Raw genomic sequence first — 51,577 nt, 5'->3', positions numbered from 1 at the left:
ACGACTTTTAATTGTTGAGGCTTTTATTCGTTCTCTCTGTGATTTGTGTTGTATAAATATATATGCTGGTAATCAATTTGGACATAACAAATACAACATACGTATTCGTGGCCTTTTGGGTCCCCAATTATTCAAATGATTTTATTTTCACTTAGTTAACTTTTGTGTTTTAAGCAAAAATAATTTCTTTAGTTCTTTTCGGTTACAATTTAGGTTTATTATATGTGTCTGATTCATCTAGATTCATTATCATCCATATGAATCTAGGTAATGATATAAAGTTTTATATCGTAAAACGGAGGAAGTAGAAGGCATTACATGATTAGAATGTGACGGTTTGTTAAATTGGCATTAGAAACAAAACCAAGGAGAATCCCAGGAATGGAAGCATATCTGTTTTATTACATATCATGCTGCATCTTGGTAGTTGACAGCATCTGAAAGTTTTGGATGGATTACTACTACAACATTCCTGTAAACTCTTCCAAATGATGTTGTCTTCACTTGAAATGCTAATGGACACATGTTCTGTTTGACAATCTCAACATCAGACATCAGAAGGAAAAAGCTTTGGAACAGATTACAAAGCAGCTTGGAGCTTCTTCCTGTCCAAACGAGTCTTGAAACTGACTTGGATTTCATACTGAACACCAAGCAGGCGCAGGCGCTTCAGCCAGAACAGCTTCTTCTGCAGCTCGTGCGTTTCCGATTTCTGTACCAGCAATTGTTTCTTGACATGCATCGAGAATTGCTCCCTAGACTTCTTGTCAATATGAGGCGATCGTAGCACGGTATACAAGGATCGTGATTCTGGCAATCCAATCTTCTGTGCATATGGAATAACCCCTTCAATTTTGTTAGCTTGGCTCGTAAAAGATTTCATTATTATGTGTATCTTGGCAGCCATGACTCCACAGCTGAGCAACTGTTGTCACTGGTTGCAAATACCCTGACACCGGAGAATGTAGAAGTTAGCTTTTTCATCAACATGGAGCAAAATAGGGTTTTAGACAGCAACGAAAACAAAATAAAAAAAATTTACTTAGCACTGAAAACTCTGAAGAAATCTAGACAGTTGCCATAACTATGTAATGTTCACATGAAAGATAAATTTATGATGTTCTGGGAAACATATGGATCTAAAATATGATAGAAGAGAAGTGGGAAAGCAGACAAAGATATGCACTTATAACAAAAGGCTCAAGACCGGGCTTTTATAGCAATATATTTGTGCAATGTGATGCCCAGTCACACAACCTTCGATTGCTTTCCTGGACATGACTCCCACATCGCTATCTAGTATTATATGTTTCCAGAAAGTTTGATGAGTATTTGACACCCATCACATTTTTGTTTTGCGAAAACTGAGAAAGGCAATATGAACAGCAGGGTTGAAAAAATAATTTCAAATCCATGTATGCATGTAAAGTAGTAGATGATGCAGTCAATAGTGTGCATCTCTCAGCTGATCTAGAGGCAATCACTAATAATCTAGGGTAACACACTCCTCTTCAAAGCCTGCCACTGCCATGGTCCAGGACCCCAGCCTCCTGTCTCGCTGGGCTACAAACCCTGTCACTTTAGCCCCAAGGAATAGTAATAACAGAGAAAATCTTCTGAGACATAAAATTTTGTTGTTGTGATTAGTTTAAGAATTGAATAAATACTAATACCATGGCCTAATCATTAAATCTTTTATATGGTTAACATAGTCATTGTTAAGTCCACAACCATAAATCCCCAAAATGCACGTATATACCAATTCATATACAGGTTGAGCCCAACATAAATTTTATCAAAATGACTGGTTCAGTAAGTCAAGAGAAAATTGAGATACATTCCTGAAGAACCGAGATTTAGTTAGGAACTATCAAGCAAAGGTTAACATACACCCAACAGTACGGAGGAACTATTCAATTTTTTTTTCTGTTGAGTAAGCAAGCAAAGCCCATCTGAACCTTATAACCTTATATTTGTTTCGCAAATAAGAAATTGTTGCATAGCACATCAACTTTAGAACAGTGGTGATTAAGAGCAAATCAGTAAGCAGCGAGTTTTTGCCACAGAAGACAGGCAGCTTCTGAGGCGAAATCATTAGCCTTGGATCTTCATTATTAGGGCTAAATTCATTCCAATAAACCTGAAACTTTGATACCAACCACCATAAGAATGAATTAGCCCATAGAGTAAAAGAACTCCTATCACACAAAGATGCCAGCAAGCTAGTTGTAAATACACAACACAGATTCTCCAGCAAGTGCTTAAACGCTCCCAAGATTTGAAGAATCGGGTAGCAATTGCTAACAAAAAACGCCCATGATTACTCCTAGCTCCAAAATGTTCACCAAAGAGCTGAAGAACACACTAACGATTCTCTGAAACCCCAGAATCCCCTCCTTTTCTTTCTTTTCCTCATTTCAATCAAACCAAAAGCAGATGAGGCTGCTTGGGGACTCCAACACGTCAAGAAGCAGGCGGCGGCGAGAGCAGCGCGAGCGGGTTTTTTCAGTAGGAAAAGAGAAGGGACCAGTGCCTTACCGAGCTCAGAAGCCTGGAGCCTTGGACGGCGGAGTTTGGCGCGGCGGCGACGGCGGCGCGCGCGGCGAATGGTGGCTGGGCGGGACCGTGGCGGCGGCGCTGGAGATGCCAAGGGAAGGGGGAGGTCGCAGTGGTGGAGTTGGGCTGGGCTGGGCTTCGTGTATTGGGCTTCTGGGCTTCGTGTATTGGGCTGCTGGGCTTACAATCAATTTTGGATTCTGCCACGATTTTGGATTTTAGTATACACACTTTTGAAGCATCTAGTTTTGCGTACGCTTACTAATAGCATCCCAACAGCTCGTCTAAATTTGGTCATCTATATCTTTATTTGGATGATCATCTAAACTAGTTTCATCCCTTATATCTATCTGTACCCTACTAGATCATCCATATATGACATCTTCTATATCTCTTTGGAGGACGGAGAGATCATCTAAATATGAAAGTTCTCCCTTAATATGGATGACATCTAAAAATAGATAGGATAGCCGTTCTGTTGGAGCTTAATTTGCAGTCTTCATTCTCTATTTTCAAGATGAAGGATGTGATAGATGAGCTGTTGAGGATGCTCTAAGCTTCCAGATGTGCGTTCTGTGAAAAAGGAATAAAGGATTATCCTTATATGATTTTGTTAAGATAGTTTTATAATTTTTAGCAGTAGTTAATTTATTCGTTTGTACTCTTAAATAACTATCACAGTAATTGGATTATCCACCGGTCTAAATTTTTCAGCTATGGTTTTTCAAAAAAAAAAAATTTCAGCTATCTTAAACGGAGCCACAAGCGTATAATCCATGTAGTAAGCTGACCAATTCAAATTAAAGGCATTTAAAAATAAATCTGAATGAAGGAAATTTCTCAATGTTTTTTTAAAAAATATCATGAGTGATTGCTTTGTTTCTATCATTTTTTTCAGTTTTTTTAAATATCATAAGTGTATTACAGTAGCAGCAATCTTGGATGCATATAAGCTTAAGTAATACATAATCTCCTGTGTCATTTGCGAGAAACAATGCCAATTAAAGCATTCTAAAGAAATAATCAGAAGTCAACAAGGGAAGCCTAAAAAAAGGTGGCTATCTTTGGAAGGCTAAACAACTGATACATTCATTTCATATGGTAAGACTTTATAGTTTTGTCTAAATTTATTAATTGATAAATGTATATAATTTATATATATGCCTAGATTTATTAGCATCTATATAAATTTAGGCAATACTAGAAAGTCTTATATTGTGAAATGGTATAAAGGTTTGCTTGAATGAAGAACTGAGTTGGCTAGATTTGGAAAGAACAATGGAGATGAAAGCAACAAGAAATATATCATGAGCCACAGTGTACCATACTGGTGACCATTACCATGGTTTTAACATACCAGATGCCTCACCATTACAAGCACGAACAGCATTAATATGAGAACCAAAAGATGGTCCAGGAAAATGAGAACTCAAAACAACAGCCATGAACAATTTCTACTAAGCAACTACTTAACTATACTTACTTCATAAGGGGGAGTCCCAAACCCAACTGAAGATTTTGGGGACCAAATCCAGCCCAGATTTCACGCTCGATCTATCTAGCTCACCATAACCTGGGTAGTGTTGATCACAGTGAACAGATTTGGCAGCCCCTAGCACAACTTTCTGAGAGACCCGGCTACAGCCTTCAATGATCAGAGAATTCAACTTTCGTGAAGAAACGATCTCACTGACACCAGCATCAGAAAAACCGTCACACTGCCGCAGTGTGAGGTTAACCAGCGATGGACTATATGCATGCAAGCGGATCCCAGCATCAGTTATCGCTTTGCAATCCATAAGCTCAAGTGACTCCAGGAAACGCGCAGATAAGATGGCCTTCATCCCTTCGTCATCAAAGATATTAGCGCCGCATAGCACGAGATCGCGAATCGGGCAAGACTGAAAAAGCATCACAAGGCCCTCTTGACTGAAGCCTATTTCTGGATAGGAAGGCTCACAAGAAAACATTGTGAGCTCAACAGCTTGAAGCATACGGCACCCAAGAGCTAGAGCCTTGAGGCTATCATCAGTCAGTGGTGTCCTGAAAACCCTACCTTCAGGTTCTTCACAGAACATAGGCTCAAGCTGAAGTGAGATGCTTTTGAGGTTTTTGCAGTTCTGGGCGAGTGTAACTATGTCACTGTCGGTTAGTCCAAGAACAAACTGAAGACAGAGTTTCTCCAATGATTTGCATTTTCCCAGGACAGAACAAAGTCCAATTTCATCAACGGTTATAATCCGTCCCAAACACAATTCCTTCAAATTCTCACTGCAGAAATCATATCTATAACGGCAATTCGGTATGTACGAGGGATCTTGAGGATTAAACATGTTGAAAATAAATAGATTCCTGTGCACGAACGCAAACCTCTGGAGCTTCAACCATCCTGGACCAAACAATAGGAGACTGAACTGGCTGATTCCATCACAATCCTTTACCACGAGCTCTTCCAATGATCCATCACTGCCAAGTTACTTCAGCCAGTCAGATTCTCCACTGATTTTATTGCAATTGATGAGGTGGAGACCAGATAGATTCTTGCAACCAACAGCCACAGCGAGAAGCCCCCTCGATGTTATTCTTGTTGCAGAGTTTAGCCTCAGGGTCATCAATTTCATGCAAGAAGCTACATAACCAATACCAGTGTCATCAATGTATGAGCAGAAGCTTAAGGTGAGATCACTCAGTGAAGGGCAGTATGATGCAAGCATATGAAGAGCATGGTTGTCCAACTGGTTCCCTTGTCCTTGTGTCCAACTGGAGTAATCGATATCTACCTTCAACAAGTTGGGAAATCGAGAACACAGTGATACTATGGCATCTGTTGCTGGACGAGGGCTACAGCCTATGCGGATCGAACACCTGTACTCTGCTTCAATTCTGTAGAGACGCTTTGACACAGGGAAAGAGAGCTCAGATCACTTGTGTTGCTAATCCTCTTGATGATCTCTCCAATAAGTGCATCCGGAAGGTCCTCCATTGTGAAATGCAGACGAACAAGCTGCGCAATCACCAGGTAGCCGGGTGCTGGGGTGAAACTAATAAGATCAGCATGATACAATGTGAGGGTGATAAAATTACAGTAGTAAAATCATCAAGACATGATAAAGCTGGCATGCTATTTATTTTTCCACAGTTATCTGGGGAAATAAAAATTAACCTATAAGAAACAAAATAAAACTAGACTACAGTCTACATGTCTGCAATTGATAAGTCAATACGAGAATATAAGATAGTAGTCCGGTGTCTGAAATTACTGAACTGGCATATTTGTTAGAATCAAACACCACAGTACCCAAGTAATCACACTGAAACAACTAAGCATAAAACGACTGAAGTCCCACCACTGATTCCCATGCAAGTTGCATCAACATGCTCAGATAATTTGAGGAGCCGTTTACTACATCGACAAGTGAACCAGTCCACCACCTAGTTTCTACCACTTGGTCAGCAATGGGGGAGACCCCTCCCTAATTTCAAAAAGACAAAATCACTCAGTCAACAATTTTCAATTGCTGATCAAGATAATTTGAGGAACCAAGGAAAGAAATAACCGAATTGCAGTAGCACCTATACTTCAATTGTTGATCCAGTTAACACAGTAGCAATACAATACAAGCGAGCATTACAGCACCCACTGAAAACTAATCACACACACACGTACGAGTGAGGACGCACTAATATGGGGTTGTGTTCTTCCAGAAGATAAAAGAGAAATATTTTTTGATTTTTTTTATAATTATTTTGTTGAAATTCGATTTTTTATAATTATTTAACAGTATAAACGACGATATAAATTTTGTATAAAATTGTACCATTTAACGCGAGAAATAATCTGACCCAGAAGAACAGAGCATAGGTTTCCAACATTAGTGCAAAAAAAAAAAAAGAAACGCAAGAAATCAAGAACCGAGTCCACCTCCCTCCAGGTCCAGGTCACCCGCCGTCGATCATCACATCCACAACGAGCAAAATGCACGTCTACGAAAAAAACAAAGATTCCTCCTCGAACCAAGAGGAGGAAATTTCTCAGCTGTAAACTGCTGATCAGAGGAGGGGGCATCAGGTTGGGTGGGGCTTCTACCTTTGATCGAGGCGGGGGAGCAGTACAGATACGACGGAGAGAGGCGAGACCAGCCTCCTCCTCCTCCTCCCTCGCCGCCGCCGCCGCTCCTCGCCGCGAGCAATCGAGCGGAGGAAGCCGAACGAAATGCGTTGCTTTGCAACCTGCCTTGTGAAGAGAGTGTTGGGCTGGGCCGGCTATGTTGATTTGGGCCACTACTGGGCCTCAATTCAGATTTTCTTTTTCTTTTTTTTCCCTTTTTTAGAGAAGGTACGATAGTATAGCAGGCTATAAGCTAGCTATAAATATATTTTAAATAGATAAGAGAGAAGAGAGAAAAAGAATGGGCTACTAATTTGTAGCCAGCTGCAGCACGAACTCCAATACACAATGCGTGTATGATATGTGGGACATGGTGATATATGTTTTGTAGGTAACTATTGTATGAGTTGGCTATTAAATTGGCTATAAATGAATTAGAGCTAGTAGCTGGGTATACTATTGAACTTCCTCATATGAGCATGCTCTCTCTCTGCTCTTTTTTCTATGTCACCGTTGACCAATGCAAATTGAACTTTGACCATGAATGTATTGTTTAAAACTATCATGTAAAACTGGAGTATAAATTGTCGAATGGAATTTGTATAGTTATACTAACGTGCAACATACTTTTGGAAAGATAATATAGTATACTTATAAATAGTCACAAATTTGTTGATAAATAAGCGTGGTCAAGGTGTGCGCGTGTGCATTCATAACGAGTTTGTACGTGTATTCTGAGATATAAAATATACACACAAAACGCCCATGATTTTATTCATTCAAACACACATTGTGTGATTACAAACACGCTGTTAAGCGGTTTTATTTGGGTGTATATTACGATACATAGAGTTTCAGTTGATTGATTGATTCATTCATTCATTCATTCATCTTTGAAGCTCATGTTGGTCTCCTCTTGCCCCCGCCGGCTTAAAAGGTTGCGTTTCCTCTTATTCCAGTAAGAGAATAAGTTGGCATCTGAATGCAACAAGCATCAGCAGTAGAATTTTGTTAATAGCATCAATTAGATTTTGTTTTTAGAAAAAAATATTACCTTCATTTTACAATTAAAGATATTTTAGATACACTTAGATTTATACCGATACTACTAAATTTAGTAACACATATAAAATATATCCATTGATCATGGACGAAAGTAGGCAGACCCAAAATATTTTTTTATTATGTGATTAGAAGGGAGCAGTAATAATTAACTTGCAGAAAATTACTGGGCTAAGTAAAGTATATTTATGGACCTTTCTTCTTTACCTGCGGCGGCGGCGGTGCATTGACAGAGTTGCCACTGAGAAAGGAGGTTCCATTGAAGCATGAGCCACTCACTGGGACACTCGTGCTGTTGCCAATGTTGTGGTTCTAAGATCACAATTAACAGGTAAAATTAAGCATGATCCATCAATTAATATCATGGATTAATCATTTATAGTTACTGCAAAATATGTGTGCCAAACTAATATATATATATATATATATATATATATATATATAATATTTGCAACAAGGTTTTTTTAAATTTGTTTAATTGCTTAATTACCTGCATATTGTTCATGATGTCCTTCTGCTCCTTACCTTGCACCACAGGGCTGATCATGACACTGCTCCCGTTGTAAGACATGATTAATAATCTGTCAAAGTGTTCTTTCTCCTTCTTCTTAATTTTTTGTCTAATCTGTGGTGTTAATTGGCTCTCTGAGTTTACGGTGGTAACATTGGCCGTGCTTTTATAGTGTCAAAACGGCATCTAGCTATCAAACAAAGTGGTGTAGAGAATTTATTCTGGATAACATTATATGGCCTTATTTTCTTTGTGGGAGAGAATATGTTGAAACAATTCCCCTCGACAAACAGTAGATATGATGTTTCAGCGCTTACGAGAATTTAACCTTTCTTAATTTCGTTGGTGGCCTAGTCTTCACCAGCTCAAAAGCTGAAGTAAACTACAGGCTGTTGTAACTTGTGCTGTATTCGCATTCAAACCCCTCTCTCTCTCTCTCTTTAATGAAAAAGGCCTAAAAAAAGAGAATATGTTGAAACCTGCAGATATATGCCTACAGTGGATCGATGTATGCTACTCTCCATATTCTTTTTTATTCGATGTTATTGATTTTTTTATGTATTTGATCATTTGTCTTATTAACAAAATTATATAATTATTAATTGTTTTATTATGGTTTGGTTTATTACTAAAAGAGCATTAAGAGTGACATATAGATCTAAAAGTTAATGGTGTCAAATAAAAAAACAGATGAAGTATATTTTAATAGTACATGTCGAAGTTACGTATGTCTCATGTAATAATCGCGTAGGATTTATACGAGATAACAAGCTTACCTTTTATCTGCATTGATAGTGCTGCAGAGAATCCTCACTGATGAAGGAGATATTAGGTTTAATATAGTTTTGTGGGTATATGCAATATGTAAATTAGAGCAACCCTTAATCTGGCCTTGAATGCGTAGCAAAGCTTCTGCATATCGCTTCCATTGTTTCACCCGAAACAATAATTGCTTGGATTTAAAAGCCAATGCTAATAATTAAACCATGCCAGAAATACCAGAAAATCAAGAAAAGAATGCCAAAAGAAAAAAGAAAAATGAAAGGAAACACTCCAAATATACCACACTAAGGTAGTGTTTTTCATGATAGTTCCAAGGGTATAAACGATTAAATTAACCTATAAAAAGTGAAAATTATATATTAGGAATGTCAGTCAGGAGTTTTCATATAGAAATTGTTTACCTAAAATATGCTGTTTAGAAGTTTGAAAAACATACCGATAAAATTTCATATTCGATCATCGGTAAAGAACACAAACTCAGTTTGATATTTCCACATATTAGATAAGATGATTTGTTGCCGATTGCCCTCTCCTATTTCAACTTGGATTAATTTGGCTCCCTTTTTAACGCATGCTATATAATTTGGTGTCTCTTTTGACGACGTGGTCTTAAAGTCCGACTTTTATCTTTTGGCTTTTGTTTATGTTTATAAGTTAAATTTTAAATTTTTAACCTTAAATTTAAAGTTGATTTTGAGGTTTTTTCGTTGTAGTTTATTTTTTTAGTTTTGACTTTTAGATCGTTATGAGCACGTATATAAAGTTTTATTTTTAATTATTTTTAATTTGTAAATATATTATTTGACTTTTTCCACTGACAAGCCAAAAGATGATCGTTTCATCAACTTCGCTGGGAGTGTGAGATCTAATTAATTCGTGCTCCTAGGTAAGCTCTTCTAGAGAAATTACTAGCCCTTGACAAATAAAGAAAGGCAAGATTCGTAAAGTGTGAAGCCTGTGATAAATAAAGAAAATTCTAGTTTCATAGAATGTGAATAGAGATATATAGCTAATGTATGTATCGACTGTAGAGCTTGTTTTAATTAATTCAAACACGTTTTAGAGTAAAGCAGTCATATCTTTTATTGCCCTTGCCCTGATAGGCAGCAGCCATTCTCTATTTCCTCCCCATGTACATAGAAGTGGCCATAGATGGTTTTTAGTCTGCTATTGTTTACTCTAGTGTCATCAGGTAATTTGTCTCGCAACCAAATCTTTTCGTATCTGTTTATACTTATAAGCCAAAGTTTGAATTTTTAGCCTTAAATTTAGCGATGATTTGAAGTTATTTTATCATAATTTATTTTTTAGCATTTGCTTTTAGATCACTAAAAACGTTTATATAATTTTTTTATGTTCTAATTAATATTCGTCACTCTGTTCATTTTGATTCACATTAACTCCGTATCTGTATTCAATAATATTTGATTCTGTTTTCATATCCGAGTTTCTGATTCAAAAAATGAAAACGAATATGATAGAGCTAGTTTTTGACTATATTCCATCCGTTTTCATCCCTAATCACAAGTATATATTAGCATACGTGTTGAAGTTAGTTAGGACCTGTTTAATAATCACGTAGGGTGTACATAGAGCTATAGCTAACCTTTGTTTGTGAGGAAGATAGATGGATCTGTTGCAGCAGACTCATATATCAGTCGTTACCATTGGATAGGCATAATACAGTAGAAAACACCCACGTAAGCTATGGGTGACAGATTCATCGCTACCATTATTAAAGATTTTTAAAGGAGTATAAGATATAATGAGACATCCACTCATCCATATACATTAATTAATTAATTAACAGGCCTTTTGAGCTTGGTATCAGCTCAGCCCATAATCTTTCTTATTGAATCACATGCATATATGATTATTACAAACACGCTACTAAGCGGTTTTCATAGGTTGTGGCCTCATAGAGTTCATCCATTCCTTCAAGCTTAGAAGGTCGCGTTTCCACCGATGCCAGTAATAGAGTAACTTGGAACCTGAATGAAATAACACTTAATTATATAGTACTCCATCCGTCTCAAATTTTACAAAGTTAGTTTATAGAAAAAATACAGTAACATTTTTCAACACAAAAAATATACTATAAAAATATATTTGATGATGGAATAAATAAAACTAATTTAATGTTGTAGATGTTAGTGTTTCTTTCTAACGTACAGGTACATGTAATATAAAACGGAGAGAGCAGTAAATTTGATCAAAATAAGAAAAAAAACAGCAGAAAGTTATGGAAAATTATTGGCCCTAAATGATCGAACTTAATTAATTGCTCAAATAGTAGTATTTCTTTTACCTCCCGAGCCGGTGGTGCATTAACAGAGTTGCCACTGAGGAAGCCGGTGCCATTGAAGCATGAGCCAGACACAGGGACACTTGTGCTGTTGCCAATGTTTTTGTTCTAACAACAAAATTAAGAAGAAGAAGAAAAATCCATGCTCCATTAATTAATTAATCAATCTCCTAGGTTAGTTCAATTGCTGCAAATACATTTACCAGGTCAAATTAGTTAATTGATTGGTTGATTGATTAAACTTACCTGCATGCCGTTCATGACGCCCTGCTGGAACTTGCCCTGCACCACAGGGCTGATCATCACACTGCTGCCATTGTGAGACATGGTTAATTATGTGTGTTTTGCTTTGTTTCTGCCTGAATGTTAGTTGCTAATTACTCAGGTGGCACTCGTGGCTCTTTGTTGAGTTCATGGTGGTAATGTTTGGCTGTGCTTTTATAGTGCGGAGAACTCAGTATATCACAACTGTGGTCTAGAGAGAATATGTCCTGGATAGAAGATGTCATGACTTTATTTTCTTTATATATGCTCTTAGTGAATGATCGATGTGATTGTGTGCTAATTTGTTACTAGGATCAACTTGCTGTAGACTTATAGTCTCGATGGGTCTTGTTTAATGTACTCCCTCCATGTGTGTTTTATATGATGTCGTTGACTTTTGGATCTACGTTTGATTATAAGTTATATTTAAAGTAATAATAAACTAAATTATAACAAAATAATTAATAATTATATTGTTTTTTAATAAGACGAATGGTTAAATATAAATATAAAAATCAATGGTGTCATATAAAAAGATATGAAGGGAGTATTAACATATGCGCTAGATAATAACTTAACTTAGTCTATAAGAGAGCATAGGGTTGTTTTTAATAACTAGCTAAATACCAATGCATTGCAAGAGCAGTCTAGTGCCCTCCATATGTCAGCTGATAGTGGAAGTAGGTGATGGCAAATTTACTAACTACATGGTGGTGAGTGATGCCAGGTTCACAATTTCATCATTACCATTAGAGTCTTTTTAAAGGAGTAAAGATAGACAATCCTCCTGATGATGCTTTACCAAAATTACACCCAATTATTACATAACTCTTGGCTAACTAAAGCAAAAAAAAAACAAATATAAAAGCAAGTGTGACAAGAAAACTAATAAAAGGTCCACCAGATAAGCAATCCGATCAGTAAATACTGAACCAAAAGTTGACGAAGATCAGCAATTCATTGTTAGGGCATATACTACGGGCGTCTTTTTGCCATCTCGGTGGTCGACATTTTGCAAAAAGAACCCCGCCTACGCCCAGAGACGGCCGCCCCGTCGTCTCGCGAGGCGACGACCCTCTCCCGTGCTCCGAGGCTGAAAAGACGAACGCAACAGCGATGTATGGCCTCGTCTTTCCCAGGCGACGGTGCGCTCGGATCCCGCGCGGGGCGCGTTTGCGCGCAGCAGATTCCGCTGCGCTCGGAAGATTTCCGCGCCAAATCCACCTCCGTCCGGCAATATCCAAGCTCTCTGTCCCTGCTTCATTTTCCCCCAATCTCGCACTCTCCTCGCCGGATACCGCGCGTTCTCCTCGCTGGATACCGCGCACTCTCCTCGCCGGATTTAGGTGCGCCGGGATGTCAACGGCGTCCGGACTTAGGAAGAAGAAAGGATCTGCGGCGGCGGCGACCCGCTCTCTCGGACGCGGTGGCGGAAAGGGGTGGACGCTATGCGGTGGATGGTCATGGCGGCAGAGCAGCACCTGCTCTCGACAACGGTGTGGCGGCGGGAGGCAAGAACCTGGATGTGCCGGTTGGTGGAGGGAGGAGCTCCAGCATAGCAACTGTGGTAAGTAATCAGCAAACTTGTGATGAGTGATTTAGATTCCTGAACATTTAACTTGCTGATTCCTGAACGTGGTAAGTAATCAGCAAACGTGGTAAGCTTCATTGTTGTTCTGCATACATGTACCTTGATGATTCCTGAACATTTCAACCACTGTGATGAGTTATTTAGATTTTCTACCTGCAGCACATGTAACTTTTTTCTGATACATGTAACCTGATGATCCTTTTATGATTTTCATTTCTGTTCGTATACATATAATATATTTTCAGGCTTATATTTGTGTCAGCCCTTTTATGTCAGTTTTTTCCCTGATATATATAACTTGCTTACCCCTTTGATATAAAATTTTGATACATGTAACCTGCATACAATTTTATGCTACAAGATATTCTACCTGTATACATATAAATTGCTGATCACTTTTATGTCAGTTTTTTTTTTTTTGTGAACCTATTGCTTTGTTGGTTAAACTTACTAGATATTTTAGAATATAAATGTTTATCTTAAGGTTTTGGAACCTTGTTGCTTGGTGAGATAAATTCATATTAATGTTTCTTACTTTAATATCACTGTCGTTTTGCCATCACATAATTTATTAGTTTAGCTTGAACTGTCCTGAAGCTAAAAATTACCCTTTGAAAATAACCACATAATTTCTCTTTGAACTGTCCCGGATCTTTATTTCTGTAGTATGTTCATTATTTTATTCTTGTGTCATACTGAAGAAATCCACGGTACATGGGTGGCTGATGCTAGGCATGTATTGTTCAGGTTGGATTCAAGTACTAAATGACAGTAAGTTTTGCTGATTTTTCCCCTGAATCTGCAACATACAGGGACCTAATTGATGGCCATATGACGAATAGAAACCTGGAGCTATGGACTCATTTCGATACTTAGAACGTGGTGATACCAGTTGCTGATGAGAAAAATCCTATTGGTCCTGCTAGGAGGCCTGCAAATGCAATGCTGCTAATGAGAAAAATCCTATTGGTTTCTAAAAATTACTGTAATCATGTATTTTATTCATGCTTGATAGTATTATATCAAATATATAGCCACATAATGGTATACACAAATGCATTTGCAGTTGATCAAAGTTACATACAAAGTATTAAACAGCTTACGAACAAACTCTCTATCTGTGGGTTATATAAGTTGTCTTTAATCTGTCTGAATGATAACTTCTAGGTTCTTAGAGATGCACCCCTATCTATGGGTTATACATGCCCTTACCAAAACTACGTGATGCAACGTAAATGGATTCATTATTAGTTGTGCCGGAAACCTGAGCCATATGTTGCTCTAAAAAAAAATACGTACCTATAAGATTTATGGAGTTTTATCAAAAACCAAAACATAATATTATTTAATTTGTCCCATGGATTATTCTCATGCTTCTCGAGCTTCTAAATGATGCGCCTTAATTTGACCATAACTTCATGCTTCTCGAGCTTCTAAATGATGCGCCTTAATTTGACCATAACTTTTTATATATGGTGATATCTTACGAAACTGTTTGTTGAATCAATTTTTTCACATTTATAATTGTTATTTCATTTGTTTGTATCCTCTATTAGTTATAGAAAAATAATCTAGCTATTTAGTCACTTAGCTATTCAGGACGAAATAGTAATCACTGCAGTAATAGGTGATTCTTTATGCAATCGTTGAATGGAATCTACGCATTAAGAGCGGCTGTAATGAAATAGAATTTGAACCAAATTCTGTCGTCAAATCAGATTTTAGATGCAACGCGGCTCTGAAAGAATATGGACTGGTTGGCAACGTGAAATTGTTCCGTATCAAAAACTATTCATCTCTGACTTAACCATAACCATGGTGTAGCAGCAAAAGCATTTGACATCTTATTTTCCAAAATAATCATTCATAATAGTTATTCACAAAAAATAAAACTTTACCAAATAAATATTGTTGCGCCGCAGACAGCCACGAGCATATACATTTTAGTCTTCCAAAATATACCTTGAAATTTCGTGAATGTCCGTTTTTGGAAACAAGTTGCTTTCATTTTTTTTCTTTCAAAAAAAATAATAAATGTGAGTCTGTTCACAAACATATATATAAATATATAAACAAATGTCATTGCCAGTGGAAATACTCCCTCCTTCGCTAAATGTTCGACGCTGTTGACTTTTTTTATAAACGTTTGACTATTCGTTTTGCTCAAAAAATTTACATAATTATTAATTATTTTTATATCATTTTATTTATTGTTAAATATACTTTTATGCATATATATAGCTTTATATATTTAATTAAAAAATTGAATAAAACGAATAGTCAGACGTTTATGAAAAAGTCAACGGCGTCAAATATTTAAGGATGGAGGTAGTAATATGTAATGGTTGCAGTTGCCTCATAGGTCACTTTCTCTGCCTTCATTACTCATACCTATCAAACTGATCAATGTTCTTTTCATGAGAATCTAATAAGAGGGAATTGCTTGGCCAGAGGCAGTTTCTGGTAAAGGTTGGCATTGCTTCCAAGAGTATCACATCTAGCAGAAACAGAAACAACTGAAGCAGACATCAGAATCACTGAATCTATAAAATTGCCTTCATGCAATGAACCTGTGGCTACAAATTGCGCTAGTGGTGCTCATATATCGGTGGCATTTGTTCTTTTCGTTAATTTGCACAACCAAATGTCCAGATCCAATTAATCAAGAACAACTTGTCATTATGCTTTCATTCCTAATTAACGATGATTTCTTTTCACATTTGGTTGTATTTGAGAATTGACACCCCCACACTTTAACTCCAAACACTTTTATGTTCGGTGTTAAAATTTTGGCTATCTATGATGTCTTACCCCTACACCCCTATCTTATAAGCCAAAATCTAAATTTTTAACTTTAAATTTAAAGTTTATTAGGGGTTTTTATTATAGTTTATTTTTTAGCTTTGGCTTTTAGGTTGTTAATAATATGTTTCTAAAAATTTTATTCACAAATTATCTTCCGGTTGGCTTTTTCCATGCAAAAACTGCACAATCACTCCCTAGAAACTCAGAGCATTTTTATGTTGGAGTGTTAAAAATGGGGATGCCACCATGCCCAGCCTGGAAGATCAGCTTAATTTGTTTGTCATATCTTCGTGCATATACACACGAAATTGCATGTTAAAGAACATGATTAAGACACCTCGATCGATAATTTATTAACTATAGTCATGTTGGGGCTTTCGGAGAAACTACTCAAGCTGCCTCTACATCATTTCGTTGACCAAGTACTTTTCTTTCTTCTTCTTTGATCATTATATATACATTGTGGAACACAAGTCTACATTATGTTGTATGACATGACCACGTACTTCCAAATAACAAAACCTAATCTTTCCTAACTTTTAATGTAATTGCAAAAAACATTAGTTATCTCCAAATTGTTTAGGCTTTAGAGTTATGAGGTCATGAGTCCACAGTTATCACCAGTGAGACAAAAAATTTATTGCAAGTTGGCAAGACCACTCACACACACAACTTCACAACTTATTTTGTCATAGAAAAAACCCCTTTTAAAAAGATACCTTTACCATTAAAGATCATTTGAGTCTTTACTTCAATAAGCCGCAACCAATTATTATGAAGTATTGAAGTTTGCAGTCAAAATGAATGCAAGCTACAAAATCCAATACGATGATAAACAAGAGAACCAACTACAACACTAGCTTAAAAGACAGAAATAAGACCATCAGTAACTGGTCTATGATAGGCGAAAATATGTATAATTTTTAAGTAGTCCCTGTCTTCCTTAAACCGTTACAACAAAATTCCCAAAATTGAAACTAATAAAGAGGATGCGTCATCACCCCAAGTTTTGAATTTGAACTCCAAGATACAAATAAACTTACCGAGATTTGTGATCAATCGTTAAAATATCAGTGACTATTAACTATTTTTTTCATGATTTGATTTATTAATAAAAAACTTTAACTATGACTTATAAGCTTGTGTATTTGCGCAAAATTTTTGAAAAGAACAAAGTCAACGACATTAAATAAAAAAAAATTCGAAAGGAGCAGTACTGATACCTATACCTATGGTACACAAGCAAACCACCCCAAATTTGACTGATATTCACAGACCAAGGCAAGTCAACTACCATGTGTTTCCTCAAAGAAAACCCTACTTTACGTTTTAGGTTAGGGTAATGTGCAAACAGCGCAAAGCCGCCTTCGGAGTCCCTCTCTCCAGCACAACGAGGACCAGATCCACCGAATCCGTCTAAAACAAAATAAAAATAAAATAAAATAAAAGCCAAACAGAAAAGAAAAAAGACTAAAAAAAAAACAGGAGAGGAGAAGAGAAGAGAAGAGAGAAGAAGTCGTATAAAGCCGCCGCGGCGTCGACGTCGACGCCGCCGTCTCTGCTCCTCCTCCCCCGCACCAAATTCCTCCTCCTCCTCCTCCTCCTCCTCCTCCCTCGTCGGCGCCGCCGCCGCCGCTCCCGTCTCCGATCCATCCTCCTCGTCTTCCTCGGCGGCGTTGACGTGCCCGCCCGCCTGCCGCATTCTTGTTTGGGCGGGGCCAGGTTTCTCGGGTTCGTCGTGACCTACCCGGGGCGTGGAGCGGGGGGGAAGCCAGGATCGCGGGATCTACCCCGGGGAGCCGAGGTCTGCGCCGCTCCGGATCTCTCCTTACGAGCTCCCCCGTCCGTTCATGGGATGGTTGGGAGGGGACGGGGGGGGGGGGGGTGTTCTTGTTTCGTTCGGCCGTATATTAGTATTAGCCGCCTGCTTCTGTTTCTGTTTTTGTTTTTGCGTGGATCTCATGTAGTTGGTGTAGATTGGTAGCTCGCTCGTCGCGCGTGCCGTGGGAAGTTTTTAGGTCTTGGATTCCTCAAATGCGAGAGGTTCAGAGATGTTAGTGGTTGGGGTTCTTCCTGATTTGGTAGTGGTAGTTCGTGAGCGCTTACTATGGATAGATAGGTTTGTGGGGAATTGGGATGGTGCCTTCAATTCAGTCTTCTTGTCTTAGAAACCAGAATGTAATGTGTGTATGCACTGATTCGCAGCGTTTTACTTGTGTCGATAGGATTGGATTGGAGGAGCGTCTGCCCTGATCACGGCGGATTTTATGGTGAGTTAGCCGCGCTGAATGCTTCAGAGCTCGCTGATGCGCTAGTGCTAGCTTGCTTATTATGTTTGGATGGCAGAAAAAGTTTGTTAGGGGGTCCCCGCATGCTTAACTGGTTTCTGATTTTGATTTGGCCATAGGGTGAAGAGGCTCCGGAGTTTCGCGTCGAGAGAGTCACCTTGGAATCCAAGGACGGCCTACGGAATGCCATAGATATAGGCGATAAGACGGTAAGTTTGATCCATAAGTTCATTTATGTACTATTAGTTTAGTTTGATTTTACGTACCCCTGATGGTTATCCCTTCTTGTTCGGAGTTACTTGCTTGCTAGTGCTGTCACTTTGTGATATGTTAATGAAAATATGTTCATAGTAATCTAGCGTCACTCTGATAACAGTGCCACTATCCAGTAAAATTAACTTTGTTGTTACTGTTGCTTTTTTTTAAAACATGATTGATAATATCCGGAATATCATGTAAAGTTCTTATGTGTTTATGCCCGTTCTTACTTGGACCAGCTAAGACCAATATAGCGGACATGTGTTGTCAGTTCGTGTTTATCTTACTAGGTAGCACTGTAAATATATATTGATTGTAACATGTTCTTGCTTTTGCAGTATGTTATTGGCAGATCAGATGATAACCCCAAGTCATCCATTACCATCAGAGTTTTGGACAAACTAACACAGACATGGTAGCATGCTTTGTCATTTTATTTTGTGATTTCTGTTTATTCTGCTTCTGTTTTAGTAGTTGTCACACCTGTTCTGTTTATGCAGGGTTGTACCTACAGCACTTGGGGTACCTCCGACTCCAACTAATTCACGCTCAGAAATTCTTGTAAACAATGACAAAATACTTATTATTGAGAAAGGTGTTCCCTTGAATGATTCTATCTGGTTCCTTGAGGTAAATGCGGAAAACTGTTACAGGCATGCTGCTCTTTTACTTATCTTGTGATGTGATGAACATGAATTAGTTCACCTTTCAAGATGCACCTAGTTAGCACCAAGTAAGAAACATATTCTTTTGGTTTAATGCATATAAACTATCTGGAAAATATTTTCTAGGTGTTCCTGTAGAATCCCATACAATATTGATTGTTCTATAGTTATATAATGTTACTTTTGTCTCCTGTATTAGTGATAAGCTGGAATTCTATATTTATATTCTTATTCATAGTCATACTATTGTGGCAATCTGCATGCTGATAATTGCTGTGATGCATTATGCTAGTTTATCTGAAAGTGTGGGTTTCTCTTTCGTGAGATTGTAGCATAGGGCTCTAGTTGTGTCTCTTGTTTCTGTGTGCTTCTTGTCAAGAGATCTAGGACTATATTCAGCCTCATCATTATGCTTCATAAGAGAAACCACTAATTAACAATTCAAAAATAATTTGTGGGTAAAACTTTTATATACATGTTCTTAGCGTTACGATCTAAAAGCAAAGGCTGAAAAATAAACTATGATGAGAAAACCTTAAAATCAACTCCAAATTTAAATTTTAAAATTCAAATTTTGACTTATGAGCATAAGCGAAAAGATGGGGGCTATAGTATTCTCAATGTACTTGATCAGTATACTTCTCCTTTTAACCACAGTATTCACCTTACTGAAATGGCATGCTTTCTGCTGCTTCACTTTTTTTAGGTAGGCACTCCTTTTGTCAAACAACAGAGTAAAATTAAGGGAACAGAAGTTGTTGCATGGAGCAAGGGAGTAATTGGTGAGGGCCAAAAACCAGTTGTGATTAGCGGGCCTTCTGGTGTTGGTAAAGGTACATTAATTGCAAAATTAATGAAAGAATATCCTTCGAAGTTTGGATTTTCTGTTAGCCACACCACAAGAGCTCCAAGGGAGAAAGAAATAGATGGAGTCCACTACCACTTCACAGAACGAAGCAAGATAGAGGAAGAGATAAGTGAGGGCAAATTTCTTGAGTTTGCTCATGTTCATGGAAATGTCTATGGCACCAGCATTGAAGCAGTTGAATCTGTTACTGATGAGGGGAAGGTAAAGTTACTACTCTATTTTCATGCAAACTTCTGAAAGGTGAATTGCTACATCTTTCCGCTGCTTTTTCATTGAAGAGGTGTATTCTCGACATTGATGTCCAAGGAGCTCGTTCTGTGAGGGCTTCTTCTCTTGAAGCAATATTCATCTTTGTATGCCCTCCATCGTTCGAGGAACTAGAGAAGCGCCTTCGGGCACGGTATATTTGTAGTTTACAAGATGCAATGAGAGCCTAAGCTCAATCACTTGATTACTCGATTCTTGACCATTTCAAATAAACTGTCTGATTTATGCACTGGCTCTGCAGGGGAACTGAAACAGAGGAGCAAATCCAGAAGCGACTGAGAAATGCTCGTGCAGAGCTTGACCAGTCCAATTCACCAGGTCTTTTTGATCACCTTTTGGTGAATGATGATCTTGAAACTTGTTATGAAAATTTAAAGGTAATTAACCCCGGTGCTGTGGCCCGTATAAACTTTCCTTGTGAGAGATGCTTTGTTGCAATAGACAGTTCTGTTCCTTACTTTAAAATAATTTTCCTGCAACCTGTAGAAGTTGCTTTCTTTGGATGATGACCATGAAGATTCAAATGATTCTTGTGAGTAACATGGGCTTCACATTTTTCCTTCCAATTTATTATCAATGTTTCAGCATGTGAAACCTGATATTAACTTTCATTATGGATCAGTCATCAAGGATGGGAAAGCCACTGCATGTTATTCAATTCTGTCCAAAACAAACTCAGAAATTTTGTTACAATCTGAGACTAATGAAGCAGAGAAAGGAACTACTAACTTGTAAGTCATTTCCCACAAATTTTAAGTGATGTGCCTTATGTTCAAGCTAATAATAGGTGATTCCATGGATCTTCTCACTATTTGAATTCTGCAGGCTATCGCTCGATTTGTCATCTGTCTCAGGAGGTGCTCCTGGACGAACAAGGGGCCTTAAGATATCTTCAGTTAACTAGATGACCCAAAACATTGTTGCTGATGGCATTGCGGAAGCACTGACGAGAACTTTTGATCAACCTGCTTGAGATAACAGCTTCAGGAACACCTTAGGACAAAGAAAATAAAGAAAACATGGAATTCATTTCCATTTGTTATTTGTTTGCCAGTGAGGCATCAGCTAGGTTCATCATACCTGAATGTGGTGAAAACATAGTGAGGAATTGTCTGCTTCATTGTTCTTGAGAAGTATTTGTTCGTTAAATGGAGCAATCAGGGCTCCTTCGTCAGTGAAGTAAAAGAATTCCTGTAATCTTATAAACATTAATAGTGATCCATTTTCTGGATTATGCTATATGTGCCAAATCGATGTGTTTTCTGTTTTTACCATAAGTTTTGCTAACGAGATCCTTCATTGGGTTGACAATCATAATACCCGATTGCCTATTCACCTATGGGATGTTTTTCATTTGCCTACGTCTTATTGCCATCCCTAATCCTGCAGATGAGAACTATATCCAACTTTGCCATCCCTAATCCTGCAGATGATAACTATATCCAACTTGAGAGAACCCAAACTTTTCAGAACTTATTTTTTGCCTTTGTTTTGATACTATTGTTGACCGTTCATGCTACTATTGAACTGAAATTTTGGGTCTCTGCAATTGCAATGGGCTTAAGGATGGTGTAATTCTGCAACAGCCTAAAACACGGTAAATAGATGCTACTAGTAGTTACCTTTTTTTTCCTCTTCAAAAGAAAAAGGAAGATGCTTTCTGCTTTTGCATGACTTGTCAAGAACAACACTGTAATCTGCAGGTAGATCACAGTTACAGCCAACATGCCTCCCTACCTGCCATGATCTATTATCATATCCTAAAGTTTAGTTCCTATTAGAACAAATTATCTCAATACAATTCTGAATGTAAACCAGATTGTTAACCTATCCTGGAAAGCATGGCTGCATCCAGCTCGAAATCAAGTCCATAAACCAGACAGAAATCCTTTTCAGTGTCCAAATCCAACAGAAGCACTGTCTGTTCAAATGGAAAATGACACATGCCAAGCATGAACCCTTCTTCAAGAGTGTGACACTGTGTTGCTGAAAATTCAGTGATGCAGACACATTACTCCTTTCAGAGTTTCAGTCACCCTGTACATGCTGGAGACAGAGGGGCAGCTGGAGCCTGGAGCCCTTACCTCAAACTCTGAATCTTTCTTGCTCATCTGTTCCCAATTGATTGCATGTTTCCTGCTTAGTTGCCTGATGATTCATGCACAGATTAATTTGTTAAGCAATTTGGAGATGCACTTTCTACCTGGTGACAATGGCTGTATTCTGAATTTATTTAGCTGATTGATCAGCTGAGAGGGAAATACCTTGACTAGATTTTGTCACTGAAAAAAAGTTCAGAGAGTGATTGTCCTGCACATGGGTGGTACCTCAAACTGATTGGTTTTCCAACTGAAAATGATGGATGGAGATTGTACTACTGCCATGCCGGTTTTCTCACTGAACATGACAGATTGAGATGGGACGTAATCAGTCCAACGAAAATAGGGTTGTACTATCTCCAGGGTCTCAACCACTGAATTCTTCCCGGTGCTACAAGCTATCGCAGGATTTTCATGGAAAATAAGTTATCGAAAAAAATTTAGCGCAAAATTGTGTTTTACTGGCAATCACCTTCTGCTTCAGATAATTAATACTGACGCCCATTTATGCTGATACTTCAACGCATACTGACACTGTAGATCTATAGGTCTGCTTGCTGTTGGAGGTATAATTGTAATGTACTTCTGTTTTACTCTTTGTACATATATCTTGTTGCATATATGTGTAATAACAATACCTTACTCCTACTGGTTTCTGATGAATACAAGTACTATCATAATTTCTGCAACAAGGCTTTTTTTTTTCTGTGGTATCATATGAAATTCTTGCATCCCAAACAAACCTTAAAGACTAAAACCTGGTCAGCAAACCAGCAAAACATCTCATGCAGTGGTCCTGCCCCTCATACTGTTTGGGAGAAGAAAATTGCATATCATGTGTTGTTGGAACCTGCACTCTACCATGTTCTATTGTATGGAAATTTCAACAACTCGCTAGTTCCAAATTGACTAGAAAACAATAATATAGAACTTTTGCTCATTCATAGACTTGAAAGTTTGGTCTTACACGTAGGAATTTTGAGATACATTTATAGATGTATCTAGCAACCCTAATTGACCACAAGTTAGACTTGGGGGCATGTAGTGGATTCACACATCAATATGGACTATCCTTCTGGTTTTGGCCATGTTCCTTTCCTCTATTTATTCTTAATTTTTCTCTTGAGTTTCATGCATATATTTCCCGAACTGCTAAACAGTGTATCTTTTTACAAAAATAAATAAATAAATTATATGTAAAAGTTTATCATCTTATCTTTCTAAAATATATTTCTAACTGTGGTAGGTAATTCTATCATTTGCATCATTAAATAGCTATCACAAAAATCATATAATCTTTCATCTTCAGCTGAAAAAGAACACACCATTTTGTCATGTTAAAGTTCAAGGGCACCAAACTAGTTTAGAAAAAAGGAATAAAAGTACACTCCTTTCTTGTTTAATCCAACAAATTTATTTCAACTTTTTTGTTGCAACAAAGAAGGCCAAGATTCAATATCTTTTTTGGCATGATAAAGCTCAAGATAGCACTATCAGTTTTTTTCTTATGCTTAAAAAAAATGATAACTTATGTACTCTCTTTCTAGTTCAACCCAACAGATTTATCTCATCATCTGAACCTTTCTGTTACTGCTGCAATAAAATTGTCAATGAGTAAAATGTGATGTTACTGCTCATTTACTTAATTCTCCTGGCCGTAGTAAATTCCATCAAGACAAGAGAAGTTATTGCCTGCAGCAGGGCGGTGCAGGCTTGGAGTGTACTGATGCGGATCGAGCTCATATAATGCCCGTACGTGTTGAGGGTCAGAATTCTGCCACGTGGCCAACGGATCCCTGCAGGATTGATCAGCCAGCCAGCCAGGCTACTCTGTTCCTGACTTTGCTCTGCCATCCAGTCTGCAAATCACAGAAATCCTTGAGAGCAGGTAGAATAGTAAACTATAAAATTAGCAGTAAATATATTTTAAAAAGATAAGAGAGTAGAGAGAAATTAGCGATTTGTAGCTAGCTACAACATAAACTCCAAGACGTAATACGTGTATAACATGTGAGACAATGTAATGTATGATGTAATGTATGTTTTATATGTAATTATTTATTTAATTAGCTATTGACTATAAATAATTTGGAGCCAGTAGTTAACTATACTATTGAACTTGGTATGACGAATGACCAACAGCTTCAGCATTCTAGTTGGTTTTTAGGAGCAATTTCTCTGTTTTTTTTTAAAGCACTAACGGCTCGCTGATACACGGGGCCAAGTTAGTGAAATGGGTGGTGGATAAGGGATTGTGGAAGATCTTAGCTCGTGTTCTTTAATGCTGAAAGACGGAGGACGGAAGATTTTTTAATTTTTTAATAGATATAAACGATAAAATTAACTAATATAACATTAAAATTTTACTTTAAATAGATAAGATAATGAAATTCTATATAGAAGCTTTTTAAAAAAATATATTGTTTAGCCATTTGAGTAACGTGTGCGCATAAGTCGAAAAAAAAATCTAAGAAAAGAACACGGAACCTAGGAGAATTCTCATTTTTGCTTTGTCTCAATGATAGGTGGGCCCAAGTGTTAGGCTGCACCATGAATGAACAAAGGCATTTTTACTAATTAGCAGCTACATTTGTGGACATTAGGATTTAAACTCTAGTGAAAAAATCATAGACCTATAACTCTACCACGATACATATGTATGATATAATGACCCTAGTAAGATTGTTATCTATAACGACAATAGATATTTTATCAGGTTGGGTCGGTTCTATTTATGCCCTAGAATGCATTTAGTAAAATTTTCACCAAACTTGTTAAAAGTTATAGAGCAAACAAGTGAGTGCCACGAGGAAGTTTCTCCAAGTATGTTCCCATGATTTGTGGGTATCTTGCTGAGAATTAGGGTATTAACTACAAGTGGAAGATGATCATTTATGTTTTCTAAGGTGGTATTGTACCACCAATTTTATCTTATAATAAACTTATTTTAGATAATGGAGAACTTTTATTGAAAGACATTATAATAAACAATTCACTGATGTTGCAATACCCTAAAACAAAGAAATAAATCAAGCACGGCTTAACGACAATTCCACATCCACATAACCCCAAAATCAAAAGGACGCAACTTGCGAAAAAAGCATTCCGCACAAGACGAATAAATGTCAAAAAAGAAGCCAACATAGTGACATGCATGATGCATGACATTTGTTTTTATCTTATTTTCTTTTGTTATCCCCTAGAAAAGTTTGCTGCTGCTGCTGCTGAAAATCAAAGGGCAAAATGCAAATGCTACTCTCCATGGTGCAGACAACTAGTTCTAACTACCTGAAATATTTTTTTCACTAATTCTGTTAAGATTATATTGAGCAAGATGAACAATTTGAATTTGGGTACATAGGAAAAAGATGATATTATATAAGTGTGAGGAAAAAAATTTATAGATACAATAGTACATCGCAATCATGTATAGATACAACCTATGTAGACAGAAGATGCAAAACCTGATGCAGACCCTCCTACCTGACAATATTGCAAAATTGGATTGGTGTCCTTTTTCTCAATGATACATTAGATTGATGTCCCATCACCTGTAAATAGCAACATTAGTTATCTCAGAATGGAGAAATCAACATCTGAATGATGTCACCTAGGTGCCACCATCCAATCCCCATTCTCCAAGTCCCAACCAAACCACATTTAAAAAGTATAGAAAGCAAGGTTGCTTTTCATTGGATAATTTTAATGATGTCACCTAGTGCCCATTAGTTTGCTACTAAAATTTTAATGTGGGAAACATTTCTTCAGAGATAAATAATGATTTTACAGTTTTATATTTATCGATGTAATATGATTAGCCAGATATGCCCTATTATCATTTACTCCAGAGATACCGAGTCAGATAGAAAATTTAATAGATCAAGAGTAGGGATGGTGTCACCTAGTGCCCATTAGTTTGCTACTAAAATTTTACAGTTTTATATTTATCGATGTAATATGATTAGCCAGATATGCCCTATTATCATTTACTCCAGAGATACCGAGTCAGATAGAAAATTTAATAGATCAAGAGTAGGGATGGTGTGATGCATTTACTATCCACCAATTTATGCGTGAGATGACAATTTTACAAAAGACTTTTAATTATTGGGACCTAGCTTAAGTAGATACACCTGAATGTCAGCAGGGAGAGGTAGGTGCCCTAATCCAACCCATTTTCTAATCATAGCCATTATGGACCTAACTGTTTCTTTAAAAAGAGAAGATTTACATCATTTAGTAACAACTCACCTGAATAATAAATCCACATATCTGGTCCTGTATCCAAATATACCAAAGTAGATGAAAATGCAAACCTGAAAACCAAACTTCTATTGCAATATTCCAAGGATCCATTTTCAATACTGTCACCATCAATGCAACATTAGTAAGAAACTACCCTGTAACATCTTGGACAACTTTTGCAGAAAGTAGAAGCTAATAATGCTAAAAAAAAACAGTAAAGACTAAGAATTCTGCGTTGTGCCATTCAAAAAAGCTATCATAGATAGTGGACATTTTCTTTACAACTATAGCTACTGAGATATCAATAACATGGCCTTTCCATATAAAAAATGTTATACCAGGATCACATTAGCTTTAAGCATTCACATTTTATTACAACAAAAGAATGGAACAACCTGAATTTCACTTGTTGGGCCAGTTTTTCTTCCAGGTCACAATACAAGTCAGCACTCTGTGAACAAAGACAAGAGGCGACCTTACCGAGCCACCGTCCTCAAGTTGTTTTATTCTGACAGGATGCATCAGCAAGGGACCAGGTCATCTAGAACACATTAAACATTAACCTCGCATTGATCGATGATGTTAACCATCCTAATATCCAAATAAATCCTTTTCAATGCCTCCAGGAGGAGGGAGGCAATCCAAGCCAATCTTTTTCAATGCCAATCTGCCGACCTGCTGATCATGACAACATCCACAGTGTCAAGCCACTGCCCAAACTAAGTCCATGCCAACAGCTGCTGCTATCAGCACTCATCATCATCAGGCAACCATCAGAACATCACCTAAACTGAACACAATCCATGTAATTTTAAACCCAATGTCATGTCATGTCATGCCAGGGAATATGGTACGTGAGAATGCAAAAAATCACACAGGATGAAGGGCACATACATAAGATGCGCTTTGTGGAGAAAACCAGGTAACACAGGAGCCTAATCAATCTTGGTACAACAATAGAGAAGTTTTCACTAATCATTAAGGTTGAGTACAATCTGTAGGGCATTACATCAATGATGAGCTATGTCAGACTAAGCAACATTTAATGTAAGACCCTCCCCTCCTACTCCTTTACAACCAAAGGATGGGGGCAAATAGATAACATAATTCATGATCCTCACAAGGAGGAAGTTACATTTAGAGAGAAAAAAACCAGAAAAATAGATGAAAGAGTGATACAAGGATAATAAATTGGAAACACAAAGGAGAAAACTTTCACCTAGGCAAGCCGGCAATTTGATACAAATGACTAGGCTCCAATTCCTCCAATTCTTTTACATATGGGCAATGCTAGATGGTAGAAGAATTCTCATCACCTCCTCTAAAGAATTCTCATCACCTCCAAAAGAATGTATCACCAGTAATTAGTAGCAGGATTCATGCTAGCAAGTAGCAACCAGTAGAAATCGGTGAAGCACAGCAACAAAAAAAATGGCGCCTTTTCTTGTTCCATTTGTGTTTGTGTTTGTTCTAGACTACCATCTCATCGAGCTGGAGCTGTTCAAGCCAGCTGCTGATGACTCCGGCAGTGTCCTCCTCGCCGACGATGTGCTCACGGCTCGTGGTCTGACCCAAGATGCCAATGGAATCCATTGCCGCTGTCGTAATCGTCGTCCTGTGGACGGATGGTTTCTCCGGTGTGGGCTCCTTGACTAAGGTGTTGACCCATGAGAGGTCAGGCTCATGGCTGCCATTGGCTCCGGACCGGAGCTCGAACGAGGAGCAGCGCTTGAGGCGGCCGAGCTCCTCGTCGTCGGCGCCCCAGTCCGGGTTGCCGGAGGGGAAGCCCCACTTGGACATGCTGGAGCTCACCGGCGAGCCGACCAGGAGCGACGCGCCCGCGGCGAGGTCTCGCGAGCTCATGCTTCGCAGTGTGTGCTGCTGCATCTTCTCCCGCTGCGCCAGCGCGGCGAGCAGACGGGAGCTCATCGGGGAGACTGGCTCCGGGGCGACGGCGGCCGCCCGCGGCGAGAGAAGGCTCTGCTGCTGCTGCTGGAACTGGTTGAGCACGGCGGCTTTGCGGGTGGGAGAGAAAGCTGCGCCGCCTTGGTCGGCGTAGCGCGGCGAGCGGGACGCGGCCGCGAGCTCGGCCGAGAAGAGGTCGTCGAGGTTTGACGGGACGAGGTTCTTCCCCCTTGCTGACAGAAGGGAGGCTGGCGAGCCGATGAGGCCGTCGTAGTCGGCCGCCGCCGCCGCCGCGAGCAGCTCGTCGACGGCCATGTCGCGGGCGCTCAGCGACGTGCGCAGCCGGCTCAGGTGTAGGTTCCCGGCGCTCCCGGGGAGACAGAGAGCCGGCACGCTCGGCTGCTGCGGCCACGCGCCGCCGCCGCCGCCCATCCCGCCTCCCCCTCCACCGCCAGCCGACGGCGAGAGCGGCGGCGTGAACGACGACCCCGGCGACGACATCCCCATCCCCATCGCCGCCGCCGCCGCCGCAGCAGCAGCAGCCATCTCCATCGCCCCGCGCGGCGACGGGACGGCCGAGCCCGTGGACACGTAGAGCGGGCGGAGCTCCTCCGGCGTGTGCGCGAAGAAGCAGACGCGGCGCGCGCACCCGACGCCGTCCTTGCAGAGCCGCGTCCGGTACTGCGCCGGGTGGAGCCAGCTCTCGAACACCCCGTGCGCGTACTCGCACATGTCCCCTCTCCTGCACCCGGCCCCCTTCTTGAACTCCGGGCACGGCACGCAGCTGTAGTGGTACTTCCTCGGGTCGCGCCGCCGCGCGTTCTCGCCGGGGTGGACGAAGGGGCACTCCGTCCAGTCGTGGGAGTACGCCCTCGAGCACGCCCGCACCTTGAACGAGTACATCCTGAAGTCGTCGGAGGCGTAGGCGCCGTTCTTGATGTCGGGGAGGGACGGGTCCGGCGGCCACTCCTTGCGGGCTCCGAGGAGGGAGAGGAGGTGGTTCTTGAGCGGCAGCGAGTTGGGCGGGAGCGCGACGAGGTCGGACGGCCGGCGCTGGAGGTGGTCGAGGAGCGTGGGGTCGGCGCCGGCGGCGAGGAGGCGGGACACGGCCGCGGGAGCGGAGGAGGCCCCTCCCGCGGCGGCGAAGTGGAGCGCCGTGGAGAGCGACGTCGCGGAGGCGCGGTTGGGGTCGACGAGGTACGGCGGCGAGAGCAGCACGTCGAGGCACGCCACCGAGCCGTACGCCGCGGCGACCATGAGCGGGGTCAGCGGCTCCGCGCCGCGCGCGGGGGAGTACCACGGCGCGGGCTCGTCGGCGAGGGAGGGGCACGCCGCGAGGAGCTCCCCGAGCCCCGCCGCGTCGTCGTCGGCCGCCAGCTCAAGCAGCCTCGCCGAGACGGCCGCCTCGGCCGCGACAGGCTCCCCCATGGGCGGCGGCGGCGGCGCGCGATCGGAGAGGGTGTTCGACGAAATGGTGGAGAGGAGGGGAAAGGGAGTGAGTGAGGCTTTCTTTTTGGGTTTTTGGGCAAAACTAGGTTTAGTGAAGCTCTTGACTTTACTTACATACTCTCTATGTATTTTTTCCTCTCTTTTTTAACCTTTGCTTTATGGACAAGAGGAGGGTAAAATGGGGTTTTTACTTTGCATTTTTTTTTCAGCTTTGCACCTTGGGAGAAGGTAAAATTTGGTTGAGGTGGTCACATTTTTTTTTCTGAGGTCTGGGGTAAAAAGGGTGGGTTTCTTTGGAGGCAAAAAAGTTTTGATCCTTATTGGTTGAGACTTGGGAGAAACTGAGAAAGTGGTCAAGTTTGGACGGTGCATTGAATTTTTCGCCGGTTATTGCACTAGAAAATAGTGTTATACTCTCTCCTTCATCGAATATTTGACGTAGTTCATTTTTCTATACATATTTGACTATTTATCTTATTTAAAAAATTTACATAATTATTAATTATTTTTTATATATTTTATTTATTATTAATTATACTTATATATATATATCTTTACATATTTGATAAAAGTTTTTAAATAAGATAAATAGTCAAACGTTTATAAAAAAATCAACGGCGCCAACCAGACAGAGGGAGTAAGTTTTATTCTTTTGTTTTTTAAAACATATAGGTTGGTACCAGTAGATAACTGATAAAGACGTATTTAATCTTTAAACATTGGGAGTACATGGCAGAAGCTGGTCTACAACTATAATTGGTATACATCATTCAAAAATATTTAAGCCATATTCGATTTCTATAAGTAAAATCATTTTAAAATATATTTCTTCCTTATTAGTATCTCTGTTTTATATTGGTTTTATATTGTAAGTCTTTTTAGTCTTCTCTAAATTTATTAGCATCTATATGAATCTAGGCAACGTTAGAAAGGCTTAGATCGTGAAACAGAGAGTACATGGTAGTCCCTTCATTCTAGAAAAATGAAATTTCTAGATTCGATCCTAGAAGTTGGTCTTTTATACGACGAAGAGCGTAGGCCTTAAAACTTGGTTTTGGAAAACAAGATGAAATAAAAATTAAGCCGAACTTGAGGAATCCTGTTTGGTGGATAGATTTCTATTACTTAATTGAAAAAAATGTTTTTGGAAAGGAATGGGAAAAAGAATTGGTGATGATGATTAGTTGTTAGGTAAACAATACTCCATCCGGTTTTTTGATTGACGCCGTTGACTTTTTAATTTATGTTTGACCTCTTCATCTAATTCTAAAATTTTGTTCAAATATACAAAATTATAAATCATACTTAAAGTCACTTTAGTAATAAATCAAATTATAATAAAAAATAGTCAACAATTATATAAATTTTTTAAATAAAACGAAGGGTCAAACGTAGATAAAAAAATCAACGGCGTAAAAAAATCGGAGGACTATGGTCTGGGAAGCCCACTGATCGATTAATATGGAGGAGAGCGGAATCAAATATCGGTTTGTCTGACTTAATTCGGTTTTATGACGTTAAAGTTCTTTGACTAAATCTTGTTTGCGACGCCTTTTCTTTCTAAGCCGGAAGATGATACGTTGGTGGTCCAATATTTTCAACTGAGATGATCTAGTGATGACTTTTGTCTGAATGCACATAGCACACACAGTTCGGGATATTGTAATCACAAAAAGGAAAATGAAAATTTCGGGCAAAATATTTTCATAATATGGGCGGTGTCTGAAATTGTGAACTTTCTTTACGGGTATAAACGAATCAATAAACTTCGACAAAAAAAATTAAAAGTTATTCTAGAAAACAAAATTGTTATTTATATATGAATAGACGGGACAAATGGCATGAGCGCTCAAGGCATGGACTTACAGAGAAGCCAAACAACCGTGGTTGGCTTGGACGAGGTTTCTCTGATTTAACTGCTATACAGTTGTGCTACTGATATATATAGGCCATAGCAAGGTGGGGCTCACTTTTTAGTGACTCAACTGCATATGCAATGCACATGCAGTTAAGTTAGAGGATCTGTTTTCGGTTGAATTTGTCCTACGACTGTCGTAAACAAAAATCGTACGTATAGCACCTCTATCGTACGTATAGCACCTCTCCTGGTAAAATGTTCCAAAAAGAATTATGCATAATCCTTTTAGAATAATGAAGTCCGTAGAAAAAGATGTTAACTAGAGTAAATGGAAGTATGAGCTGATCCGTTGCTTAGGAGCTGAGCTCCATGTTAATTATGCGAACATTTATGTAAACAAGTAAATAACAGTAAATAAACATAAGATATAGGCACACAATGAAGTTTTGTTCACTCGGAACAGTTCTGCAATACTGTAAAATTTCTTTATCCAGGCTCTATTTGTAATATTATAATTCGGAGCAGACTGATTATTTCTGGTTTATAAAGGACATTTGTTTTGAGATTTAGCTCGTCTAACAATCGGGTCATGTGATTATGTCAGTTCAATTAGTCAATCTTATATATTATGCTTATCAGGGATGTAGAATCAATTATTTTTGTTCCTCAAAGGGGCAACATGTTGGATCAAATTAGTGTAAATAAACAGCGAGTTCTTCTAAATAAACGGTTGTGTCATTGCTACACATTGATCAAGTTTATGAGTTACATTTATAGCATCTCTATTTCTAATTTTTTTAGTTAGAAAATGTGTATGCTTATAATCATGACATGCTCTCTACCCTTCCTTTGGTAGCTTATTTATATATATATATACTTCTTTGGAAAGAAAAGTAAAGGTGGCCGACGGTAAATCTGCTATCAGATCACCTCACCACCAACTCATTTTCCATATTTTCATTTTAAAAAAGGAATAGTGGTGTTCGTGTTGGTGTCGGTGAATTTACACACATCCTATCACCAATTTCTTATTTTTTGAAAGAAAAATTATTGTGGGATCCATATATCAACTATATGAAGTAACTCTATTTATTTGCAGGAAGAAAAAGGAATGTGAAATTTATAGGGTCCACATATCAGTAATAAATATACGTGACAATTAAGAGATAATATATATAGAAAATAATGTTACAATATGTTAATGATATTATTTAATAAAATTATATTGTAACACATTAGTAATGCTAGTCGTAAAAGTAAAGACCTCACTAACACTACCTACGTTCCGAAGAAAATAGATATTACATCCGTCCCATAATTACTTTATTTTTTGTTTTTCCGTGTCCAACGTTTGACCATTCGTCTTATTTAAAAAAATTATATAAAAACTTAAAAAATTAGTCACGCATAAATTATTATTCATGTTTTATCATCTAGGAAGAATAAAAATATTAGTCGTACAAAAATTTCAAATAAGACGAATAGTCAAAACATTGTATCAAAAAACTGAAAAATAATTTTATTTTGGGATGGAGGCAGTAGTCTGGGTCCAAATGACCCACACGTCAACCGATGTTACTAATGGGTTAATGATAAATTTTATTAATTAAATCCCAATATGACACATGTGCAACCTCCCAGTACACTTATAAAAAAATGAATTTTAAAACTTAAATTTAGAGTTTTTTAGGTTTTTTTCACTAGATTTTATTTTTAGGATGTGTTTTTAATTGCTGATAAGCTATTGCAGCTTATAATAAGCATAAACCAAACGATCATTCGTCATATAACCCATACACTCGATTGTCATCGCATATAACCGAAAAGATAAGAACAGGAGGGCATGTAAAAAACACAAAACCCGTTCCACACTGAAATTTCGTTGGGCTTAGATGTATACCAGTAGTACAATGGCGTATGGCCGTGTTGTTTTAAGGAGCAAAAGATAAAGTTATATGATTTTGTGATAACTATTTAAAAAGATTATCTCCAGGAGTTCATCTTGTCCTTTAGTTGTTGCCGGTTAAGCTAGACGCTCGTTGGCCGTGGCCAGCTTTTCTGTTTTGGGTTTCCGCTTTGGGTCTGTCTGCACTATTGCGTCTTACGTTCAAATTCTCTCATGCTAATATATTGGCGTGCAAGTTTTTTGTGCACTCAAAAAAAATTTAATGACATACTGTAAAATTGAAAAATCAATTTTAAAAGTATAAGATGCTAAACTTATATATATAAAATTTTCGCAGGAAATTCAACCTTTAACGGTACACGTACGTGTAAAAATCGAGAAAAATCTGTCCCAAGAAGAAAGACGGCACAGTCGTAAATACAGCAGAGGGCAAGAACGAGAAATCCACAAAACCCCAGGGTGCTCCGTGCATAAAAAAACATTTTACTACTAGCACCGCTTTTACTGCTCCCCTCCCGGTTTAGAGGGGTAGAACCGGAAATCCGGTAAAAGCGAACCGGCCGGCCCAGCCCGGCCCGACCTCCCGTGCGCGTGCGGCTCGGGTTGGCTCTGTTCTGCACTGCGCGGTGGGCCCCCCAGCTCGCGTCTCCCGAGTCGGGCCTGGACCCACACCGCCCAAACCAAAAAACCTCCGGCTCTGACCGACAGGTGGCTCCCACCGTTGACGTGGCCGCGCCTGTCCGCGGTGGGATGGTGGGTTTGTGTGGGCCCTGGGGACTGGAGCGAATCTGGCGACTGGCGTAAATGCTCCTTCGATCTGTGTTTTTAGCATTTAAATTTTATTTAAATAATACTTTTCAAAATAGTACACCATCCATTTCCTAATAAGTATTTTTTTATTATTTATGTTCAACGTTTGACCGTTCTCTTATTTAAAAAATTATGATTAGTGTTTTTATTGTTATTCGATGATAAAAAATAAATAATATTTTATATGAGATATTTTTTTTTGTCTCATATACTAGTATCTATGAGTAAGGGGGAGTTTCTCTAATTTGGTTGTTTCTAAAGTTGTTGCTTTGTGCTTCCATAAAAATGTTATTTGGCATTGTAATAGTTTGTCCCTATTTATCTTGTGAAAGATTTCGTATTCTTTTGTTTTTCTTTGGTGATTAACGCTAAAAGGGGGAGAATATGTGAGGATCCTACATTTAATCATAGGAGGTAGAATACTTGTGGATACCAAATATGATCAATTGTATAAAAAGGGGGAAATATTCTAGGATCCTACACCATTTGCAAGAGCATGTCATGGTCATGTAATGCAATATATTTTCACAATGACATGAATGGATATAAATCACATCTCAAATTACCATATCATATTGATTTATATCATCCATATTTTCATTTATATCCAAATGTGGTTCCTAATAATGGATTTGTCATCAATCACCAAAAATGGGAGATTGTAAGTTCAAGTGCCATTAAGTTGGTTTTGGTGATTAATGACAAGTCTAATTACTTAAGACTAATGTTATTATGAGCTTATCTTTGACTAGTCTCGTTTGGATATGGAAATGAAAATAGTGAGAGGTATGTATTAAAATCCTTGTATTCTCATTTGATCACTCTCATGGATCCAAAATATAGAGTGACATCTCTCTTTGATCTTGATTGACGATATATGTGTGCTTCTTTATCATTCATATGTATGCACACCTTTAGGGGGAGCTCATCTATATTTTGTTTTGTATATAGTTGATAAATTGTTTATTTCACTAATGTATGAGATATTTATGAATCTTTCATCTTATCTCTATATATTTAAATTGGGTTATCATCTATCACCAAAGAGATAAAATACTGAAATATTTTAGCTCGATAATTTGTCTAATTGTTGCCTTGGTGATAGATGATAAATCATGTTTTATGAGATTAACCTTTTCTTTTGTATAAGTTGTCGATTAGGTTATTTCTCAACAATGAGGTGTGATAGCCATTTATTGTTTGGCGGCGGATCTAAACCTTGATAAGGATGGCATACATGGAGATCAAGTGATATGTCTCACTTCTTATCTCCCTAAACATATTGAGGTGTTCTTATATATGTTTTCCATGTTATTGATATATGTGTGTGAGGCTAACGATTATTTGAGTCATATCCTATTTAGTCTCTTTTACATTGGGAACATGGAGATCACGAAGGTATGCATATATGTTTATCCATATCAATATCACGTGACTTCTACATATGTATAAGATAGACTCCCATTGATCCATCTTTATTATGCATACACTTGCTTTCCGTATCCATTTTATATGCATATATTCAGGGGGAGCAAATCATATACATTTGTCTTGTATGTTCTAGATCCATGTTGTTCACATACATTTCATTTGGATCTTTATAATTGAGCATATATGTGAGTATATGACATTTGGTGCTAACGGATATTCAAAAGTTTAACTCTATCATTCATATAAAACCGGTTGGTCATCAAGTGGAGAATGACAACTGATTTGTTTGGACTAATGTCTTCCTTGAGTTGTCTAAAGAAATAGGTCTTACCATGATGATACTAATGGATGACACCATGGGTTGACGGTCATCAAGCCAAGTGCATCATCATGTCGGCAAGGATGATGTCAAGCTTCTGATAAAAGCAAAATATTGACAAAGGATGATCAAGATCTCGACAACAAAATTGTTCAACCATATGGGCACAAGTATTAATCATATCTCAAGCATCAACCCCGATACGGATGGCGTAAGGCAAAGGTATAATGAAGCTAAGAGTATTTTTCTTAGTCTTTTACTGGTCTCGGTGTTTGGAGTTAAGACCGGGTTGCTAGATAGGCGTCGTACTATCAAGATGGGTCTATGATGTGAGCGTGCGGATGATCTTGCCATGTTAGTTCACTTGCATATAAAGAGAGTGTCTAGCCAAGTGTTGTGAGTCTTTTCTCAAGTCTCATGCATAGAGAGAGGTGGACATATCAAATAGGAATGAGTGATCTCTTATGTGCATGTCCACTTGAGTGCCCTTTAGTATTCAAGCCATATATCCTTGAGAAAACATATGATTCTTGGAATGATTATTCATGGGTTAGATAGCCCTTTGAATAATCTTTCCATAGAGTCCAAGAACATCGAATTCCGACACCTGAGCCATGAGATATCATCGTTTTACTAATGGTTAGTCGTGCTGAAAAATGACCTGCGGTCTGACCGCCCGAATAACTCCGGTCTGACCGGCCCTTTTGTCTGTGGGATATTTTTTTCTCCTGGAGGTGCCGATATAGAGCCGCTAGAGCCGCAGTCGGTCAGTCCGAGCTGATGGCGGTCTGATTGAGCCTAAGCCGGTCTGACCGACCTCTAAACTACGGTCTGATTGGCCAGGTTGACAAGGGTAAATTATTGGCCTGTAACGGCTAGTTTTCTAGCCGTTACACAGTAACACGGTCTGACCGGCCATAACACTGAGTTGGGGGATTTCGCCCCAACGGCTAGTTTGGTGTGTGGAGGTATAGATACCTCTCCACCAGCAGCAAGGGATCTCTCTTGGCCCTCATTTCATTTGCACATATTCCTTGCATCTCTCTCACACTCATTTGAGCCTTGTGTTCATCCATTTAGTGTGTCAGAGGATGTTCTAGCCAAGAGGTTTGGCATTCCATTGCATTATCTTGAACTGTGCACTTAGTTTATCTAGTGAGGTGTTGGAGAGTGAGTTGAGCCAATCAAAGTGCATTTGCTTCATTGTTAGAGCTAGTGTAGCATTTAATCATCCTCAACAAGCATCCTAGTCTTGTTACTCTTGGAGGTTGTCACCTCCTAGATGACTTGGAGGAGTTTATCCAGTGACCACTCCAAAGAAGATTGTGGAGGAGGCCCGGTGTTGATTGTGAGTGGTTTAGTGTTCGCCATCTCCGGAGTGGAGGAAGAACAACCCTAGTGATCGAGGCTTGGGTAGTCCTCTCCTTGGACCGGCTCCCGCGTTGCCCACCCCTTGACGAAGGGGGCGTGCGGTGGCTTCGTGATTGAGCGGTGGAGTTGGGGCTCGCCTCAATGGAGATTAGGAAACCGACAAATTTTCGAACCTCGGTGAAAAATTCCTTATCGCTTGTCTCATTTACTTTATTGTATTTACTTTGAGCAAGTTTACATAGTAGAGATTATTTGTGCCAATATCACCCTAGGCTTGCAAACCTCAACATAGGATAGCTTCTTGGTGCACTTAGTTTGAGACTAGTTGTTTTAGGTTTTTGAATTGTGGAAAACCGTTTTGATTTACGCTTCCACATATAAATCTCGATTTAGCCAAAAGTTTTTAAAACCGCCTATTCACCCCCCTCTAGTCGGCCTCCTTGATCCTACAGAGAGAAGAGGGAAAAGCAATAAACTATAAATTTGTAGCCAGCTGTAGCACGGACTCCAAAACACCATGTATGTATGACATGTCCACTCCAAGACACCATGTATGTATGACATGTGGGACATGGTAGTATATGTTTTATAGCTAGCTATTGTATGAATTGGCTATTAGATTGACTATATATGAATTGGAGCTGGTAGTTGGCTATCCTATTGAACTTGCTCTTAGAGCAGGTACAATAGCAGACTATAAGCCAGCTATAAGTATATTTTAAAGAGATAAGAGGGGAAAGAGATGAGAGGTGGGCTACTAATTTGTAGCCAGCTGCACGGGCTCCAAGACAAAATGTGTATATAACATGTGGGGCCATGTAGTGATGTTTTTTAGCTAACTATTATATGCATGAGCTATTAGATTGGCTATAGATAAATTAGAGTTAGTAGTTGTCTATATTATTGAACTTGCGAGCAAGGCTAATAATATAGCCAACAAGGTAGCTATAAGACTTCTTATAATCTTCTCTTAGCCCACCCATATAGTAGTTAGCTCTTCATCATTAATGCAGGACTCACATGTCACTCTAACATAGTTTCTTGGTTTCTGTGCCCGAACTGGCTACAAGTTTACAGCACGCTTACACTCCCTTGTCATCTCTTTTTTCCATATAAGCATTTAGCCAGTTTATAACCTGCTATTATACTTGCTCTTAGCACGGCCGGCGCGGCGAGTCGGGCGGATCGGACGCAGATCACGCGTGTCATGTCGCCCGGAAGCGGAATCTTACGGTGCCAATCCTCCATTAGTTTAACTATACATTAGGCCGTTCAGTTTTAAACATATATTTAATCATTTAATTTATTTTAAAAAGCTTATATAATTGTACTTTATTCTATCATGACTAGATTTATTGTTTAATTTATTTTAGCCATAACTTATATTTTTTTGATATTCGTATAATATTTCTAAATACAATAAATGGTTAAATACGTGTAAAACAATCAACGACGTTTTATCTATTAAAGTGAAACCTGAGTGAATGAAAGATTGAAAGTTCCTTTGAAATACATAATTGAGAAAGAAACGAATCGACCCCCAAAAACACAAAATTTTAATAGATAAAAGGGCAAAACAGAGAAAAGAAATAGAATAATGTTTCGTTAGATTGCAAGAGAAATAGATAAAGAATGGCCCCTTCTATTTGTAGCCAAACATTGGAAGTTTTAGGATGAGTCCTAAAAATGTTTATATTTGACTATTTGAAACAAAGGAACGGATTCAAATAATCCTGTAAAATTCCTATGAAAGGTTTAAGAGGGAGATTTTGGAAAAAAAAGAAGTTAGCATCGTGTCTAACATCCTAAAACTTTCCTTTGGATTATTATCTTTCCTCTAATTCATGTGTTTCTGCTATCCAATCAACAATCATTTCTTTATCTCCCTATGTTTTGCAGTTCTCTATTTTATACTTTTTTCTATTAAAATCCTTTTTTTATACTTGTACTTCTATTAAAATCCTACTTTTCTTGCTTCTACATTTTTCACAATCTTGCGTTTAAATGGGGCCTTAGGGAAAAAAAACTTTCCATGAAATTCAACTTTATGTTAAATTTACTCCAAAACTTGTATAAAATAAGCCATTATATTTCATAGTGTTTAATAGTATCCATTCCTTTGTTTCAAATAGCATTTAGGGCCTATTCAGTTTGGTGTGATTTTGATCAATGCTAATAGGGAAAGTGCAAGAGTAGGAATGCATGTCTACATTAATCTATAGGATTTTTTTAATGGGGTTGAGCGGATGGAGATTTTTCTATATTTTCTCTTTACAATTTATAGAAAAAATGTATCTTTTATTTCTCCATACTTTATTCTGCAAAACCAAATTACTTTTGTAGGGATCCAATCATTTGTTTTTCCTCCAAACCGAATAAAGGGTCAAATCCACGTGAATGAAATAAAGTGGTTAAAAAATGCTACTAGTTTTCTTTTGTGAAACCCGTTGCATTAGTAGAGTTATCTAATTAGGATCACAATCTCATCAAGCACAGGCCAATCAAAAAAAAAAGCCATTGTTGGCACAGGCAGAACTGACGTATGCTATTATCTTGAGCTAATGACCAGTGACAGGATTGAAGACTGATGACTGGTTCACTTGACACCACTCCAGAATAAAGCATCAAGAACAAGTTATAGTATACTGGCACTTTAGCAGTGCATCAATTGAATTTTTCCACATATTCTTGCTTTTTCTGCTAGAAATTCTGATCCTAGCATCTAGACCAAACATATGACACTTATTGGTTATTCACATATATCTCTTCAGTAAGATCTCACAATTCCAAGTTCTCTTTAGATGATAATCTGGAATGAAAATGGAGGTCCCTTTCATGCTGCCATCCACTTCACAAGATGCCCCCAAAGTAACTAACTTTGATCCTGTGGGTGTGAATCATCATATATTTTTTTTGTTCTTGTTTTTTATTCTTTTTTTCTTGCTGTTAATTTGTTGGCCTGAAGGTTACTGTCCAGATGACACCCTGGGGTATTACATCAGATGTACAGTGCATAAATGATGATAGTGCTGGTATATAGTCTATAGATTTGGGAAATCAGGGTGATGTGGTTCTTGGATGCCATTTGTCCTCTCCTAGCTGCTCCATTTTTTTTCCTTTTTCTCTTTGCAAGTAGTGTTGCTAGTTGTTACACGTGTATAACTCACATGTGGTTACTTTAATATGAATTCAGCTAAAAACCTATCAGTATACATAACAAAAAATAATTTATAAATAAAACTTTTATATATGTGTTATTAACGATATAAAATAAATACTGAAAAATAAACTACGATGAAAAATTTAAATTTTGGTTTACAAGTAGAAGTAATAGCGAAAAGATAAGGAAGATGAGGTTGTTTAGCGAGGCTGGCTTTTAATCCATTTCTTAAAGAAAATTAAGCTAGAAAACAGGCAAGAACTTAGCCTATGGTCGCCACCATTTATAGTATCACTATAAAAGTAATTCCATCTCTTTTTTTTTTCCCAAGGGGGTCATGTAATTGCCGTGGCTGTTTTATATTGTTGAAACAATGGACAGTTTTGTATCTCATATTCTCATGATGAACACTCCTGACCACATACTACCAGTAATTATATTTCAAAGAGGGTAATTAAAGATTGAGAAAAACATGATGCGATTAAGTACGATATATATATATGGACGGTACCTGCATTGGGTACCATGCATATCGTCCACTTAACTTTAATGACCAATTAGTGCCGGTCATTTTCTCGTGCTTACCTCCTTTTTTTTTTGTACTTTTCGAGACGTATGTGCGATGTTGTCACCTATGCTAGAGGCCAAGGCTACACATTATTGCTCTTCTTTTTTTTTTCTTGAACGGCAACCATAAAGGTTAGGTTCCCATATGAGAAATATTAGTAATTAACTTAGAGCAATTGTTGGAGGAGATAATGACTCGTGTCATATATTAATTATATCCGAGACACAAGGAATTCATAGGCGTATGGGTGAGCGATGAAAGCCACATCTTTTTATCATGATGAAGAAATAGGCATATGATCTATATCCATCAAAGTCCAAATCTGAACAATTTAGAACTATATCCGAGATATATGGTACAGGATTTCATAGATGTACGGTTGAGAGAAAGCCACCTCTCTGTCACGGTGAAGTTATAGAAATATGATCCTATCCACCGAGATTGAAATGTAACGTCTCCATCTTTTGGTTTTTCTTATGTTTATCAGGGTTTCACTTACCGCGTAAACCGTTAAAACCGCGGCACCGTGCTCCTGCGGATCCCGCACGGTAACCACAAAAACCGTTTTGTGATGAAATTGAATCTAAAAAAATTGAATTTAAACTCGCGCGGTTTTCGTGGCTTACCACGCGGTTTTGCACGGTTACCGCGCGGTAACCGCGGTAAGCACTTGCGGTAATCGTGGTTCCCCGCACGGTTTCTGTGGCCGAAACCGCGGTTACCGCGAGAAGACCGCGGATGTGATGTCAAATAAAAAAACTTTAAAAAATCTAAAAAATACATAAAAATAAGGAAAATATTTTGTGACTATATTTATGACATTGGAAAAATATGACATGTTATAGGAAAAACAAAAAAATTTTCACATGACCTTTTTATAAATTATTGATATTGCAACATACAAACATACACCGTCATATCACACTTCACCAAATAATTCACAACAATAACAAGTAACAACAACTTTATTTTGATTGATATGTCACAACTATACCTACTACCCATTATTACGAATAAAACTATTATGTATGTACTAACATTCACGTATAATTTTTCTCCCTACATATTTTTCATATATCCATCGATATATATTTGTATTTCATTATCTACCCATTGTCTAGTGTAAATCAATAATGACTCAACACAACATATTCTTAACCATCTTCCTATGAAATATTACTTGCAATAGGCTATATTTTTAATTTTGTTTCCCGAAATTCTCGTTTATGATTTTTAATTACATCAAAAATATACTTTTTCATGAATTTCTTTGACAAAACTACACTATATATCAACCTATATAACATATATTTTTCCCATTAAATTTACTCAAAAATTTTAAATTCTCCTCAAATTTAAACTCGGTTACCGCGGCTTACCGAAGCCATGCCCCCACAGACCACGCGGTTACCGCAGCTATCGTGGGATCATGAACCCTGATGTTTATAATCCAAAATTTAAAATTTTAAAATTTTATACTTGATTTTAAGGTTTTTTATCGTAGTTTATTTTTCAGCCTTGTCTTTTAGATCGCTATGAACACGTATATAACAATTTTACTCGTAAATTATTTTTCTTTTATAAATATATCATTTGGTTTTTTCTTAAAAAGCCAAAAGAGCTAAGGAGCCAGGCTTGGTTCGTTTCAGAAATAAGCCAAGGAGCCTTAGGCTTGGTTCGTTTGGCTCTCAAGTCGAGCCGAGCCTTACGTGCTCAAACCGAGTATTTTGTCCATCCTAGTCTCTCGCTTTATATACTTTCAAATCATATTAAATGATAATATATTATATTATGATTGTTGTATTTATGCCTATTGTACTATTAAACTTAGTGCTATATTAATTGTATCTTTAATCCGTTTCTGAGCACTTTTAACATCCGGAATAATTGACATCCACACACCATCCACATACCAAATCCGTTTCGTTTTCACCTATAGTCTAAGCATTTTTACCGGGTGAGGGGTGACGACATTTCTGGAGGGCCCAGGAAAGAGCGACTCACGTCGATCTTGTGCAGGCTTAGGGGCCCATTTGAACAGTAGAAATGAAAAAAAAAGAGCAATAAGAAAAACAACATAGAATTATAGAATTCTACTAGAATGTAAGCGTAAAACAGAGAATAAGACCATTTGATTAGACAAAAAAACATAGAAAATTAAGAAGAGATAAAGACTCAAAGAATTTTTTTTCATCAGATTCTACCTCTTGTTAAATTTCCTCCAAAACTTATATGGAAAGAGATATTCCATAGGAATTTCATAGGGTTTATTCCTTTGATTCAAGGAGCTTTTGTAGGAAAAATTCTTATAAGAATAAAATCCTCTAAAAATCCTGATTTTTTTCTATGAAGTTCTACCTCTTATTAAATTTCCTCCAAAACTTATATGGAAAGAGCCATTACATAGGAATTTCATAGGATTTATTCCTTTGATTCAAAGAGCTTTGTAGGAAAAATTCCTATAGGAATAAAATCCTCTAAAATTCCTATAAATTTATTCAAAGGGGCCCTTAGTAGGTGCAAAGTGCCTCGATGCTGGGACTAACACAAGACGCCAATCAACTGGATGTTCCTTCAGCTGGGAGAAGCACTCGGTTGGCATCTTCATAAGTTCAGACACCGGAGAAAGTTGAGCTCAAGCTGGTCAAGGTTTCCAGTCACACTTCAAACAAGCACATGCACAACAGGTAAAAATACATGCGAAAGTCACCGTATTATATTTGTATTTCGGTAAAAGATAGCAAAGGATACCCACCCACGCAGGCCTGTAGCAAATAACTCAAGTTGGCTTCTGTGAACATGTAGCCAGAAACTAAATATGTTTTCCTTTTTTTTTTTGTTCTTTTTTGGAAAGGAAACTGGATTTTGTGTAAGCACGACGATCCATCCAGCGATCTGCAAATCTATGGTAGTAAATGCACAATATAGCGGCGACAAAGTTCATAACATAACAATTTGCATATAATCCTAACAGTTGTGATCATAAAAGAGAAGAACAAGGGGGGATAATCTCCGGATTAAGATCCACCAAGACCCAACATACCAATTGTTGCCCAGTAAAACTGCACCCTGGCTTTGCAATTAACAGTTAGAACCCAAGGATGAAACAAATGTATTGGTACAAACTAAAAGAATGGGTTGCTGGTTGCAATCATGTCGACAAAACTTGCGGACAGCGGTACCTGCGCCACCGCAATTCAGCTAGTTTTCTTTCAGTCTTCTACCGAAACAGAAATGAAAATCCCGTGTTTACTGTGCTCCTCACCACAAGCCTATCATCTTCCACCAGAAGCCACCAGCACCAAGCCAGATGATGATGTTAACAACAGAAATGACAAATCCGTAGCCCCACCACTGAGCTAGCGGGACATAGCCAGCACCATAGAAGACAGGAGCAGAGCCTATTCCATAATGCGTGAGGCCACCCATGATGTTCGAGAGGAATGAGAGAACCATGGCAGCAAACAGCGAAGGAGTGCCCAAGGCACTGGACACTGACAAAAACGCAGTGAACATTGCTCCAATGTGCGCTGCGCCACTGGCAAAGAAATAGTGGGAGTAGAAGTATAGCAGCACCAAGACACCAAATGAGAGTTGCCATGACAGACCAAGGCCTCCAACAAACTGAGGGGGGAAACACAATACGGTCAATATAAGAGAAATCAGCAAAGACATTGAAAGAACACTTCATTCTATTATAATTGTAGAGCTCTGGGCTAAAAGAGAAAAACAATGGGATATCAGGAGAGAACAATATCAAATTACCTGTCTAATTTATCTAACTAGTGCCTTTGTTTCATATTATTTAACAATGATAACCACGAGGGGCGTTCATTTTAAAATATCTTGAAACTCAACATTGTGAGACACAACAACTATTTAACATAGTAGCATAATTACCCAGCATATCCTTACTATTGACATTGTTCTTGTTTCAGTAATAACAAACAAATAGCAGCATCAATTGCTCATTATTTCTAAAGTAGGATAAACTAGAAAGATTGTTCAACAAATATAATGTCTGACATAATGAAAAAAAAAATCAAATTGCTGGCATATAGTGAGTTTCTTGGTGTTGAAATGCTAGAAGATAACATGTGGAAAATTGTGTCTACAAGCGCAATGTCTATAATATAATGAGCAAAAAAATTTACAAGCATAAAGGAGATCATTTGATACCAATTGACCTGATGAATCAACAGCGCAGTTACAGGAGGGAGAGGGACATACCTTCACAACAGTCTCACTGAACCAAGAGATTAGGCCATATTTGTTGAGGTAACCAGCCATTGCAATAAGAGCAGCAAACCATGTAAGGGTATCCCATGCCACAGCCTCACCCAAACACTCTTTCCATGTGACAACTCCGGAAATCAGGAGGACAGATAGCCCAAGAATTGCAGCAGAAACTGCATCCACATTCAGCATCCCACCGAAAATCCAAAGACCGACCTGGTGACAGGGTAGCAATGTTCGGTGAGGAAAAAATCAGTTTTTATTCAAGATAAATAACAAACCTGGTTATGCAAAAATGCACAGGTACACAACCAAATTGCTACTACAAGAATGCAGGTATACAACTAAGTTGCTACTTGGTTTATATTTTGCAAAATAACATGTTTCACAGAATCACAGTAATAATGTGATCCAATCGCGAACCACTGTAGCCTCTTAGCAGAAATGAGACCAGAAAATGGTGGCCTTGATACTTATTCACTGATAATGTAAATTAGTGAGTTTCTGAGAGAAATCACAAAGTAATTCTACAAATGCCACTTGAAGCACAATAACGATAGTACGACACTAAATCTCCTAGATCCCTTAACAGTTACAGGAGCTTACCTCTATGTACTAATCCCAGACAAGACCACTATCCTAAAACAAGGGGAAAAAACACCGGATTCATGGAGATCTTCATTTACAAAAGCTAAATCCTTTAATACAATTCAATAACTTCTAAAAATCCTAGTGTCCCACAGGTAACATGTTTGTAATCAAAATCATACAAACATACACACCGACTACATTATGCTAGATTGCTGATATTTACACCCCGAATCCGCATAATAATTATACTAGCACTTCTGATTTTGTAAGGAAAAAAAAAACTGGTACCAGAACGGAAGGAAAAGGCTAAATATTTTCATCATACCGTGAGGAACAGCGTTCCAGCCATGATCTTCTCCTCTTTGCTCATAGGCCCCATCTTCGCCAACCGCTCCTTGGCGAGGCGAGGCGCATCGGGGCTGGTCTTCACCTCCGGCGGGTAGATCAGGTACAGTATCAAGGGCACAAACACCAGAGACAGCAGCCCCGGCACAATGGCGGCCTTCGCCCACAGAGTCCACCCGATCCCCTGCCCAATCGTCGCGGCCGTGAGGTTGGCGGCGAGCGGGTTGGCCGCCATGCCGGTGAGGAACATCGCGGAGGAGATGACCGACGTCTGGAAGCACGTGAGCATGAGCCAGGAGCCGAGCTTCCGCTCCGTGCCGTCGCCGACGCGCGAGCCGCAGGCCTCGCAGAGGGACTTGACGAGCGGGAGGAAGATGCCGCCGGCGCGGGCGGAGACGGAGGGGATGGCCGGCGCGAGCAGCGCCTCGGCGAAGACGAGCGCATAGCCGAGGCCGAGGGAGGATCCCCCGAAGGCGGAGACGAAGGCGTAGGCGACGCGGCTCCCGAGGCCCGTCTTGATGAACCCGCGGGCGAAGAAGAAGGCCAGCGCGATGAGCCACGGGATCGGGTCGCCGAAGGCCGAGAAGGCGGCGGCGAAGGTGAGCGTCCGCGTGAGCACGGCGGCCCCGAGGCCGAGCAGCGCGACGGCGCCCAGCGGCAGCGGCTGGGTGATGATCCCGACGATGGTGGCCAGGAAGATGGACAGCAGCTGCCACGCGTTGCGCGCCACGCCGGCGGGCGGGGGCACCACCCATATCAGCACCCCCGTCGCGATGGTCGCCAGCAGCGGCTTGATTGCCGCCCCCTGCAGCGCCACCGCCTTCGGCGCTGGCGCAGGCGCCGGCGCCGGCGCCGCCGACGCGGAGGCACGCACGCGGCGGGCAGCAGCGACAGCGACATGGCTGTCCGGCTTGGGGCGGGAGAGGGGGAGGGAGAGGGGGTTAGATGCGAGAGAGGAGGAGACGGTGGTGGGGGAGGGGAGGCGGGGGCGGAGGGAGAGGGAGGGGAGGCGGGGGCGGGGGCGGAGGCCGAGGTGGTGGCAGGTGAGGGGGGAGGCGGCGGCGGAGGCCATGCCGGCGGCGGGGGAGGGAAATGGAGGAGAGGTGGGGGGTGGGAGAGAGAGAGAGAGGGTGTGGGGTTTAAAGCGGATGGACGGTGAGGATGGCGTGGCATTGGGCGTATCGGATCGGAGGAGAGGGGGATCCGTGCACCCGGTGTTCCTGGAACTGCAGTGGAAGCCTTGGTGTGAACCAAAATGTGTTGTTTTGGTAACTTAAAAATAAAAGATTATATGAATTTTTTATAGTTATGTAATGGTATGAACGATGAATTAACTCATATAAAGTTGAAAATCTTTATATTTTATAAAGGTGAGATAATAAATTTATGTATATAAACTTTTTGAAAAAAATAACATAACATTTAGGAAGCGAAGCGTACACGTAAAACCAAGGAATATTCTGTAGAGACGAACACGACCTGAACAATCCAATGTTAGGGGGTGTTTGGGACTAGGGGCTAAACTTTGTCCCATCGAATATTTGGACACTTATTATAAATAGTAAACGTAGACTATTAATTAAACCCATCCATAATTTTGAGCTAATTCGTGAGACGAATCTAATGAGCCCAATTAATTCATGATTAGACTATGTGATGCTACAGTAAACATGCTCTAATTATGGATTAATTAGGCTTAAAAAATTCGTCTCATTTATGAAATTAGTTTTTTTATTAGCCTATATTTAATACTTCAAATTAATGTCCAAACATTCGATGTGACATGGGACTAAAAAGTTTAGCCCTATCTAAACAACCCCTAATTTGGACCTCCAGTGAAAATTCAGTTATCTGAAACTTGCTCCTCAATGAAATTAAGGATCAAACAAATCGGTCTCGGTCTTATAGCTGCCTCGGCCCTAAGGCCTACAAAACCGCATGGTTATTAGAAATTTAGTTAATTTAGTATATTTATGCACTGTTTAACTACAATTATCACGCGGTTTTGCCGGTACTACTATAGCAGTAACTGCTCGTTCCCTCCATGTTATGTAAACTCTACTCACTTTGTGCCCTAAATTACAGAGATGGAAAAATAAATCCATAAATTAGCTGCAGTTATCAGATGTGCAAAAGATTCATCTGAGAACGGATCGCTCTCACCACCTTGTTTTTTTTTTCTTAATGAAATCATACATAATGGCAAAGAGGGTTGTTGGTGTTCAATTTAAGCAATAAAAAATATATATGATAACAGTGAGATATAACATAACAGGGAGGTAACAAGGTATATACAGACGATACTCTACGAGAAAAACTAGAGGGGAGAGGTTATTTATGAATAATTTGATCAAATTACATAGACCACTCCTTGTGAGACAGCTCCTTTGATTTTGTGGGAGAACGGTGTTGGAGCCACTTCAATAGTTAAACATAATTAGAGTTGACATTAATTGAAAATTTAAATTGTATTATAGCTGTATAAACCTCACTGTTAATTTACCTGTAATTCAAACGATTCTCGCCCTGTTTAGAGGCATTTGGAATGACAAATGTCAAATAGCAAAAGTTTTGGTACAGAAAAAACTTTGACATTGTATTTTTGTAAGTTGTGTTTAAAAGCATATAAAAGTTGCCTTTTTTTTGCAAAAGTTGTGCGTTCGTGAGAGGTGGTCCGTCTCTCTATGCACTTTTGGGCGAAATTTGCTATTCTAGACTGCCAAATACCAATACAAACTTGTCATATTCCTACATGTTTAGATCCATTTTACCAAAAAGTGCTTCAAAATGGTAAAATTTTTGCCATTTTAAAGATGTAAACAGGGCCTCTGATATTTTTTTTACTCATTAATTTTTTGGGTTGTGTGAGTATTTAGCCTTATCTTTTTATTCCTGTTTATACTTATAAGGCAAAATTTAAATTTTTTTAGTCTTAAACTTAGAGTTGATTTTAGTTTTTTATTATAATTTATTTTTCAGTCTTCGCTTTTATATAATTAAAATACACATATAAAATTTTACTTATAAATTATTTTTTATTTATAAAGTTTGAGGGCCATTATCTTCGGTCATCTTCATAAGAAGCAAGAACAATATCAACCTTTGTCCACAATAAGCATAGACAACTCCCGAGATGTCACTACTGCCAATTACCAAAAATGCCTGTAGAATTAGCCGGCAACGAGAAGGCACTATTTGTCGCCTAGGCCAATTATAATTATGTCACATACATATACGCAGTAAAAATCGTATGTTTCAACTGTGATCATTAATTTTCCTTTTAAGTACATCAATGCTAATGGGGTGTTTGCTTGACTTTTTATGAAAAAAACTAAACAATATAAGATAAAAAATAGTTTATAAATAAATTTTTTATATAATTATTTTTAGCGATCTAAAAGTCAATGCTGAAAAATAAAGTTCGGTGAAAAACCTTAAAATCAACTATAAATTTTAGGCTAAAAAACAAAAATTTGTATATAAGTATAAGTAGAAGCGAAAAGATATATGTGAATATTCTCACGAAAATTAGAAAAACAATACCAAATATCTCCTGAAGTTTGAGAGTTGAGACTTGTTACAGTTTTTTTTTCCTTCTAGTTCACTTTAGTTAGCTATTGTTTAGTTCCAAAAAATTTTCTTAAAAACATCACATCGAATTTTTGGACATTTAAATGGAGCATTAAACATAGATGAATTAAAAAAAAAGTAATTGTATAGTTATGGAAGAAATCTTGAGACGAATATTTTAAGCCTAATTAGGACATGATTAGCCATAAGTGCTATAGTAACCAACCTGTGCTAATGATGGATTAGTTAGGCTCAAAAAATTCGTCTCGCAGTTTCTAGCCGGAATTGAAATTTATTTTTTCATTCGTGTCTGAAAACCCATTCCGACATCCGATTAAACGTTCGATGTGATGTTTTTGCCAAAAAATTTTGGCAACTAAACACCACCTTAATGTGTTGCAAAAAAAAAAAAAGCAGGTTGCCCAGTCTACAGACCGGGTCCAGCGAAGAATTCCAAGGGTGAAGAGGGCGCCCATACGTGTAGCCATGAGCAGTGGCCATGTGTGCGTGCGTCCTTGGTGGATTTGTGGCTGAGAGGACGAGCGGTGGAGATCCATCCGGTGGGGACAGGATTGGCCGCCGGCGCTTCCTGGCCGTCCGTTCCTTTTGCCTGGTGGTGCACCACCACCAATCTCAACCTCTTCTCCTCTCATCCCAAGCCTGAACTTTCCACAAGAGAACAAAACAATGGCAGAGGAAGAAAGAAATCTGCAGCTCAGAATTGACGACAGAGACGTGTGCTCGCAGTCACCTTGGCAGCTGTTTCTCATAAAGTATATACTGCTTCTTCGTTTCGTTTCGGTACCAAAATATAAATATTTTTAGATTATTTAATAGGATTAAGGTTTAGGACTAACCTAGAACAGAGATGATTGTGAATAGTATAAGGTAATTATGAGGGTTAGAGATAATTATATTTTGGTATACGATTTAAATTTATAAATATTTATATTTTGAAATGAAGAGAGTAGTGTATAGTAGCCGGACCCGGCATGTGGTTTGGCTGCTGTTGTTTGTAGTGATGAAAATCATGGGCTGAAATGGAGATGGAAAGGAACTAACATTTGCAAGAGCTGGCGTTGAAATTGGTAGAGTTATTGACTTATTTCCTTTTTTTTTTCTGAAACCCTGGTCAAGGTGATACAGTTGTTAATTTGGACATTTTATATCTTTGGTTTGAGGTAAGACATGTCATTGCTATGAGCTTAGGAAAAACTGGAAGATGGATAGAGGTGCTTAATTGTACTACTTAAGAAATGATGCTATAGATTTGACAGTCTATTAGTCATGCTTGCTTTCATGGAGCAAATATGTGTTGCTGTTGTTGCTGCTTCTGTATAATTTAGCATCAGTAGTATGTTTAACAAATAGATATGCTTAGCT

The 51,577-nt window shown here is 38.8% G+C and overlaps 7 protein-coding genes across 7 annotated transcripts; 1 reads left to right on the top strand and 6 right to left on the bottom strand.

Annotated features, from left to right (window-relative positions):
• Nucleotides 1-580: 580 nt before the first annotated feature.
• Nucleotides 581-907, bottom strand: LOC102716750 (ribosomal protein S10, mitochondrial). Its single transcript, XM_006664534.1, has one exon. It carries the CDS (start codon nt 905-907, stop codon nt 581-583), a length of 327 nt encoding a protein of 108 aa, XP_006664597.1.
• Nucleotides 908-3,876: 2,969 nt separating this feature from the next.
• LOC102716469 (F-box/LRR-repeat protein 14) lies at nt 3,877-5,957 on the bottom strand. The gene is given in 3 exon segments (XM_040529846.1): nt 3,877-5,461; nt 5,464-5,586; nt 5,904-5,957. Coding segments are annotated over 3 exon segments (1,557 nt in total). The 5' UTR covers nt 5,917-5,957; the 3' UTR covers nt 3,877-4,040.
• Nucleotides 5,958-7,413: 1,456 nt separating this feature from the next.
• LOC107305435 lies at nt 7,414-8,360 on the bottom strand. The gene is made up of 3 exons (XM_015843121.2): nt 8,217-8,360; nt 7,934-8,038; nt 7,414-7,642 (listed from the first exon to the last, which is right to left on the bottom strand). Exons 1-3 carry the CDS (start codon nt 8,295-8,297, stop codon nt 7,595-7,597), a joined length of 234 nt encoding a protein of 77 aa, XP_015698607.1. The 5' UTR covers nt 8,298-8,360; the 3' UTR covers nt 7,414-7,594.
• Nucleotides 8,361-10,762: 2,402 nt separating this feature from the next.
• LOC107305428 lies at nt 10,763-11,724 on the bottom strand. Its single transcript, XM_015843112.2, has 3 exons — nt 11,572-11,724; nt 11,329-11,433; nt 10,763-11,011 (listed from the first exon to the last, which is right to left on the bottom strand). Exons 1-3 carry the CDS (start codon nt 11,650-11,652, stop codon nt 10,964-10,966), a joined length of 234 nt encoding a protein of 77 aa, XP_015698598.1. The 5' UTR covers nt 11,653-11,724; the 3' UTR covers nt 10,763-10,963.
• A 5,884-nt stretch (nt 11,725-17,608) lies between these two features.
• On the top strand, nt 17,609-21,570 carry LOC102709228 (guanylate kinase 1). The gene is made up of 11 exons (XM_006664003.3): nt 17,609-17,789; nt 18,211-18,255; nt 18,393-18,482; nt 18,870-18,946; nt 19,032-19,161; nt 19,903-20,265; nt 20,343-20,464; nt 20,573-20,708; nt 20,818-20,863; nt 20,954-21,062; nt 21,157-21,570. Exons 2-11 carry the CDS (start codon nt 18,253-18,255, stop codon nt 21,233-21,235), a joined length of 1,155 nt encoding a protein of 384 aa, XP_006664066.1. The 5' UTR covers nt 17,609-17,789; nt 18,211-18,252; the 3' UTR covers nt 21,236-21,570.
• Nucleotides 21,571-27,563: 5,993 nt separating this feature from the next.
• On the bottom strand, nt 27,564-30,275 carry LOC102716184 (zinc finger CCCH domain-containing protein 67). The gene has a single exon (XM_040529313.1). It carries the CDS (start codon nt 30,006-30,008, stop codon nt 28,146-28,148), a length of 1,863 nt encoding a protein of 620 aa, XP_040385247.1. The 5' UTR covers nt 30,009-30,275; the 3' UTR covers nt 27,564-28,145.
• Nucleotides 30,276-44,421: 14,146 nt separating this feature from the next.
• LOC102708946 (dicarboxylate transporter 1, chloroplastic) lies at nt 44,422-47,696 on the bottom strand. Its single transcript, XM_006664002.2, has 3 exons — nt 46,605-47,696; nt 45,683-45,904; nt 44,422-45,076 (listed from the first exon to the last, which is right to left on the bottom strand). Exons 1-3 carry the CDS (start codon nt 47,694-47,696, stop codon nt 44,714-44,716), a joined length of 1,677 nt encoding a protein of 558 aa, XP_006664065.2. The 3' UTR covers nt 44,422-44,713.
• Nucleotides 47,697-51,577: the final 3,881 nt, after the last annotated feature.

Source organism: Oryza brachyantha, chromosome 12 (assembly GCF_000231095.2).
Source record: "Oryza brachyantha chromosome 12, ObraRS2, whole genome shotgun sequence".
Lineage (NCBI taxonomy): Eukaryota > Viridiplantae > Streptophyta > Magnoliopsida > Poales > Poaceae > Oryza > Oryza brachyantha.
The sequence above is the reverse complement of the archived record's forward strand: the minus strand, read 5'-3'. Positions and strand labels throughout refer to the sequence as shown.

Coding starts and splice junctions, on each gene's coding strand:
- LOC102716750 (XM_006664534.1), bottom strand. CDS start 907: ATGGCTGCCAAGATACACATAATAATGAAATCTTTTACGAGCCAAGCT.
- LOC107305435 (XM_015843121.2), bottom strand. CDS start 8,297: ATGTCTTACAACGGGAGCAGTGTCATGATCAGCCCTGTGGTGCAAGGT. Junction 8,039..8,216: donor ACATCATGAACAATATGCAG/GTAATTAAGCAA, acceptor TTGTGATCTTAG/AACCACAACATTGGCAACAG. Junction 7,643..7,933: donor ATGCACCGCCGCCGCCGCAG/GTAAAGAAGAAA, acceptor TGTTGCATTCAG/ATGCCAACTTATTCTCTTAC.
- LOC102716184 (XM_040529313.1), bottom strand. CDS start 30,008: ATGGGGGAGCCTGTCGCGGCCGAGGCGGCCGTCTCGGCGAGGCTGCTT.
- LOC102708946 (XM_006664002.2), bottom strand. CDS start 47,696: ATGGCCTCCGCCGCCGCCTCCCCCCTCACCTGCCACCACCTCGGCCTC. Junction 45,905..46,604: donor CTGGAACGCTGTTCCTCACG/GTATGATGAAAA, acceptor CCCTGTCACCAG/GTCGGTCTTTGGATTTTCGG. Junction 45,077..45,682: donor TCAGTGAGACTGTTGTGAAG/GTATGTCCCTCT, acceptor TTCCCCCCTCAG/TTTGTTGGAGGCCTTGGTCT.
- LOC102709228 (XM_006664003.3), top strand. Junction 18,483..18,869: donor TAGATATAGGCGATAAGACG/GTAAGTTTGATC, acceptor TTGCTTTTGCAG/TATGTTATTGGCAGATCAGA. Junction 20,266..20,342: donor CTGTTACTGATGAGGGGAAG/GTAAAGTTACTA, acceptor TTTTCATTGAAG/AGGTGTATTCTCGACATTGA.
- LOC107305428 (XM_015843112.2), bottom strand. CDS start 11,652: ATGTCTCACAATGGCAGCAGTGTGATGATCAGCCCTGTGGTGCAGGGC. Junction 11,434..11,571: donor GCGTCATGAACGGCATGCAG/GTAAGTTTAATC, acceptor TTTTGTTGTTAG/AACAAAAACATTGGCAACAG. Junction 11,012..11,328: donor ATGCACCACCGGCTCGGGAG/GTAAAAGAAATA, acceptor TATTTCATTCAG/GTTCCAAGTTACTCTATTAC.